The sequence below is a fragment of the Osmerus mordax genome, chromosome 11, assembly GCF_038355195.1.
Source record: "Osmerus mordax isolate fOsmMor3 chromosome 11, fOsmMor3.pri, whole genome shotgun sequence".
In the NCBI taxonomy this organism is placed as follows: domain Eukaryota; kingdom Metazoa; phylum Chordata; class Actinopteri; order Osmeriformes; family Osmeridae; genus Osmerus; species Osmerus mordax.
In genome coordinates, this window is record NC_090060.1 from 15,693,025 (window position 1) to 15,761,537 (window position 68,513).

Here is a 68,513-nt window from a genome sequence, read left to right on the forward strand (position 1 = left end):
ACTCCGATCATGGGGCGTGTTGCGCCCCCAGGCGGCTGGTTTTCAGTCCCACCGGATATGAGTCAACCTGATAAATGTGGCGATATCTTCTGTTGTCTGCAGTTAAGTCTACATAATATATTTTCAATAAAGAACCTTTCAACAGCGTACTTCAAAAACAGTTTTAACAGTTTAATAAGATTCAGCAATAACACAATTCAACTGATTGTATTTGGTTGGTTGTCTGTTGGCTCTTGTGAATTAGGTTAGGTACAGAATTACACCATACAGAATTACACATTTGATTAAAGAAGCAATAAAACGGTCATACTGTAGACAAGGTGAGTATATGGAGCATCAGCCATTGTGGATTTAAGAACAGGCTCAAAATGGCCAGATTTATTCTTCTGAGAAATGAAAGATATTCCTTGCAATAAATTGTCACAGTGTCCTACTCCCTTCATGGAACAAAACTGGTTCTAACGAGAATGGAAAATTGAGTTGAAGCCCCATGGACCCCTCACATGTCTGGTAGAGTCATTAAATAATACCTACAAAACACCAGTCTCAGCATCAACAATGAAGAGGGGGTCCCGGTGATGCTGGCCTGTAGGCAGAGTTTCAACAAAAGAAAAAGCCGTATCTCAAACTAAATATAAAACGGAAAAAAAATTATATATATATCAAGATGGGGAAAAGAACACAGACACAGGACGAAAGAATGTTCGATAAAAAAAGTGTAATGGACAGACAAATCAAACTTTGAAGTGCTCGGATCACAAAGAAGAATATTTGTGAAATGCAGACCAAATAAACATACGCTGGATAAGTGTGTGATGCTCCTTGTTCAGCATGGTGAAGGCCATGTGATGGTCTGAGGGTGTGTGGTGGATTTTCTATGATTAAATGTCTGAGGTCAGAAGACTTTATCTGTTTATTCTTGAAATCAAGGAGGAGCAGTTCTAAAACAGTACCATAAATGATGTCTGGAGTTGAAGGGCTCTCTAAAAATGTCATGATCTGAGCATTCTTTTATGCAGTAGTTCCAGACAGTTACATCATTAGTTCAATAGTTAATGTCTAACAAAAAAGTAAAAAAGTAAATAGGTTGCAGAACTTAATACAGATGCTTAATATTAAAAACAAATCGTAAAACAAGAAAGAAGAACTTCTAAAAATCCCTGCAGTATGGGCAAAACAACCAGGGTTAAACAGTCAAATTTGTTAGACGTTTGTCAGCAAACGGAAACTTAAGCAATAATGTCTTAGCCAAAAGGTTATGCTAGCTTTACAGAAGTTAAAACCTCAGCAATAATTGTTCTAGGCCAAAGAATATTATAGACATCTTGAAGAATAGTAATTTTATATTAGAGGTGCTTAGTTGGTAGTGAAGTGGGATTTCTGGACAAGGTAGAGCCATCTCGAAGCATTTAACTCAATTTTGCAACACCAAACCCTCTGGACGGAGCTTGATTGGAGCAAATGTTATCCTACGACAGGACAATGACCCAAAGCACAGCTCCAAACTATGCAATAACTCTTTAGGGAGGAAGCAGTCAACTGGTCAACTGAGTCTAATAGTGGCCAGCACAGGCATCCAATCTCAACCCCATTGTGGTACGTAAGAAGTGCTCATCCAGCCAATCCCATTTTTTGAAGGTGTTTTTGGAAGCATGGCGTGACATTTCTTCAGATTACCTCGAAGGACACAATTATTATTTCGACACAAATTTTTATTTTTAACCTTGTCAGTGACTATATGTCCTATTCATGTGGCTATATTTCATAGTCAATCTGATTTCATGTATGTAATTGATGTCATAGAAAACAAGGTAATTTATTAGCCAACAGGGTCCTGCTTAATGTTTTGCATACAGAATAACAACTGGGTAAATATACAACCTAGAGTCCATTCTCTTAGGGACTATCCAAGAACAGTGCAATGATTACAGTTTACTTACCTAAAGTGCCTCAGCAGTTTGGCCTAACAAATTATGAATGTTTGTCCATCCTGTAGATACTATTCATGGTGAACAATTGTAAATAGGTTTTTATTTTCAATTCAACTCCACAGTACCTTTTCAATCCAATTTTATTTTTAAAAGATTGATTCGGTTTTACAACAAGAAGCCAGATGATTGGATGGCTCGGACCCGTTATTTATTTCTCATTGGGCAGAACCGTTAACAAAATAAATCAGTTGATGTCCCTGCAAAACAGGAACAGTGAAAATATTTATGACTGGAAACAGAAATTATTTTATTCACAATTATAGCACATAGTTGTGAATTTATCGAGTGTGTGACCACCCCGCTAATGCTTGTAAAAGATTTACTGACAAGACACATTGTATTTCTATTTTGTCACTGAATAAAATTCAACCAATCGCAATAGCCCTAGGTGAGTTGCTAAGAAGAATATGGTAATATATGCAATGCAGCCTTCTCTGCAGCTACCATTCTGAGGTAAGAACAAACTTGGACGTTGTCATTAAATTGATCTAAACTCGGAATGATTGGTACATGGGACTCAAAGAAACATTTCCAGAATACCTCTGTGTAAGTGTCAATTCGAAAATCGCAGCTGTATATCACATTTCTATCAGTTGTAATATACCGCTTTCTTATGGTCTCTTCGAAAATGGTTGTTGTTGTTTAGTCCCACCCAAAATGGAGCCTCTCCTTCCTTGTTCTACAGTAGACTGAAGGCTGGGCTCAACTAGATTGGGGGACGGGTGGGTCTATTTGAAATATTTAGGCTCTTGTGAATTAAAAGACAACTCTATGGAAATTGTTCAACCATATTCACGCGGTGTGTCTGGCTTGTAATGCATTTGTTCAAGGTCGGCCCTACTTTATTGTTAAATTTCATAATGCGGGTCTTGCGGTGCAATAAATGCCCGGGTTTCTGCAGCGCTGGTTTTTGTGGTATGGTCCGGTTGGGACTGACAACCTGAGGGGTCAAAACAGGGGGGAAATACATGTACTATTGATGTCGTGAACGACATGTATGGTAACCATAAAAAATTAAAAATGTCTATTTTTGCTTCTTGTCGACGCGCGGTATTGCATTTTTGACACCATTTTCTTGCGCGGTCATCGGCACATTTCGGCCGCGTTTTTCTCATACCCCCATTGTGACAAATGTGACCGTTCTTCCCAATAAGCCCCATGCGGGGTTATTTTGACTTGAATGGGTTGCAAGAAAGCTAGATTCGCCGACCTGATTCAGTCGGTTCAGATTCAAATGTCGTTCATTAATACACACCGTGAATGGCAAATGTAGTATCTCGATATGTCGCCCAATTGTGCTACGAAATAGCTAGCTAGCATAGAGTAACAACTCATGTTAGTCTTGCCAGTACTAGCGTTTCAACTCCTTTCGTCCACCATCCAATAGGTTGCACACTCCATGCACCTTGCTGGTCAAGGGTAATTAACTTCGTTGTGTATCATGATAAGATAAACCTATTATTATTGGCGAGCAAATATTGAATTGAAAGGACATCAATCTTTTTAGATATAGCAACCTAGTAAGTGCTCACTGATGAAGCAAGACGTCAATATTATTAGATGTTAACCCTTATACCATAGCCACTAGCTACTTCCATGATTGTAACCCTAGTAGATTCATTATTCTCTAGCATGAATGTGATTTGCACTGTTTTTATTATCTCTGTGGCAACCAATCTCTTGGTCACCCAGGAGTGGTGTGACAACAAGGTGACAGGAGGTGACGAGAGCTCATGAACGGCCCTGACTACGTGCTGCCATGGAGACCAAGGAAGAATCGTCCCCAGTGTGGAGTCAGGCATCCAACAATGAATCAGACAACACCACTCAGGTTGGTTTCCATTAATACCACGTCAGGTTGTCTAATGATTTGTGATAGCTAAATGCTCGAGGTGAATGATAACCTGGCTTTCATAGTATCATAAACCGTCAGTATCATAAAAAGTCTGTTAACCTAATCTGTACATGCCTGTTTCATGTAGTTATGTGTGTTAAGTGGACGGTTTTCAGCAGAGCAATGTGTTGGTTGCAGGTGCATTTTGAGGGTGGCACTGTGGCCCAGATAGTGTACAGTGAGGACCAGCAGGATCGAGGGCAGCAGCAGGTAGTTTACACGGCTGATGGGAACTCCTACACGTCAGTGGAGTCTGCTGAACACACGCTGGTGTACATCCATCCTACAGATGGCTCACAGGTGAGGAACAGGGAGCACAGCAGGACCAGGCAACACGGAATGGAATACTTCATTTTTATGCTTTTTTTTAAACAGAACTGTTTCTTCAGTCTAACATCGGACACTTGCTATCCATTGTTGCCCTGATTCTGTTTTTGTACTTCTGGCTTTCAGACAGTGTTTGCAGACCAACCACAAGTGGCCTACATACAGCAGGACGGCACCACACAACAGGCAAGCGATTTTATTCTTTAAAAACGTATACTAGAGTCCCTAAATCAGCAACCTGAGCAAGGTTATCTAAATTCTCCATGTTGTCCTACTGTTGTAGGTGACTGTTTTGCTGCCTAGCGGACAGAACATGAACGCTGCAAACCTGCATGTCCTCAGCAACGTAGCCGAAGCCCCACAGGCTCTGCTGGAGCCCGTTGCGCAGGTCAGGAGCCCGACTGGAAGCAGGCTGAGGCAGACTCCAGCGTATCCTCACGTTCTAGGGTCCGGCGCAGGACCTCTGCACCTGACAGGATGTTGACGACATTTCCTGTCTTCGCAGGGGCAGCTGTCGGTGTCAAACTCCCTCCCCAACATGGCCGACATCGAAGAGCAGCCGTCCAGCCCTCTGGGGGCCACAGACTCCACGGAGGATTCCGAAGAGGACGATGAGGACGATGATGAGGATGACTCTGACATGGACGACTGGGAGCCTCGTCAGCCCCAGGCCTTCAGCCCTCACAACCTCTGTGAGTGACTCGTTTAGCATCTGGAACGATCCTGTGCTTAATTTTTGGACAGTAATGAGTGAGAATAATACCTGTCTTTCTCTTCTCTGCCTATTTGTCCTGGTCCAAAATAATCAGTCTGTCACCAACCCCAACCCTCGCCATCTTTCTGCTGCTCTCTCCTCTAACGACGGCTCTCCCCGATGTTTCCTCCCCCCGTCTCTCCCTCTCTCCTGCGACACTCAGGGTGTGAAGAGTGTAACAACACCAACCCCTCCGTGTGTCAGAAGCACGGCCCTCTCCACCCCATCCCCAACCGGCCCGTGGTGTCCAAGGCACGCGCCAGCCTCCCCCTGGTCCTCTACATCGATCGCTTCCTGGGTGGGGTCTTCTCCAAGAGGCGCATCCCAAAGCGCACCCAGTTCGGCCCGGTGGAGGGACCCCTGGTGCGACAGAACGAACTACAGGACCACTACATACAGCTCAAAGCAAGTCCCCTTTCTGGTCTGGAGAAAAAAATACCCAATACAGACTCACTGAAGTCGAGGCGGGCCTATCTTTTTTCAGGTTTTTCAAGTCTTATTCTTCTTTGTTGGTTTTCCAGTTGTGCATGTTGGACGCGGAGAAAGACGAGCAGAAGCCGGAGGACATGTGGGTGGACCTGTCGGACGAGGACAGCTGTAACTGGCTGATGTTTGTGAGGCCTGCTGAGAACCACCTGGAGCAGAACCTGGTGGCCTACCAGTACGGCTCTGAGATCTTCTACACCACCATCAAAAACATCCAGCCCAAACAGGAACTGAAGGTAGGGGCCACAAGTAAAAACACAGTCAAACTGAGATGTGAAGTAACACGTTAGATGTAGGATAGTAGATATAGACAAATGCAGTATTTGCATAATACGATGCGTCACCTGTAATGGTGTGATTCCTGTGTGTTTCCACAGGTGTGGTATGCTGCATCCTACGCAGAGTTTGTCAACCAGAAGGTTCATGACGTCACGGAGGAGGAGCGGAAAGGTGCGTGTGTGTCCTGTGCTGCTCAACACCACGCCTTGCTCAGCCACGTTCAGGTTTACAGGACAGAGGACGGTCATGTTTCGGTGTTGACCTCGCTCTGCTCTGACCCCCGGCAGTGTTACGGGAGCAGGAGAAGAACTGGCCGTGTTACGAGTGCAACCGGCGTTTCGTGAGCTCGGAACAGCTGCAGCAGCATCTCAACATGCACGACGACAAGCTGGACTACGTCAGCAAACCGAGGGGGCGTGGCCGAGGCCGAGGCAGGAAGAGGTTCGGTACAGGAAGGAGACCAGGACGGCCGCCCAAATTCATACGCCTGGAGCCTCCTGTTGACACTAGTGTGGATAAGACAGCGGTATGGAGAGACTGTCTGGCTGCTGTCTACTTATAGTCTCATCAGGCTGTCTGCTTATAGTCTCATCAGTCTCTCTGCTTATAGACTCATCAGTCTGTCTGCTTATAGTCTCATCAGTCTGTCTACTTATAGTCTCATCAGTCTGTCTGCTTATAGTCTCATCAGTCTGTCTACTTACAGTCTCATCAGTCTGTCTACTTATAGTCTCATCAGTCTGTCTACTTATAGTCTCATCAGTCTGTCTGCTTATAGTCTCATCAGTCTGTCTACTTATAGTCTCATCAGTCTGTGTCTGGCTGCTGTCTACTTAGAGTCTCATTAGTCAGTTTTAGTAGCCGTCTCTGACCACATCGCTAATTGTCATTTGATTGTAATGGATTTGTCCCTGGCTGTAGGAGATGCTGGGTCTGGCTGGGAAGCTTCCGTCGGAGCAGAGGAGGGACGGGGCCCAGAACGGGCTGAAGGTGGTGGAGCTGGAGGCCGACGGGGCGGGGTCTGAGGCTGAGGCCCAGCTGGACCCCCCCGCGGGGGAAGCGGTCCCGGACGCAGACCCGCCACCCTCCACCACACACCTCCTGCTTCCCGTGAAGGAGGACCCCTCTGCCAGCGGCCAAGCGGACCCCCACCTCACGGCCCAGGACATGCGCCGCGCCAAGAGGATCCGGGTGAGGCTTCCACCTTCTCCGGAGTTCTGGATGCTGTGTGTCCTGCAGGCCTTAGAGTCTTGTTTCACCAGCATGTTATCTCTCTCTCTCAATACGTGCTTCCCTTAAAGATGGATGCCCAGGTAGGGGCTGGGGAGGATGGCGGGGTGTCAAACCGTAACCAAGGTGTCATTCTCATGGTGTAAATGTTGCCGTGACATCCGAGGGACTTGTCTCCCCCCCCCCCACCCCCTCCATCCTCCATTGCATCTGCGCTAGCCGCTTCTTGTCTCGACGGAACGCCGCCCGTGTTTGCATCGCGGTTGTAGCCGGTCGTCCCCGTGGTTCTAAACGTGGCCTCCTTCCCTCTCTCCCCCCGTCCCAGAATGCCGCGCTCCAGCACCTCTTCATCAGGAAGTCCTTCCGGCCCTTCAAGTGCACCCATTGCGGCAAGGCCTTCCGCGACAAGGACAAGCTGGAGCAGCACCTGCGCGTCCACGCCCGCGACGCCTACGCCTTCACCTGCCACGTGTGCTCCAAGAGCTTCGCCAGCGACGCCGCCTTCGAGGAGCACCTGCTGCTGCACTCGGAGCACCGCACCTTCTCCTGCCTCTTCTGCACCAACACCTTCGACCGGCTGGACCTGCTCAAGGACCACGTGGGCGTCCACGCCGTCAACGGCTGCTTCACCTGCCCCTCCTGCCGGAAGAGCTTCACCGACTTCATCCAGGTGAGGGAGGGGGAGGCTCTGGGTGTGTGTGTGTGTGTGTGTGTGGGAGGGAGGAGGGGGGGGGGGGGGTGGGGGGGGGGGGGTGTGTATGTATGTGTGTGGGAGGGAGGAGGGGGTGGGAGGGGGGGTGTGGGTGTGTATGTGTGTGGGAGGGGGGGTGTGTGTGTGTGTGTGTGTGTGTGGGGGGGGGGGTTGTGTGGGGGGGGGGTTGTGTGGGGGTGGGTGTGTGTGTGTGTGTGTGATGGAGGGGTTTGAGCTGGTTTGTTTGGTTGACGCTGTGCGACTGACCGAACGGACGTGCGGGGGGGGGGTCTCTCCAGGTGAAGAAGCACGTTCGCTGTTTCCACTCGGAGAAGATCTTCCAGTGTCCGGAGTGCGACAAGGCCTTCTGCAGGCCCGACAAGCTGCGCCTGCACATGCTGCGGCACTCGGACCGCAAGGACTTCCTGTGCTCCACCTGTGGCAAGCAGTTCAAGGTGAGGGGGGCGACCGAGGCAGCGGAGAGAACGGCGGGCTGCAGAGGTGTGTCTCCGTGCGTGTTGTGTTTTTGACGTGTCTTCCCCTCCGCGGCCCCCTCAGAGGAAGGACAAACTTCGGGAGCACATGCAGCGCATGCACAACCCCGAGCGGGAGGCCAAGAAGGCGGACCGGGTCCACCGCTCCAAGGCTCTCAAGCTGAAGGTGCCCACCACCGATTTCGAGAGCTTCATGTTCAAGTGCCGAGTGTGCATGATGGGGTTCAGACGCAGAGGGATGCTGGTGAGTCACAGGCCTCTTCCATCAACCTGATAACACACACACACACACAGACAGACACACTGAAAGACACACACAGACACAAACAGACAGAGTACATTCTCAACCTTTGACCCTGTGCGCAGGTAAACCATCTTTCCAAGCGCCACCCGGAGATGCGCATCGATGACGTTCCGGAGCTCACCCTGCCCATCATCAAGCCCAACAGAGACTACTTCTGCCAGTACTGCGACAAGGTCCGCATCCCCCACGCCGCCCCCACGCCGCCCCCACGCCGCCCCCACGCCGCCCCCACGCCGCCCCCACGCCGCCCCCACGCCGCCCCCACGCCGCCCCCACGCCGCCCCCACGCCCTGTACAGGCCGCTCAACACATGGAGCCCCAGTCAATCACAAACGTACCTTTTCGACGTTTTAATAGACAGGTGTCTCCTGTTGTTGACGTGTACCTCCAGGTGTACAAGAGCGCCAGTAAGAGGAAGGCCCACATCCTGAAGAACCACCCGGGGGCGGAGCTTCCTCCCAGCATCCGCAAGCTCCGCCCAGCCGGCCCCGGGGAACCCGACCCCATGCTGAGCACTCACACCCAGCTGACGGGCACCATCGCCACGGCGCCCGTCTGCTGCCCACACTGCGCCAAGCAGTACAGCAGCAAGGTGGGCAGCCTAGAGGACACCTCATTGGTCGACGACGGGGGGAGGCGGGAGAGATTTGATGTTTGTGTACCTTTTGTGTGTTTCTTGACAGACTAAGATGGTCCAGCACATTCGGAAGAAGCACCCAGAGTACACCCAGATGGCCAGCGCCATGCAGACGCCCCTCACCGCCGCCGTCATCAGCAGCGCCCCGGCCGTCATCACCGCCGACGGGAGCGCCGCAGAGGCCGTGGTGGTGAGAGGGGGCACCCACACGAATAGTTTATTACAAATGATTCCCAAAACACGATTGATAACCCGACGTGTTTATTAGGACGCTTGTGGTGCTAAGCTTCTGGCTGCGCAGTAAATGACAGGATAGTGAAGTGGTCTGTGTCCCCCCCTAACCCAGACGACTGACCTGCTGACCCAGGCCATGACAGAGCTGTCCCAGACGCTCACCACAGACTACCGCACGGCCCAGGGAGACTACCAGAGGATCCAGTACATCCCTGTGTCCCAGGCCGGAGGGGGCCTGGCCCAGCCCCAGCACATCCAGCTCCAGGTGGTCCAGGTGGCCCCGGTAAGACCCAGAGCTGCTGCTGCGTCTTGTTGACATCCTCTTCGCTCCAACCCGGTCCCTTTCGCTCTCTCTCTCTCGGTCTGCACCCCTGATAGAGCTGCCCTGTCTCATGTGTCGCAGGCTTCGCCTCACTCCCAGCACTCCACGGTGGATGTGAGTCAGCTGCACGACCCTCACGGCTACAGCCAGCACTCCATCCAGGTGCAGCACATCCAGGTCGCTGAGCCCTCAGGGACTGGTCAAGGAGCCACCCAGGTACACCAGCTCTCTCTCTTTCTGTGAATCAGAACAGCATTTACCTCAGGTATTCTGTTCATGTCAGGAACAGCAGGGAGCACTATAGACACTCACGCTAACCCGTTGATCCCCCGCCCCGCTAGGTGACCGGTCAGCCCCTAAGCCCCGCCTCCCAGCAGGCGTCCCAGGAGCTGAGCCCCGCCCAGCTGACCCCGGTGACCCTGGCCCAGAGCCACACCCTCCAGACTCCCTCCACCCAGCAGGGGGCGGTACAGCACACGTACATCCCTGGGAACTGGAATTATCGAGGCTACCGTGAGTTTCTCCCCCCTCCAGGTCTATACCAATACAACCCTAAAGTAACTCCCACTGCGGTAAGTTAGGAATAAACAAAAGCTGACCAGCAGAAAGCATAGCCTCATACAGGCTCTCCTACAGACCTGTTACTCAGATGGCTGAGCAGTTAGGGAGTCGGGCTATTAATCAGAAAGTTGTCGGTTTGATTCCCCGGCCGGGCCAAATGACGTTGTGTCCTTGGGCAAGGCACTTCACCCTACTTGCCTCAGGGGAATGTTCCTGTACTGACCGTAAGTCGCTCTGGATAAAAGCGTCTGCTAAATGACTAAATGTAAGATGGCCTTGTGTTGACCTCTTGTCGTCGTCCTCTCCCCAGCCTCTGAGATCCAGATGATGGCTCTCCCTCACACCCAGTATGTGATCGCTGAGGCCAGCACCCCGGCCACCGGAGTCAACAGCGGCCAGGTGAAGACGGTGAGCGAGGAAAGGCTGTGTCATCCCGTGTGACATGTCGTTGTCATATACAGTATATAAGATGCGTGTTTCATTTACTGGTGTCAGAAAGCTTTTTTTGTTATACCTGCGTGACATCTAACTGATCCTGATCTGTGCCTGTGTGTGTGTTTGTGTGTGTGTGTGTGTGTGTGTGTAGACTCACTATGTGATTTCAGAGGGCCAGGCTGAACTGGAATCTAAACAGACCCAAAGCTCCACCCAGGGACACACAGAACACCTCGAATCAACCAATCAGCAAGCCCCCACGCAGTACATCATCACCACAACCACCAATGGAAACGCTAGTGAAGTTCACATCACCAAACCCTGACCTCCAGTGATACCTCAGCCCTGTTAATCCTGTAAGGCTGCTTTTGCATGCATCCCATACCAACTCACACACACACACACACATATACAATGCACAAACGCACAGTAAACATACATACATGCACAAACCCGAGTTTGGCTCCACCAGACACATGAGGGTGTTGACTAACTCTGCTTAGATTTTTTTTTTTTTTTCAAGTCTCAAATTTATTGTTGATTAGAGACGGAAGGATAAGAGAACGAGTTTTAGTTGGCATTTTTTGGAATCTGAGAACCTGTGCATGCCCTGTCACGGGTGTTCCGGACGTCGACAGGAAAACACTGGAAAGCTTTGATGTTTCTAAGATCTGTTTTGAAACCACAGAAGCTGTGAGAGGACGCGCACCCCCTTGTCACTTCCCCCTGCACAGATCAGGTGATCAAATCTCATGGCTGTCCAACACATCAAATCAATGTTTCTCATATGTTGTACTTTGTTCAAACAGTTGAAACTGTTGTACAGTTTTAACTAGGTGATCCTGTGGTGTGTATTTTACACAGGGATTGGTTAATCAGATTCTTTGATAAACTGCAACATGCTTGATTGGAATGAACAATCAAGAACAAGTTTTTTTTTTTCTCCTATGAAAGACACCGCCAGGAGCTGGAAGACTACATTTTCTGAACTGAATTGCCATTCATTTTATTACACTTTTACAGGTGTGATGAGCAGATAAGTAGTTGTGGCCAAGAGTGGTGTTTTTTCCCCTAGTCTGGACAGGAATAGTATTTGTTTAACATTCCTAACCTAGACAGTGTTCCACATTCCAATGGAATTTAACAATTCTGAGATGATGCCACTGATCCGAACATTCTGAGAGCCGTAGTCATCGAGCACACAGAGACAACCGTTGTTACTATTTGAGAATTCTTATCTGATCGCCGTTTGCCAACTCAACACTTTCGACAGCTGAACGTTTTCCTTTGTACACAGTGCTTAGCACCAGACCAAGGTAGCTGTGCATCTTCAACACTTAAAGTGAAGATGTCTCCTTATTTATATAAATCAGTCTGTGAGAATGGACTTGTATAATGTAAAATATAGCTGTAATATTAAAGAGAGTAGAGGTTCCTTGTGTACAGTGATTCCCATATTGTTGCAGGTGGACTTGTCCTGTTGTCCTTGTGTGGAAAAATTAAAAGTATTTTATATCTGTACAGTGTCTTTGTGTTAAGTAGTCTGCATGTTCTAGCTTTGTTTCACACTGATAGATGACTATTAAGATCACTAACCATTCCTCAAAATCGTTTAAAAAAATATTTGTTATGACGCTTTACTGGATCTGAGATGAGGAATCTACTCTCAGATGTTTAGGACACTGGAACATCTCAATAACAGGCATGAAGCAAAATGAGTCACAACCTTTCCTCCGTTTTTTTATTCGTAGAAGTACATGTTCCCCAAGAATCCATAATCTGTTGCTTCTTTCCAACAACAAAAACTGCACAATGTGTTTTTTCCATTGTCATGATTTCCATTTCCTTAAAATCTGTACAGTGTAGCAAAAGTTCTGTGTTGAATATTAAAAAAGGCAAATAGGCAAAGTCTCAAAGGGACGTATCGAGATGCTGGGTCCTATGGGGTTCTGTACCAGGGACCTCCACACTTGGGAGAGACTTAAGTGTTCCTATCAGGCATAGAAATACATAGTCAGAAAGCAGGGATTGCTGTACAGTAAGTGTATCCTACTAAATCTAAACACTGATTATCTTAACTCAAGCGTGAGGTTGTAGGAAGGTGTGGGGGAGGGGGGTACGGTTGAAGGACTCAGGCAGTGTGCTCTGTGTGTGAGTTTGATCTCGTACTGCAGTTACACGAGCTGTAAGAAACTTCTACTGAGGCTGTGCTGTTGCTGTTCTGAGAGCGGTGGTGCATTCAGCGAGGCACATCTATCTTAGCGTACAGTGGAATGATTCCAACCCTAGAAATGATTTATTACATGAGCTTTCTTAACACAACCTTTCTGTGCAGAACCGTGGCAAACAGCATCGAGGTCCTAGCAGACAAACTGACCTATTGTCACGTCGACAGCTTGGCTTTATAGAACGAACATGAACTAACGTGATACGCTGAGGTCAACCCCACAACCCTTTTTTATATCAACTTTGGATATGCTCTGTCCTATGTCATCAACATGCGACAATATTTCACCTTCCTGTAGGAGTGGGGAATGGAGCAGCTTAAAACCTTCTGTGAAGGGATATGAGGTACACACAACACTATCTTGGTGGCTTGGTGAATGTCATGCCTTAAAATTACGCTATAACTTCACAATAAAACAATTTAGGAATAGTTATGTGGGGTTTACGACACCCTGTTTAAAAACAGAAGAGAGGGAAAGGTGCCCGCTCTTGCAAATCAGCTGGAGTGTCTGGATATCCTGTCTGAATAATGACTCCTCTGTGTTTCACACTTGACAAGTGGAGGCCCAGTAGTCCTGGTAACTACAAACTTCCCTTCAATAAACTGAACTGCAGTCTGACAGCAACTTCTCAATTACGCAGGGCTGTAGTGCCCGTCTGGAAAACCTTAAAAACGGTGAATAACGTGACCCCTTTCATCGTGCCCCCATGTATGCAAGGATGGATATAAAACCAGAAGTTATAAAAACAGTTACAAACTAAGTCTAACCGACGACGTGAGGGGGCCTTAGGTCTTCTTGCTGCCCAGTCTCTTGAAGACACTGACTGACCCGACGTCCATCTGGGCCCCCAGGCAGTCCCCCCCGCCTCCACCTCCTACACTGGAGCTGCTGCTGACCTTGGGGCTGGCCGGGGAGGGCCGGACCTGGGCCTTGGGTCTGGTGCTGGTCACCCGGCTGTCCTGGGTGTCGGTGGGCTGAGGGGAGGCAGGTTCTCCTGGGTGTGTGTTGGGGGGCTTCCCCAGTCTCTGGAGCACACTGAGCTTGGCAGGGGGGAGGCTGTCTGGAGAGGAGGAGGGGGAGGAGGAGGCTGGGGACTCGCACACGGGCACTTTGAATTTGGCCCCCAGGCGTCGAAGCGTGGTGGGCGCCGGTTTGGGGGTCGGAGGTTTCTTCAGGGAGAGAGTGGGGCCCTTTAGAACACCAGCGTACTGGAGGACTGAACCCTCCCCGTCGCTATCATCCTCCTCCGCATCAACATCCATTTCATCCATGCTGATCTTCTCCTCGTCCTCCTCCTCATCCGCTCTGCCTAGACGGCTAAACACACCTGTGGCCTGTGGAGAGAGGGAGCATGAGCACATGGTCACACCACTGGGACACACACACACACCTGTGGAGTGAGGGAGCATGAGCACATGGTCACACCACTGGGACACACACACACACACGTGTCCACACACACACCTGTGGCCTGTGGAGAGAGGGAGCATGAGCACATGGTCACACCACTGGGACACACACACACACGTGTCCACACACACACCTGTGGCCTGTGGAGGGAGCATTAACAGTCTCACCACCGGGGGACACACAAATGTACACACACAGATATCTAAATGTCAAGGACTCGCCTTGCTGCTGCTAGTGGTCGTGTCTGCCTTGGACTCTGCTCCGAGCCGTTCAAATACAGAGGTCCGTTTCATCCCTTTGGGTGGCAGAGAGAGGAGAGAAAAAAAAAAACGGAATTAAAAACAGAACTTTAAAAGCAACGAAGGGCGCCGGACCGTTTGGGTGAGGGATGACTCCCCACAGCAGGAGAAGAAAGCCAGATCCCCAGGCCTTGTTGCAGTTTGGGTTTTAACCGATTCTCCAGGCAGTGTATGGTTGCAGTGTTTGGGGTTACAAGCAGGCAGTGGTTGTGTGTCAGTAGCAAGCAGGTGGGCAGGAAATGGTTGGGGTGAGTGGGCGGGGACGACCAGGCCACTGGGTAAGGCCTACCTTTGGTGTCCTGCTGGGCCAGGATGCGGCGTGTGCGTGCCGTGGTGCCTTTGGGCATGTTGATGATGTACTTGCCTTCCATCTCCGCTGTCACCCGCCGGCGCTTCACCACCGGCACGCCGTTTCCTTCGTCTGCTGCTCGACTTAGGACTGACCACACGGACAGGAGACAGGGTCAGGAGGGGAGACGGGGTCAGGAGGGGAGACGGGGTCAGGAGGGGAGACGGGGTCAGGAGGGGAGACGGGGTCAGGAGGGGAGACGGGGTCAGGAGGGGAGACGGGGTCAGAAGAGGAGACGGGGTCAGGAGGGGAGACGGGGTCAGAAGAGGAGACGGGGTCAGGAAGGGAGACAGGGTCAGAAGAGGAAGGGTTAGACAGGGGGGAGGAGACAGAGAGAGGGGGGTGAGCAAGGCAGATGACCAGGGTAACTACCTGCTTTGCTACTCTTGCTGGCCTGTTTGTTGGACACCGTCACGGAGAGGCGGTTGTCAGGACGACGGGCTGGAGTGCCAGGCGGGGATTCTCGGCTCAAGGCGTTGGCAATCATCCGTGTGGCAGCTGAGAAGAGTGATGGAAAGGCCAAGTTGGGACGGGGAAATACAACCTCATTCTAATGGCACTCATAGTTTCTATATGGACATATAGTTTTAGATTTAACGTCGAGTCGGCAGTAGTTAATGCTCACGGGTATTGGCAGTTCTTCGGAGTTCGGCCTTAACACTGGTCTGTCCTGAGGTGATTGCCTCGGTGGCCATCTTGCACATATCCTTGAGATTACAAGAGAAGAAGATTTGAGGTCGTTTTAGAGCTGCTGCTGTCAGGCCTTTAAGGCGCCAACGCGTTTTAATAAAGTCCTGCAAGTGAAATCAGAGCGTGCGAGGTGACCTGCAGCATTACATCCCCTGTCAGAACTCACCTGTCTGTAGACTTGTTTGGCATGTTTAAGGATGGCGATGATGTCACCGATGACTGTGATTCCGAGGTCCATCATGATCTCCTTACTCAGGTCCATCAGCATGTTTTTCTGGATCCTGCAGGTAAGAGGGGAGGATCAATATTCCCCTGTTCGAGAACCTTAAGACGTATGTCTAACACTGGATGTGTTCCGTAAAAGGTCCTACATGTAGTGTATTTAACTTGGTGCTATACATTACCTGTTGTCCACAAAAGACACTGCATAGTTAACAGCCAGGCCAGCCGGGATACCAGCATCTATAAAAAACTGGATCCATTCTGAGGTGGCTGTTAATACAAGAAAACACAGTACAGCACAGTTGAAACTTAACTTTCTGATACCATCCAGATACAATGACCCATAGCCCAGAGGAAAATGGCATGGCTAGGCCTTATTCCTCAGAGACAGCACGCGGAAGGCAGACAACAGATGCTTTACCCGGCCAGCTGGGTGGGATATTTATAAAACCATGATGGAAAGTCTTACTGCAGGAGTGAAATTCCACGGGCGGTTGAGAGCGACAGCCCGAACAATTAACTTCGGCTGGTGGGTTGTTTTAATGTTGACTAGACCATCAAAGTTGACGAGATCGTCGTAAATAGGACTAAGTGTTCGTTAAGCCCGAACGTCCACCCACCAAGCTGAGTCATAGATTTACTAGAGTTCCATCATACTTTAATCGAGACTCATTCATGGTGTGGCGGTGCACGTTCATTCATTTTGTTTGAGAGATGCTAACCTAGTGCTAGCAACATGTTCCAGTAGCTGCCTCGCTAACAAATGTAGCTACCTAGCATAACTATGTTATCCTCCCAAAACATAAATTTGCACTATTGTTGCAATTCGCCCAAAGTACTATTACTACTAGTATTGTTTTGAAAAATGAATCTAGTCCATCGTAAAGCTACAGTTAGCAAGCCAGCTAGCTAGCTTCCTAGTAGGAGGAAAAAAGCCGCTGGCTGCTAACACGGTTATCATTTTTCGCCTGAAAACCATTGAGCATGGATACACATTAAACAAGAATCCTGAATATACGTATATAAATATGAGTTATAAAATAAATCGTGATAAACAATGCCAAATCAAGGCAACTTTACACGCTATCAGGGCTACCAAATCACTGACCTGTTGTAACGGACGCCATGTTTATTGACAGCTGCATCCGGCTCTACCGGAAGCCCTGCCAACAATCGGGACGTGGAGTTGGCCGCTAGAGTGCAGCACAAACCAAACTGATATTTTTTCAAAGCCATCTGTTCAAATGGAGAACCCATATTCTAGTATACACAAGTATAGGGTCCGTCAGAATAATGCATAAACACAAACACACTATCACAATGTTCACGAATTGCTGCTGTTTAATGAGTGCATGTTCTCTTCATTAAATTGTAAATTAGTTTACTGTTTTAGAAGGGAAGGCTTGCCCTCTGAGCCTTTACACACAGTAAATCTACAGAGACGAAACCCCCCCGCTATCAAATCAAACAGAGAAAGGAAAGGAAGATTTGGACCGAAGCAGCGAAATGACAAGATATTGTTGTTTAATCTGGTCGAAAAGTTGAAAAAATAGAGGAACAGGGTAAAGCAACATGGCTTGTAGGACACGTCATTGGTTCATCTGGTCCAGAAAAAACAGCCACCCATCATCATGTTTTAAATTGGATAGAAAATCAATCAATCAGAAACTGATGAAGAGAAGAAAGATATAAAACAGTAAGCCATTTACAGTATCCACACATAAGCACTGACCAAAGGCATAAGTTAACAAAACAACTTCATTACCTAATTTGAGTTGAAACCTTTAGGATTTTACGTGGTGTTTTAAACTGTAGGCTATTCTCTCCTTGACCTTTATAAACTTAGAATGTCTCGACAGAAGTAAAAATCCATGTTAATAAATTATTTCTACTTTGAAATCTCACAGAAGTGCAACTTTTTGTTACATAAACAGGTTTACTGTCACAGACATAGTTTGTTTTTTATGAAACGCATTAGGATTAGAGATCAATGGTGCTTTTTGTTAGACGAAAGTGTCACCACACAACAGCAACATGTCACAAACCATGAAAGTATACGTATAATAAGTGCATCTGAAGTTCTCCAAAATAACACTTAATTTTGCTGTGATCGTGTAAATGAATCTCAGTAAGCAAAACACATGATCACACTGGAAACATCCAGAGTTTCTGTAAAGTTGTGCTGAGAGATTCAGCCTGGGCATGAGCCAGCTCTTCAGATGATCTGCTACATGTACTGTATATCCAAGAGGATATCTGTATTGCATTTCATATCTTCACTATACTTCAAAATCCGTGCTGGTCTGTTCTCTATTTTGATAGAGAACAGAACAGCACGTCAGACCTACTTGACACGCACTGTGTTCTGTTTAGTCACACATTTGTTTGTCATTTGAACAAGCAATGAGTCAATTATTAATTGTATTAAAGCATCAGAATTAGGGTCACTTGGTCAATATTCATAATCTCTCCCTCTGCCATCCTGGCTGTTCGTGTCTGAGTCCTATTCAGTCTAAAACTGTTTCTGCATCTCAGTGTAGGATGCTAACAACTTCTCTGGGACTTCCAGAGTGCTAAGTTGATGTTCCAGATATCAGGACTCTTTCTACATGACATATATGGTTTTTCGAAAACAATCCATACCCCCAAACAGAGAAGAAATGTAATTGCTGTTGTCTAACTAACAGATTTGTTCAGGCAGAATATGTCCCATTGACATGGCCCCAATGCTGATACCATATACTTTGTGAAAACGCCATAAGAAATATCCTTTAAATAGCACCACAAAACTCATTTGTATGTGACAATTTCTCTATGCTTCAGTACTTAATATATATATCAACATGTCAATTATGCTTTTTCAAGCAAACAAATTAGTACAAGTACAAGATCAGATGAGGTCTGTCCCTAGTTTGACTGACAGAGAACTGCATTTCATTTGACTTCTGTTCTTTAGATGTGTGCATACAACTTTAATTCATTATCCAAATCTTATACATTTATAAAAATATATACATGTATATTCTTAATGTTAAGAATGTTTTATTCAAAATTTTGTTTTAATCTATAGCATACACCTCCTGTTCTTGTCAAACAGCACTTTGATGAGTGAAAATGCACACTCCGAAATAAAACAAATCTCAAATTAACATTGAATTTATGCATTTCGAATCCTTGATACTTTAATGTCCATTTATCACATCATACCACATTCCTCACGTTGGCTCTGATGAGTATTTAGGAAATCATTGGAGGAAATGACTCTGGGACAGACCTCACAGGAAAGAAAACAAAAAACAGGCCATTGTAAAAAGCAAAGGCAACAGCACCACGTCATTGATTTCATCATACAAACGTCCGGCATTACAAAGCATGTGTTGGATATATTCCTGGATAATGTGCTTTATATATAAAACATATAAATACACATGAGCACAGGCGATGAGATTGCGCTTCATGTTTAGGGAAAGCCGGAGTATTTTATTATAGTTAATGGTTCTTTTAGAAAAATATCAATTTTAAAACGTCAACAAGCTCACCTCGTATTCTTCTTTGTCAAAAATATCCCATTTATATTTTGCAAACATTCATACTTTACAATCATGGTACATACACGTAGCCTATACATACGCTTTCTTTATATAATGTATATATGCATATAGGCTTTTATGTATTTTGACACATAAGTATTTTTCATAGTGCACAACATGCCTCTGAAGTTGCCAAACCAGAAGATAAAACATAAAATAATACAATTTTAGTTACACTGCAATAACAATAGTAACAGTTACAGGGAGCTATTCCCTATATAAAAAATACAAATGAATGAACATTTGTTTGGCAACAACAGTACGGGTAAGAGTTGAGGACAAAGCAGTAACCAAAACAATATTACAAATTACACTCTGAAAAACAAATTTTAAAACAAATTCACAGGCAAATGGAGAACACACATCCTTAATACATAATCTCATATTGTATCTTGTCTTCCAAATAATTTTTATTGTGCTCACTTTCATTATATTAACCTCAATAAAGAAAGAAAGAAATGGGCCAGGTGACTTTGAGTGGACACACTCACAATAAACGTGCCCCCCAGACCTCTAGTCCTCTAAGGGGAGGATACTAGGAAGAGCACAAGAGACCACCTGACCCAACGCTTAGAGGCAGTATGAACATCCCTAACATGTTTCTGTGTTTCAGATTAACACCTAGGTTCACATCTTATGATCTACAGAGCTAACAGACCGATCTGTCGGTCTGAAAGAAAAAGGCTCTTGGTCAAACCAACATTCACCTCTTTTAAGTTTTTTTTTTCTTCAATCCAACAAGGTTTTCTTGTTTTAGCTGTCAAAGGTAACACTAACACTGTACATATAACCAAACAACAACGGAAAATACTTTGTGATAACAGAAGTGTTTATAACATTGTTCAAGCTGTAACTGGACATTGATAGACTTACAAGCGATGTTGTGATTATGGGGGTGGTCCTGGGGCAATGAGGCTTGGCGGTTGGGAGATCGGTATCACACAGGCTAAGAGTAAGAGGTGTCCCATCCACACAGTTGGCAAGAGCAGGATTTCTTTTTTGCTTGGTATAATGTTCAGAGCTCCATGGTCAGGCCCCAAAAGGGGATTCTCCACACTCTCTGCCTGAGAGTTAGAAACTCTCACTGGGTCTCTTTGCCTCAGCATAGCCTCTTTACTCCCTCCCTCACTGGTTCCATTCTCAACTCACCATCACATTACAGGTTCCCTCTCACCACCAACTTTTTAACATCAATGGCTCAGGAAGAGAAAGAACAGAGTGGCATCTGCCCTGAATTTGTGGTTTTTAGTTTCGTTTAACATTTTCTCCTAACATTTGTAGGTGCATGTGTGCGTGATGGACGTTCCTTCTTGGTTTCGTTTTAAAGATCTGCTTTCAGTGAAACACTTCAAGGCTCCTCTGTAGGGGGGTGCGTCCGTTTGTAGGGGGGGGGGGAGGGGGGGGGGCGTGTGAGGTGGGCTGGCACTCAGTCAAGGTCCCAGGGGCTGGTGGGTGTCCTCGGGCTCTCAGGGGTCGAAGACTTCAGAGAGAGGGACACATAAAAAAAAGAGGAGAGAAACAGATATGGGGAGATGGACGAGGAGTTGGCACGAGAAGTCAGGAAAAAGAGAGAGACTCGAGCGAGATAGCCCGGTCTGCACAGAGCAGGCTCTACTTTCCAAGTCCCAGCCAATGAAGAAGCGGGAGGAGCCGAGGGGATGAGGAGGGAGGGGTGAGCAACAGACCCCCAAAAAAGACCCCAAACCAAGACTTTCTTCTTCTCTTATTCAGCTTGCACAATCACATTCAGCATGAAGAGAAGGATGGGAAAGATGAGAGCAGGGGCAGTGAGGGAGGGATGACCAACAAGGGGAACGAGGGGAGGATAAATCTGCTTGTGAGATAACGGGGTGAGCGTGACCATTTACTGTATGTACTGTACACGTACATTAAAAGACGTTAAAATATTCATTGTGAATGAATCTGGGTATTCAGTCAGAGGATTTTTTTATCAATCGACTGACCGTTCAGAGCCCAGGCTTTGTGACTCAATTTGAATTCACTTAAAATTTGTATTCGGGCAATATATAGTTGGGACTTCATAAGAACCACAAGTCAATATGGATGCTCTAAATTCAAAATGGTTGACACTGGTCTGATTTCAAGTTTTGTCTGTGTGTCTCAACATGTATGCATAGGCCAATTCAATGTTCTGTGAGAGACATTTTTGCATTCTGACGGACAAGAAGGTGTTTGTCAAATGTTCTGCCTCAACCTCTGGTGTAGGTTTGTGTGTCTGGTGTGTGCATGTCTGTGTCGGTCAGTCAGAGCGCCAGCAGCGAAGGCGAGTTCAGAGAATCGGATGACTGCTCGCTGCTGCTGTTCCTCTGGTTAGCGCTGACCCCGCAGGCTCCCTCTGGGTAGGTGAACACAAATGAGGATGTGTATGAGTGGTTGTAGCTGCCGGCGGCCGCACCACCACGGTTACCACCACCACCGTCACCGGCCACCAGGCACGGCCCGCCCGGCGCCGGCTCGCTCGAGCCATAGAAAGAACTAGAAAAGGCTACCTCCTGCATCATCCCAGGCTGCTGGAGCTGCGGCTGAACTTGCTGCTGAGGCTGCGGCTGAACTTGCTGCTGAGGCTGCGAGGAGGAAGGGTGCGAGGAGTAGGCTGGAGGCAGGTAGAAAGTGTCCTCCTTCACAGTCAAGCCCAGGATGGAGACTGGCTGTAGAGCCTGGGGAGGGAGCTGGGATGGGGCCGGGGGGAGCTGAGGGGCAGGGGCCTGCTGCTCCTGGTAGGGGATCTTACAGCCGGGCTGGTGGGCCACCAGGACAAACTCCAAGCGCTCTTTCTCCTTGTGCAACTCTGAGATCTCTGCCTCCAGTTCTGCTTTCTCCTCTTCGAGAATGTCGGTCTCCTGAGAGAATAAAGGAGGGGGGGAAGAGGGGGGGGGGAGAGAGGGGGGAGAGAGGGGGGAGAGTGTGAGGGTGGCATGGTGACATACATAAACGTGTTCACGTGTTCTAATTATGAGTTGTGGATGTATCTTTATCTCGCCAGAAATAGTAGAGATGGATCCTTACACAAAGACTGTTTGATTAAACAGTAATTACAGCAGGTTATCGCAAAAAACTATAATCACCATGAGAACAACTACGGTTTGCCTTAAATAACACACCATGTTACTACTGCTCACACCTAGTCATTATTAACCAGCAAGCATACTATGTTAGTCAGTCTGACAGCTCTACAACGACCAAGCTCACCGACTGCAGTCTGTCTGTGAGTTCACGCCGTCGGTTCCGACACTTGGCAGCAGCTAGCTTGTTCCTCTCACGGCGGACACGCCTCTTCTCTTCCTCCTCTGGTGTCAGCTGGAGCGAGGGGGAAACATTTGGTTCAGATAAGTCATTTTATATTAAACTTGTAATGGAAGTCAACTGGCTCAAGGTGGCCAAATGTATACAGCTCCTTATTTCATGTTTATGTGTGTCGTGTTATACTGGATGTAGGATAAATATGCTAGATGTAGAGCTCTTGCAGCATGTGTGGTAAAAAGTATGTTGATTAACAAACGCACACAAAGATAGACGCACTTGGACACACACTTACAAACACACCAACATCTCCATCGTCACTCACAGACTCTTCCCTTGTGCGCCGGCTGCGGGTCCTAGACTGGCGGACGGGGCCCGGGGCTGACCCCGGGGTGACGCACCTAGGGGGAGTGAACCCAGACCCAACCGAGTAGCTGGTTCCAGGCAGGTCATAGGGGTCGACCAGGGACCCAGGCTGGGTCATGGTGGAGATCCCTGTACCACTCTGCCCAGAGGCCTGGGAAGAGATGAGCGTTGGCTGCACCATCCACTGCAGGTCCTGGCTGGTGGTGATGGCTGTGACTGTGGGCACAAAGGAGCCAGGCATCTCCACTCCTCCAATGCTGCCCCCCGGCCCACTGCCCACTCCCCCAACACCGCCTCCAGTGGACACGCAATCCTGGAACATAGAGAGACGGTGGTTAACAACCTGTTCCACAAACTAACAGACACACTACAGACAGAGGGCTGCTTCCACTACACCATAACTGTGTAATGATGTGCCTTGGTATGGGATAGGTCATTTTATCATGTCTGAATAGGGATTGTATCATGAGAAACAATAATAAATATATTGAAAAATATCAAGACACAAACTTAATGGTGGCAGTCTAATATATTTTCAGCTTGCCTGCAAACATTCTCTACAAGTATAAAAAGGATACCTTATGGAAACCATATGCGTTTCTTAATCAGTAGCATTTACAATTGGATTAATGGATTAAGGGACATAAAGTGAGAGCTACTATATCCAACAATGCTACACAACAGGTGACTATAAATAACTGCACCCCACGTTTTAGTGGAGCAAAATAGAGGTAGGAACTCAAGTCTGTCTCCGGTGTCTTCTTTAATTAGAATTGAGGCGGGGAGTGATGCCATAGCGAGTTCGGAGTTTCATTAATATTTATATCAAAGGCAGGAGGACATGTAGCTTTGAAACATCCAGCTAAACCAATCAACACTCTCGAATGGGTTCACCCTCCTCCTTCCTCCTCCCCCGTCACACCCCCGGTGTTCCCCTTAGCAACGCGACGTAACACTCCAAAATAGAACGCATTTACGTCACGCCGAGGCCTGAGAAGAGCGAGCGTGGAGAAAAACGACGAAAGGCGGAGCTTTGTGTGCGTACGTAGGAGAGTTCCAAAGCTTTGTCATCCGTTGCGCGGCGTGCTGTAAACCTACCACGTTGCTACCTTTCTGAGTCAGAGTGTGCCGGCCGGCAAGCCTTACTACAATTGAATTCTAGTATCCACTGGAACATTCAAGGACGGCAGAAATGTGGCATTCACTGGCAACACATCGTTCGTATAATTCATGAGACATGAGGAGGTTATCAAGACCAGGCTTCCCTTTCTAGACAATGATGTTACATAACACTTTTGCATATATTGTATGTTTCTTGAAAGACAAAATACACTTTGCAATACAAACTATACATGCAATAGAATATCACTGCACTCTAATTTGTTAATCAACCGAAAACGACACGTTGCTGTATTACGTTAACATGCAACCTGATATGCAGTATGTGTATTTTCCCCTGAAAATACAGTATCGTTTTATGTAAAATCTACGTATGAGTTCAAACTATGCAGAGGCTAAATGCGGTTGGATGATGTGGATCGCTGTCGCTGTTTTCTCAGTGCTCACGTGAGACTCACCTGTGGGGCACTGGTGGTCGGCGGGCTCCCGAAGGAGTCCACTGATGAAAGGTACTGAGACTCAATAGATGGAGACGAACTTCCAGGGGAACCGGTATCAAGGTCACCTGGAAACCCTTGGTACATCTCCCCAACGGGGCCGAGAGAGAACGAGAAACCTACAGTTCCCGGAAAAAGCGTGGTGTCACCTGTATTGGTAGTTCACAGGCGGGAGGCAATGGAAAGTGGAGAGGCAGTTGAAAGTTTGCTGTTCGTCGTTGAAACTGGTTCTATACTCTACCTAACGCATGCAAGGCATTGCAAGGGTTTAGTTGGGAAAGCATTTCAAATGTATTACGTTGTACGTTTTTCATGTCAGCGGTTTAGCATATATGTCCTAACTATGCATTAAATACGCATACACACGAAGAAAATGTGTTTACCGTTATTGGATTTCTTGTTGTGCTCCGAAAAGATGCTCTTGGTCTCTTTCCAAAAAAGTTGCATTAAGGCAGTCCAGTTCCCTTCTGAGGGAAAGTATTCTTACGTTCCAGATTGTTACAAACTCATTGGTCCAACGTTATATCCGCAAAGCTAACGCTTTATCCGTTTGTCAAATTTACGATCATATATCCATGTCCGAAACAAGTCCGCTGTTTGTAAACCTGGCAATGTTATAGTTTCTCACTGTAGAATAGCGAATCTTGTCTTATGAATGAGAAGCGCTAGTAAGTCCCGCCTTGGGGTTCCGCTGACGTAGGTGCCCATATATGGAGCGGTGTTTTTGTTTAGTACTGTAGCCTTGGTGATGACGATGGAGGGATTCCCTTACCTCTCCCACATAAATTGTTCTATACTCGGGGACGGTTAATAATACATTTTACTATCAAACACTGGGTATTTCTGTTAAATAATCTACATTGAGAATTTAAAGTAAATTAATAAATTATAGACTGACAGAACACCAATCACAAAACTCTCACCGGACGGTCCCAATCTGTAGGCCTATTTATATTTCGAATGTACTGAATTATTCGTAATACATTAAAGGGAATGAAAACTTAGACATCTGTTCAAGACAAGAGTCAAAGTGTGACTGGATCGCTATTTTAGGTCATTCCATGTCCTTTGTATAATTCTTCAGGAATGGCTGTCTGTCAGATACTCTCTTGAGGAAGGAATCCCGTCAAAGAGGGAGAGGAAATCCTCTTCAGTAAACTTTCTCACGGACACGCCCTGTTGAGTTCCCTTTTGCTGAGATGCAGTTCGTGCAAGCCCACTTTAGGAACGTTTGGAAGTCACGGTATGTAAACAGTTTGTAGGCTGGCCTTAATGTTACGTAGCCTATCTATGATTTATTTGTCAGCCCATGATGCTGGAGTTTTATTTGGCCATGTAATAGTTAGATGTGTATTGAATATTTAAATACCATAGCCTAAGGCCTATGCAGTTCATGTGTTTGCCCAATACTGAACTCTGTCAGAACACTGCAGCATGAGTATTTTTCATCAATATGATGTGCAAATCTTAGAGGGCGTTGCTGGTCAATGATTCTGTTGTCACTTTTCGTAAGGTCTCAAAATAACAAGACTTAGCCTATTCTTTATTCTACCCCCTCCAAAACGTTTACCAGAAAATATGTAAACAGCTTGAGAAGCAGCATTCCAACATGGACAGTGGGCAGCAATGACGGAATTCGTCGCAGTTCTGCTGTCACTGCAAACATTATCCTTTCGAATTCGAACAGAAAAATGATTCATTGAAATAGCCAACCTCTACGTTGCCTAGGCTAATTGGCAGAGGGAGGTGAGGGGGCTAAAGACAGATAATATGCGGGGAAATGGGATGGTGGAATCATGAATTAAAGTTATTTGAGATGTTGCAAAATGTCATGGGGCGGGTACACTGATGTCTAACAACAATTAGTCAGCGATACAACGTCACCAACGAGGATAGACGGAACTGTCTGCAACTTCTGTTGTGCTCAATCGAGATGAGTAATCCGGACATCCATGAGTAGTTTAGGTTCATTTACTGGATCCCACACACGTAAAGGGTTTTATCCAACAGATAAAACACTGGTGTGGTGGATGCATTAACTTTGACTACGTATGCTTAATATTCGATCATACGCACAATCGAAGTCAGACATGGAAATATTGCAGTACACGATCATTTAGCTACAAACTGTGAAATACTGACATTCACAAGCACAGTTATCCCAAACACCGCCCATTCCTATACTTTTTCTGTGTACTTTGTGCGGCAATCTTAAAACGTTTTGCTCGACTAAACAATGATTAGAGTACCGAACATAAAAATGAATCTACAGTAAGTGGGACCATGTGCTACCTCTCCTAGCCACGAGTCTGCTGCATGTGTATACAGCGTTTAGTTGCCTTGGATACGCCGTTTTATCTCTGACGTAAGGACGTACAAAGTTGGTCTTTTTTTGTTTTTGTTGCATAGCAACTGGGCTCCATGGCAACTAGTTTTGAGTGACATGGCATAGCAGTATCAACAAAACAGAAAGAATAGCGAGTGTCTGGCCTTAGAAATGGTTTGGATTCCTTTTTAGAAGGAGAACAAATGTTGCTGCAAATGTAACGCATTTTTTAAAATCATGATTACGCAAGTTTATAATTGTAAGCGTAGTGTAGGTAGCTCGTTTTTTAAACACAAGAAGTATAGTCTAGTTTTCTATCTAGACACTTTAAACTAGCAAGCTGGCTAGATAGCTAGACTACTACTACTGCTACTACTACTACGAGCCATGAAACTAGCCTAGCTACTGTAGCAGGTAGTCTAGCTATATCAAGTTAAGTTCAGTTTACTATTATTGTGCGAAACGTATGCTACTGTACTGTACTATTTGGCGAAAACAATTAGCAAATGCACAGGAAAATGTATAGCATTGTTGTCGATAAGAATACAAATTCGTTATTTTATTATAAATGCCCTCCAGTATATTGCTAGATTCGCACAATAATATACATTTACTAAACACGTGCGAAATGAATGGTATCGTTACAGATAACATTTGCTACAAACATCTAGGCTACTTGCAGAGAACACACAACACATCTTCAAATAACTAGCCTAGATCCTCAGGTGACCAACTAAGAAACTTAATGGCACAAAGTGTAAAATGCATTACGTTAAATCTGCCTTTAAGTCAACACAGCAACCTTGGTATCATATCCGGGATCATTTTCACAAGCAGATCACCCTTTGCGACAGCTACCCTGGAAACCAGACTTTCTCATTTGCCTGTTGGCTTGGTTTGTTTGTTATGACAAATAAGCCGTGCTTTCACACACATCCATGACTACAGTACGCCCTGCATTTTTAGAAAAGACCTTACATTTTACAATAGCTACTAAACGTGCCACTCATTTAACTTCCTCCACTTCCTCAACCTTTGCTGTGCTTGTGTGTCTAAACATGGTCGTGATAGTAACGTAAGTAATAACCAAAACGTATAGTGTTGGTCTTCTCCACTGTCTGAATTTGAAAGGTCTCTGCACAATACATGTGTCATGGCATATCTGTGCATCTTGTGCAAAACAGCAAATATTATCTAATGTCCACGAGTGCTTTATTTTGTCTGTCCCGTCTCTTAGTGTATTTTCGGGAAGCGGCTATTGCACCAAGATCATGAGGCCGGCCCATGTTTCCTTCAGGGGCGGGACGGGTGCCTTGTCTTCCTGCCCAAAATATTGGTTACCAGGCAACGGTTAGGCCCGTCCTGCTTCAGCCTGGTGTTGTTTACACTCCTTCTGACTGCTTACCCTAACAACATTACACAGCCCTCACAGGCTTTCCCCACTTTGCTGAGAGAAATTTGACCTAAATTGCTTCCCACCCAGCACATGAAACATTACCTTCCCCGTGATTAGAGAAAAAGTCAGTCAAGTAGTCTGTAAAGTAAGGGATAGTGTCTGCCCCTGTAATATTTCCCTCCTTACTGGTCTTGTCGATCCAGTATTTCTCCTTTGGCAGAATGGAAGCCCTATTCTTCCTGCCTCAGCAAACATCACTTGTCTGTTTTGCATTAACTGAAATAAAGAAAACATGTATAACATGAACTATTGGAGTAGGCTACTTTGAACTTTGAAGAACCATCAAACCTCTTAACCCACTGATTTCGCCTTTCTTCTTCACTTAAAACTCCTCAACTTCTTATTTGGACAAAGGTCTAACTGCTGCTTATATAAATATAAGAAGTGTGTTGTAAGTGAGAATTATTCAAATAGTCATACCTTTTACTCGCTCGTTTCTCTTCAACAAGAAGGGAGTGGTTTTTTCCACAATGTCTCAGGAAACACTTTCATCGCAGCGAAATTAAACAGTTTTTCTCTATTTGTCTATCCCCGCCTTCAGATGTGTGTATTGTGTTGAACTTGGACAACAAACAAGATGGTGGCAAAGACAATCTTTATTGTTGCAGAGCTTATTGCTCTAAATAAAGTGCCTAGTTCCTCCTCCTGCCCGTTCAACGTCTCTGTGGTCTGAGTGTTCAGACACGAGGTGGAAGCCTGTGGCGGGCTCAGAGCAGGGAACCTGGAGGGGAACGTTCTATGAGGCTGGGTGTGTGTCTGTGGTTAACAGACAAACCAGAGGAACTCTGGTTTTACCTTTCACGTCAGTTCTCAATGACGGCAGCTTCCCAGCTTCTGCACTGGAGGAGTTTTTCTCAATATCCCTGAAGATATTTCTGGGTTGTGGTTTTATCCTTTTGTATAACAGGATGATTTGTGTGTGCCTTTGCTTAAACTAGATATTTCACAGTGTAACTGGTAGTCTACTGTCTGGCAACACTAGTCACTGTCTTTATTTCTTTTAGTATATGTTTACTGGCTACAACCGTACCAAAATTATTCGACTGAGAGCACAAATAGATGTCATTAGCAAAATCTATGAATTTTCACAGAGCCATAACCCTATAGGAATACCATGCAATACATCTCTGTCTACAATAGCTGACCGCATCCTTTTTGTGATTTCTTTAGGATTCTTTGTTTCTGCTTAGTGAATCCTAGCCTTCCACATAAAGGGCAAAAATGAGTATGAATTGTCCTATTGTATCATACACAGGGTAGTTAGTTGCCTACGTTTTAAATGCTGTCGGTGGCTTTTAGTAGTCTGCAGCTCATCATGACTCAGGCAGTGCGTCGAGCCTAGCCGACTTTTAACAGGCCAACTGCCAGACAGGAAGGTATATTGTCAGGGAGTGTGAGGGGGAGAAAGAGAGAGAAGGGAGAGAGGGGGAGAGAGATGTTTGAGAATGCCAAGTTCATTATTCCCCCCACTCACCCTATCTCAGCCTTTCTGGCTGTTTTTGTTTCAACAATCCTCTCACCCTCCATCTCCCCATACTCTTTCTACTTATGTAAGGGGCTGCACGATTTTTCACGGACCAGTTTGAGATAAGAAAGGGAGTGAGTGGGAGAGAAAGTAGGGAGAAGATGGGCGAGGGAGATTAAATGAGAGAAAGTGGGGCAGGCAGAGAGAGCGGGGTAGTGTGAGGTCTCTGTCCACAGTAGGAGGGTGAGTCCTGCACGTGTCCCTCGCTCCCCTCACCTGAGCCGTGCCGTCACCGCCCTGTACCACCCACACACTCCCTCTGCTCATCACCCTCTGTTCCTCAGCTCTCCTCACCCCCACACTCCTTGTTCCCTATCCCTCCTCACCCCCACACTCCTTGTTCCCTATCCCTCCTCACCCCCACACTCCTTGTTCCCTATCCCTCCTCACCCCCACACTCTGTTCCTTATCTCTCCTCACCCCCACACTTCTTGTTCCTTATCCCTCCTCACCCCTTCACTCATTGTTCCTCTCCCCTCCTCACCCCCACACACCCTCTGTTCCTCACCCCTTCACTCCTTGTTCCTCACCCCCACACACCCTCTGTTCCTCACCCCTTCACTCCTTGTTCCTCTCCCCTCCTCACCCCCACACACCCTCTGTTCCTCACCCCTTCACTCATTGTTCCTCACCCCCACACACCCTCTGTTCTTCACCCCTTCACTCCTTGTTCCTCACCCCTCCTCACCCCCACACACCCTCTGTTCCTCACCCCTTTACTCATTGTTCCTCACCCCTCCTCACCCCCACACACCCTCTGTTCCTCACCCATTCACTCCTTGTTCCTCACCCCTCCTCACCCCCACACACCCTCTGTTCCAAACCCCTTCACTCCCCACACTCCCCTTGAACAAACTAATGCTTATTCAGGTATAGAAGCCACATTACAGCACACATATGACCTAGAATAGCTAAGCTGATGTGACAGGTCTGTCACTTCAAAGCAGAGGTGCACGACTCAAGGGATTGTGGCAGGCTACCTTTCTGCCTGGATCAGCCCCAACTTGCTACTTCGACCTTACATACCTGATCAGCTGACCAATAATGTTGGTTAGGGGACATTAACAAATGGATGGATGGGTAGATAGGTAGACAAACAGATAGGTAGAGAGCAAATGTCAAATGAAAACATTGGTGACGTGTCTTCAAAGTTTTGTGGGTTGGTCATAATAGAGCACACATCATCTTCTCCGAACTTTACTTCCGTGGAATGTGTGTGGAGGAATCAATGACCCGTTCCTTGACTAACACACTGTTACGTCCGCTTGACATTTACCCATTGATTGTAGCTTCATTTACTAGTCACTGTGACACACATGGCACTATCACAGTCTAATCTACTGCAAGCTGCTATTGCCCTATGTGACCATTGGGCAGATAAATAACAACACTGATGACAGACAGAGGACAGAGAGTCGAAGAGGCGTAACAAAATTGTGAATCCACTCCTCTGCATCTTGAAATATCCCTCCTGTCACCTCGTCCCGTCAAAGCCATCCCTTTGCCGTCACACATAAACACGCATCTTTAAATGCCCCATCTCTGACGTCTCAGATAACGCTGCATTCATCAATGTTATGCGTGAGTGAATGAGCCTGAGCTAAATTTATATCTTGGCAGCTTAATTTGGCATTCCCCCCACCCCCCACACTTCAGTCTCCAAGGTTGTATACATTGGACATCTTCCCACACACTACACTACAACTCCAGGCAACACTATTCCTGAAGCCACCCCTGACACCGTGGCACAAAAATACCAGCACCTCTAGTAACAGATGCCAAGCCTGACTGTCAAAGCATCATAGCCTCCCACAGGTAGCCTGAAGAGGAGAGAGCGGAGGGGAGAAGAGGGGGGGGGATGCATATCACAGGTGTGACATATAGAGAGCGGGAAATACTAAAGTATACATTTGGTGTACATACAAATCCTCTGCTGTGGATGACGCAGAGCTGTGTCATACCCGTAGACATATCACTCCGTTCAGATGGCACTTGGGTGTGTTTATTTAAACGGGGCTCTTTGGCACACCCTTGGATACCTGTATTAGGTCCCTGGAGCCTTGTGATCTCTGTTGGACAAGTCAAAGCGATACCTGAGAAGGCGCCACACCTCAGAGAGGTCAGTTGGAGGAGGGGTGGTTGGGGTGCGTGGTTGATGTCAGAGAATGACATTGAGTGAGATTAGAAGAAGAAACTAGAGAGGGTACAATTTCGTGGGAAATTGTGGGGTGTGCTCCTGTATTTTTGTATGCCCTTCGACTGGTTAGTTCCTGCGATTCCCACACAGAAAAAGTCTAGTAGTTAGCTAGCTCTACAATTTACAGGGGCTAGGTCTGAATCTAGGAGCAAAACGGAGCACAGCTACCAGCTGTAAGCTAGGTATATGCAGGTAGCAACGTTAGTGCTAAATAAGTAGAGTCAGTAGAGTTCGTAAGACTGCTCACCAAAAGAACGAAGGGGAAATCCACTTGTCCAGCAGATTAAGATAATAAGAAGGTACCTAGCAAAAAGTAGCCTCAATTTTCCTAGACTTTTAGCTACGGTAGTAATGCTGAGGGCTCGCTGATATCGTATGGTCTTACTAGAACATCGTATCTATGCGTCGTTGCTAACGTCTGATGACGTTGTGATGTTAGTCTAGCACTGAGTTCCTTTGTGCCACACAAAGCACTTTTTGCCACAAAAAAACGTGCAACGGAACATAAATAAAAATACAAGCAACGCAATCGCTAACAAGACGAACCTTTTGACACCAATGTTGTCTATGTAGTCCAAATACTGAGGGATCCTTAGGGGTGGGGAAATAAATAATAATTGTTTTTACTTATTTACTTTGCGATGTGCACCCGGTGCATAATTTTTGGGAGATATTTTCGTTTTTAGAACAAATTGGGTAGGCCTGTGCCTACCCAGTCCTACCCGTGGCTACGCCCCTGATGTGAGAGAACAATGGTTGTGCTCGCCGAAGGCTTGAGCACATCCAATAAAGGCTCCCGTAAAGGAGTAAACATTGAAGGCCTACTGTTGAAAGACAGGGATGGAGGCAAAACGATGCAAAAAGAGGATAGGGAATGTCGCACAGAAGGGGTAGAAAAAGAGAGAGGAGAGGAAGGATGTCAGTTGAGAATCAAAGATATATTGTAAAAGGTCTAGCAAAGGATGATACACATCTATCATATCCGTCTTCCTCTTTTCCTACACCTCTCTCGTACCCTCCGTCCTGAGGTGGATGTACGGTTGCCGAGGGCAACCTGGGTGTAGTCACCTAACGATGAGCAGGAAGCGGTGTGTGAGCAAAGGATCTATTTATAGAAGCACCGAGAGAAAGGACAAGAGCAATGCGAGTGAGTGTGTGTGTGTGCGACTACGAGAGCAGCGTAACAGAGGGAGGAGGCAGATTATGAGCCTGAGACAGTTACTAGAGAGAGCAGGAGGGAGGGATGGAAGGATGGAGGGATGGAGGGAGGGAGGAAGAGAACGTAGCAGAGAAGGGGGCGAGTGCGTGTTGACGCTGTACGTGGCGTCAGTGTGATAAGAATAGAGAGGATGCGTGCAGCGCTGCTGAGCCTTCACCCTCACACCCTCACCAGGGTGGGCCGTGCTCACTGTGTGTGTGTGTGTGTGCGCGCGCACATGTGGGTACACTGAGGTGGCTGAAGTATATTTTTGAATACAGATATTTCTAGGTTCGGAATAGATCTTCAGCTGCAATTTTTATTTTGGATATGTGGTGCTACGTTTATGGTGTTACACAACACAAGCCACATGTGCAACGTTAAAAAGTCACCTTATTGGAGGAAGAAGAACTATAATCCTCCCTCGTTACACACATGTAATTTACAGGTGTCAGAATGCTATTCATGTAAATACTGATAAACACAAATAGCCAGAAGAACCAGACCGAACAGGACCAAAGCACAAAGGTTAAAGCTACATGTTTTCTTAAGGCACCGTTATGAAGTGAAAATGAAGCCCGTAACGTAGAAAGGAACTACACCAGAGACAGAACAAACCAGGAGGTCCTCGTCCACACAGGCTCCTGGGAGGAAGTGATTCTGAGGAGAAACAGCTAGCGTGACAAAGGCTGAGGCTGCGGGTATTGCATAGTGACAGGGGCCAAGGGGCTATTATGTGTGTGTATGTGTGTGTTATGTAAGGGTGTGCATTTCACTGCCTGTTTGCGCTGTGTGTCTGTGCAGGAACAAGAGCGTGCCCATTTGCACATGCATGCGTGTGTGCGTGTGTGTGTGACTGTATGCGTGTGTGGTTACAGCCATGGCGTAGATGGAGCCATGACGCTGCTTTGGTCCTAGCCAGCCAGACAGCCCCTGCTGCTTCCTGATGGAGACCCTGTTTTCCTGGCGAGGGTTCACAGGGGCAGGAGCTGGAGCAGCCACTGTGAAGCAGCAGATGGAGGAAGGGACTGAGTGTTACTTTTGGGGTCAAAAGAACATATCTTCATAACATATAAAGAACTTCAACAAACCTCCAGACATGCAGTTTTACATCAAGTTCTATTGTAGAGAAGTGGGAGTTGCCATATCTGAGATACAACCATGGTAAAATACGAGTTGACTCACAGTGTTGATCCCTCTGCCTTTCACCTCTTGGCTGCTTTCTGACTCATACAGAGCTGGGAAGGTGAAACAAAATGCACTGAACAAGATGGTACAATAACTTAATTCAATGACACCTTCATAAAGAAATGACACAGAGGGACAGTTGTTTGTGTGTGTGGGTGTGTGTTTGGGTGTGTGTTTGTGTGTGTGTGTACCAAACAGCTTGCGCAGCCTGGTGACGCAGGACACAAAGCCGTAGAAAGGCAGCTGGAGATCCCCAGAACCGAACCTCTCCCACAACATCTGGAGGACCAGGCCATCACATCTGACACCTGAGGAGAGGAGAGGAGGGAGGAGAGGAGAGGAGGGGAGGGAAGGAGAGCAAAGGAGAGGAGAGGAAAGGGATAGTAGAGGAGGAGAGGGGGAGAGGAGAGGGGACGGGAGGGGATGAGAGGGATAGGAGATAATTGCCATCAATAGTGGTACCAGTTCTTCAAAGAACTCCACCATTGTGCCCTTGAGCAAGGTACCTAAATCTAGGTTAATGAAGTATAGATTAGCAGATACGCACCAGCAGCCTCAAGGGCCAAATTGAGCTCAAAAGGGCTCATTGTCCCTGAAGAGTCCTCATCATACTGGAAAAAGATGGACTGAGAAGGTGAGAGAGAGAGAGATAGAGAGAGAGAGAGAGGGAATGAGAAAGGAGGGTTAGATGATAAAATGGAAAAACAGACTCCATTACAGAGAGAGAGAGAGAGAGAGAGAGAGAGAGAGAGAGAGAGAGAGAGAGAGAGAGAGAGAGAGAGAGACATAAACACACACACACTCCTACCTGCAAACCACGAAGGAAAGACAGCAGAGATTCTGTCTGCTCACTGGTGAGAGTCCCACGTCCTTCAGTCTGGTAACAGGGTTAGGGATCCTCATCGTGGAGAGGGATAGAGAGAGGCAGACGGAGACACAGAAGTGTGGGGGGGAAGGGGAAGTGGACACGGGAGAACAGTACAGAGTCTCGGACTGACAGTAACTGAGATCAAGATCTAGTGAGTTGTGACTGTGGCTGAACTAAAAGATACATGTTCTCCAAAGATGATCTGCCTGCATGTCTCCAGAGGGATCTCGTAGTCCTTCTCCAGGACTGAGAGAGAGGGAGCACACAGGTATTCAATGGCCTTGGCAACTGTGTAGGTTACTGCAAAATCAGTTACCAGCTAATGATTCATAAAAAGAAAAAACCACTGTGAGGTTGAAATTGAACGCATTAAACTCAAACCTCTTCATAGCGACGTCAAGTGAGAAAACATTATGAAAAAGCATTTTTACTTGTTTGCAAACTCTTTCTTATAGTTATCGCTTAAACGTAGTTTGCCCATTTTTTTATGTATAGTTACCTCTATTTATATAAATAAAACTTAGCCAGTCTGTAACCAGTACTGTGTAAACCATGAGATCTTGTCTAGACAAATGACCTCAAGTCCTCGCGTAGAGGAACATGGAGGAAACTTGCGCCTACCTGCTCCCATCTAGTGGTCGTCACCGGTACTGCAGTATACAAATATCCTTTTTTTTTTACAGCATTGAAATCAAATACTATCATATTGTGGTATTTTATACATTTTAAATGCATTGATTCTGAATGAACGCTCTATAAAATAAATCATAAATGAACAGTATTCCTTACCTGAGTTTACCAGTTCCATTAATTCCTTCGTGTTCAGCCGGTTGTCCTGCCATGTAAAGACACAGTGGGTGTTACTGTCATGGGTGACAGAAACAAGACCTTCTCTACAGATGCAGGACTGATGTGGTTGTAGGCCAGTTGCTCTGAGATTGAGATAACCAGGAGAATCCTCACCGGTCCAGCCACCTCTTTAAAAGTCTTCTGCACTCTCCTGCGATCCTCAGGCAAGACAGGTTTAAAAATGCCAGGATCAGCCTGAGAGAAGGACACACACACACACAATTGTAATTGAGGGACCCTGGTGAATGGTGGGTTTTTTAGGAAGGAGTCAGTGTGGTTCGACTCACCATGAGTAACTCAGAAGTGCAGGTGAAGTCATTGGTCCTGGAACACATGACCTTGTCATTATTCCACATCCGTTAAAACACCTACCTAGGACTATATCACAGCAATAAAACACAACATCTAGATGCACATTGTGCTGGTCCCACCCCACAAACTACTCTACCCCAGACCTAACCCAGGCCCACCCCAGGGTCACCCCAGCCTACCCCAGGGTCACCCCAGCCTACCCCAGGGTCACCCCAGCCTACCCCAGGTCGCCCCAGCCCACCCCAGGGTCACCCCAGCCCACCCCAGGGTCACCCCAGCCTACCCCAGGGTCACCCCAGCCCACCCCAGGTCACCCCAGCCCACCCCAGGGTCACCCCAGCCTACCCCAGGGTCACCCCAGCCTACCCCAGGGTCACCCCAGCCTACCCCAGGCTCACCCCAGCCCACCCCAGGGTCACCCCAGCCTACCCCAGGCTCACCCCAGCCTACCCCAGGGTCACCCCAGCCCACCCCAGGGTCACCCCAGCCTACCCCAGGCTCACCCCAGCCTACCCCAGGGTCACCCCAGCCCACCCCAGGGTCACCCCAGCCTACCCCAGGGTGTTGCCTATCTTGGAGAAGATCCGAAGGAAGAACTCCCCAGGCTGGTTGGGTCTGTAGGTGGACGCTACGATGACGTAGTGACCCGGGTCCAGTTTCACCCTCCTCCACACACCCCTGACACAGGCCCAGACCACACACACACAAACAGTAACGTAACAGCAAAACTGTTATGGTTTAATAAACTTGACATGTGCTGTCAACATCCCACTGTAGCATACAATATAACTAACAACTGAGCAGTGGTTTATGAAATGAAGTTAGCACAATGAGGACAGTTCCTGTCAGAAGCAACAGAGGGTTCTGAGACTGGGGTAGGTGGTACCTGAGAGCCCGGTACTTCCCAGAACGAGCAATAGGCTTCTGGCTGGAGAAGAAGTTCTGGTCCAGACACAGACCCTCCATCTAAGCAGGACAGGGAGCAGGGAGGCAGGGAGGCAGGAGGGCAGGGAGGCAGGGAGGCAGGAGGGCAGGGAGGCAGGGAGCAGGGAGGCAGGGAGCAGGGAGGCAGTGCGGCAGGGACCGGGTCAGAAATCTGATGTGGATACTGAGTGGTACTGAGATGGTTCTGATGTGGCTACTGAGTGGTACTGAGTCGGTTCTCAGAAAGACGCTCACCTCAGGAGGAACCTGCAACGAGAAGAAAAACTTAGAATGAAGCAAGGGTGTGTCATCGACCAGCTCCACCCTCCTCCCTCTGTGTGTCCCTCTCTCCTCCACCCTCCTCCCTCTGTGTGTCCCTCTCTCCTCCACCCTCCTCCCTCTGTGTGTCCCTCTCTCCTCCACCCTCCTCCCTCTGTGTGTCCCTCTCTCCTCCACCCTCCTCCCTCTGTGTGTCCCTCTCTCCTCCACCCTCCTCCCTCTGTGTGTCCCTCTCTCCTCCACCCTCCTCCCTCTGTGTGTCCCTCTCTCCTCCACCCTCCTCCCTCTGTGTGTCCCTCTCTCCTCCACCCTCCTCCCTCTGTGTGTCCCTCTCTCCTCCACCCTCCTCCCTCTGTGTGTCCCTCTCTCCTCCACCCTCCTCCCTCTGTGTGTCCCTCTCTCCTCCACCCTCCTCCCTCTGTGTGTACCTCTCTCCTCCACCCTCCTCCCTCTGTGTGTCCCTCTCTCCTCCACCCTCCTCCCTCTGTGTGTCCCTCTCTCCTCCCCTCTCTCCTCCACCCTCCTCCCTCTGTGTGTCCCTCTCTCCTCCACCCTCCTCCCTCTGTGTGTCCCTCTCTCCTCCACCCTCCTCCCTCTGTGTGTCCCTCTCTCCTCCACCCTCCTCCCTCTGTGTGTCCCTCTCTCCTCCCCTCTCTCCTCCACCCTCCTCCCTCTGTGTGTCCCTCTCTCCTCCACCCTCCTCCCTCTGTGTGTCCCTCTCTCCTCCACCCTCCCCCCTCTGTGTGTCCCTCTCTCCTCCCCTCTCTCACCCTGTAGACGTGGAAGGAGATGTAGAGGAAGTTGACGTTGTTATTCAGCCTCCTGTCCTTCTGCAGAAGCTCCAGCAGCACGGTGCAGTGCTTGCCCTTCTCTTTCAGCTTCTCCGCGGCCGTCTTCTCCTCTGGAGTCAGCTCCGCAGGAACCTCGTCCTCCTCGCCGTCGGCGTCCTCCTCCTCCTCCACCTCGTCCTCGTCATCCATCTTGTCCTGCTCAGAGAGAACTAGCTGGAACTGGGGGTTCTTACAGAACGATCCTGGACAGAGGGAAGGAGAGACAAAGAGAGAGAGAAGGAGAGAGAGAGAGGGGGACAGAGACAAAGAGAGAGAGAGAAGGAGAGAGGGGGAGAGAGACAAAGAGAGAAGGAGAGAGAGAGAGAGAGTACCGTTAAGTAGGCTAGAGGGCTGAGATAACAGTTGCTAAAACTAAATATATGGTAACGAAAGACTGCCTGTGTTGACACTGCGACAGCCACACCCACAGACACCAACACCAACACACATGGACATACACATACACACAAACACACACTCACGGCGGAATCGGCGGCTGCCCCCTGCGGTGCTTCCTGGTACCCAGGATCCTTTGTGGGAGCTGAGGGTCCAGGCAGCGGAGAGCGGTTCCCCCTCAGCCAGAGAGTCTGGGTTCATGCTGCACAGCTCCACTGTGTCAAACAGCTTAGTGAAATCCTCTGTACTGATCCTGATGCACACACACACACACACATTACACAGACACATCACACACACACATTACACAGACACATCACACACACCACACAGACACACACACACACACACACACACATTACACATCACACACACACACATTACACAGACACATCACACACACACACATTACACATTACACACACACACATTACACAGACACATCACACACACACACACACTCAGGAGGCTCAAGGACACTGGGCTGGCGCTGTAGGTGTGAAACCTACAGTTTAAATGCCTCCGTGTCTATTTCTCCCTACCAGAATTCTCCATCCTCGGTCTTCTTCAGTTTCAGCCTGGTTATCTCTGCACGGTCTACATCATCCCAGTCTTTAGATCTGCAAGGACACACACACACGCACACCAGAGATGACTGAAAAAGGATACACACACACACAGCACACATACACACACAGACAGATCTCCTCACCTGTCACTCCAGGCCCCACTGTACTCGACGAAGCCCCAGGGATTTCTCAGTCTCAGCAGGAGAACATCACCTGCTGTCTTCTTCTTCACCTGGAGCACAAACACAACAAAGATGGCCACAATGCCTCCCAGTCCCTCTCCCAGTCAGCGCACACAGAGGTGGGGTGGTGCTGTGTCGAGCAGTGGAGCTCAGCCTGGTCCGGTCTGCTACTCACCACGTCTGTGTCTGTGATGGCGTACGCATGGCCTTTCACCAGTCCCTCTGTGGTCACCGTGCCAACCTCCCGCACGTTGCTCGCCTGTAGATAGAAGACCCAAAGTAGTAAGCAATGTGTGGGTGTGCATGTGTACTTTACCTGTACGTACACTTGTTTTTTTTTATTTGTGTGTGCCTGGGTGTGTGTTTTTGTACTTTGATATGTGTGTGTGTATCAGTGTGTGTGTATGCCTGGGCATGTGTGCGTGTACTTCAGTGTGTGCATGTACCTGGGTGTGTTTGTGTACCTGTGTGTGTGCGTTCCTGTGTGTGTGTGTGTGTGTGTGTACCTATGTGTGTGTGTGTGTGTACCTGTGTGTGTACCTGTGTGTGTGTACCTATGTGTATGTATGTGTGTACCTGTGTGTGTGTGTGTGTGTACCCACATGTATGAAGCAGCTGAGCAGACTCCCGCGCCCCAGGGCCCCGTGCAGGGCTCTCCAGAGGACCGGGGGGGTGCGGGTGGAGGTGTGGAGGGAGCTGGCTATTCCCCCTGTAAAATCCTCCATGCCCTCAGAGATGTTACCCCCCTTCAGACTGGCGTAGGAACCAATCAGTCTGCACACACACATACACACGGTGACAGTTCATCATGAAAGGGACACGGTGTGAGGGCCTCAGCATGTACATTTACATTTAGTCATTTAGCAGACGCTCTTATCCAGAGCGACTTACAGTAAGTACAGGGACATTCCCCCCAAGGCAAGTAGGGTGAAGTGCCTTACCCAAGGACACAACATAATTTGGCACGGCCGGGAATCGAACTGGCAAGCTTCAGATTACTAGCCCGATTCCCTAAGCGGTTAGCCACCTGACTTAGATGGGTGATGTTAGACATTACACACACAGACACATATGCCGCAGACTGACTTGGCGTAGGCCTTCTCCAGCAGGGCGCTCCAGAACTCATCCCGGGTGCAAGAGTATCCAAACAGCAGACGGTCTCCACGCACTGGCAGCTTGTCATCCACCACCACCTCCACCCACTCACCATACTGCCAGAACTGCAGAGGAACACAGGGAGGAGGCGAAGAGGAGGATGAGGAGGTGAGAGAAGCCAGGGAGGGGAACAGGGAGTGTCGAGTTGGAATGACGCTGAGAGAGAGAGAGAGAGAGAGAGAGAGAGAGAGAGAGAGAGAGAGAGAGAGAGAGAGAGAGGGAGACAGACAGAGAGAGAGAGAGAGAGAGAGATAGAGAGAGAGAGAGAGAGAGAGAGAGAGAGAGAGAGAGAGAGAGAGAGAGAGAGAGAGAGAGAGAGAGAGAGAGAGAGAGAGAGAGAGAGAGAGAGAGAGACAGGGACTCCAGCCTGGACTGGACATTAGTGGCTGTTCACAAGTAGCTGTGTACTGTCCTGTGAGTGCATGTGCACAGCAGTGGGCAGGTAGCGACAGGCCTGCATTCTGTGTGTCCTTGTCTTTCATTGAAGTGAGCCATTGAGGTATGATATACGTGTCTGGACCACATTCACGTCCACCCTCAATCACTTCTCACCCTATACTGAACCGGCCCTCGCCAATCTTTCCTTCAAAAGCAAAGAACAAGCACAAACTAGGCAATGCGCACAAACTAATCGACAAATCTTTCTTCATTTGATAAATATAAAAACACCCCAGACTTTGTTCTTGACTGCTTTTGTTTTCTCTCTCAACATCATGATGGTTTAATTAAGTCTCTAATCTCTGATCTGTCTGCCTTGGTGCTTCTGTATGCTGTTCCCTCTCAGAGCGATCAGTGGACATGCTGTGTCCTGCTGGGTCTGATCCCCGAACAGACACGAAACAACACGGAAACCTGAGACAGTAACGAGCACAGAAGTTAATATGTGCAAAACAGGCGATAAACTTTTATCGTAGCTCATCAGTCATTCCTTCGTTGTGATGTTATTGTAACGTTATTTTCAACAATACGTTCTGATCAGATTTGAACCAACATGCCCTGCAGGGGTCCTCGCTGATAACAATCGATGAAGAAGCAAAGATGACAAGCCTAAAGAGTGGCGTCGGGCGGGGGAGGGGGGAGGGGGGGGGGTGTCTGCATGTGTGAAAGGGATGTGATGCGCACAGCAGCAGAGAGAAGCAAGTGTGCAGCTGAGCAGGCACAACCATTAGGATGTTTACCAAGAGGCTGTGTTATGGTGAGGCAGTGAGGGGGTTATGGGAAGGCGTGGCGGGTTGTGTGACTACATGAGTGGGCGTATATACGAGTCCCAGCTGTTTGAGTAGCTGTGTGTGGGGAGGGGGGGGGGGGATAATTAGGTACCTCCCTCGTTAGTGAGGGAGAGAGGGGGGGGGGGAGTAATTACACCTCAGTACATCTAGACTAGCTATTTATCTGGGCCTTATTACAACCCCCCCTCACCATCCACACACACCACAAAACCCCACACACACCACAAAACACCACACACATCACAAAACCCCACACACACACCACAAAACACCACGAAACACCACAAAACACCACAAAACACCACAAAACACAACAAAACACCACAGAAAACCACAAAACACCACAAAACACAACAAAACACCACAAAACACCACAAAACACCACAGAACACTTCCATTCCCTTTGCATGTATCTTGAACATTTCTCACAATCTGTCTGCTTATGTGTATCTACATCTCCACATAATAAACCTATTATTCAAAACTATTTTGTACACAAAATTCTGTTTTTTGCTGCTAATCACCCTTACCCTAAAATGGAAGATGCCAGCATAGGATTCAGTCAGGCTTTGATCGGGTGGTACCACCTTGGCAAAGAGCTGGGGGTGCATGGTGAGACAGGACAAGGCAGCCAGGAGCCAACAGTTACCTGGGGAGGACATAGACACAAACTGCTTCTTTTCGAGTCTCATATTATGAGTATCACACTGACCTTATAGAATGGACTGCCATTCTTACTTATTTCACAAAAACATTGGCAGTACTTCATAGCATTTTAACTATAAACCTGATTTTATTTGAAATGACTGCACCTAGATTCAGTTCTTGGAAAAAGATTTTTACTCAGAAGTTACACACTAACAGACACATAAAACACACACACACATTCTTGTTCAACAAAAACCAGCTGTTTCGGGTACTTGGAAACTACCCCTTGACTTCCCTCCCTCAACCCCCCAAGGATCAGACCCACAGTTGAGCAAAACGCCCCCAAACAAGCAAATAGAACATTCTCACCATCAAACACCAATACAGAACAGATTGAACAGCGCTACAGACAACTGAAATCATTGTTTCTAGCTGAAGAGACGGGTGTCCCCTGGGCACCTTTAATACTCTCCCTCACCCCGAGGGAGGCAGGAGAGAGGAGGGCAGAAGGCCCCACACACATGTGTTTGCATCTCACACACACACACACACACCCACACACACACACACACACACACACACACACACACACACACACACAAACAAACACACTCTCTCTCACACTGACACACTCACCCAGCTGGCCTTGGCAAATATCAGTGGTGTCTGTACTGCCCTCCACAAACACAGCATTCGGACTGATCTCCTGCAAAGATAATGGGGTCAGGATGTGATAAAAACGACAACCCTACCCACACAAGTTTATTAACGCCGGAATTCTTGGTCCTGCTTCTCTCAACAGTTCCCTCACATTCTAACCATAAACACTGGAGCAAAAGTCAGGCAAATGTCTGTTTTTAGAACCTCTGCACTCTCTGCCTGTAGGATATGTAGAAGTCACTGCAGTATCTATTTTCATACTATCCTGGCCTTGCTTCTGTAGGGGTTTATTGATGCTCCTTGACTCAGATTAGTTCTTGTCATTCAAGCACAACAGCCAGTTTCCAACCCCAGGTATAAACGGTATACTCCCACACAACTATTCAAGTCCACCCTTGAAAAAGATATAAAGGATATGATCATATATGATACTGGGTGGCATAACAAAATGAGAGCCCCTGACTGTGTCTCATATATATCCTACCTTGGGTCGCAACCACTTGATCGCCTTTTTGGGGTCAGGGTCGACGGGCATACCGATGGATTTCTGGTCAGTGGTAAAGGTGGGGTCGAAAAACAGCGAACGGGACTTGAGGCATGCTTTCAGTAGTGCATCGTAGTCCTGGTCACGAAATCGTAACGGGTTGTCAATGGACCCAAGTTCACCCTGCAGTGAGGACATCTTGATCAAAAGTCAGCTGGAATTCTTAGAGAAAACGACTTCAACAACTATTGTTGGTTGAGTTTCCAATATGTCTTGCTCATCAGAAGTGAAGGTCTATGGAGGAGAACCTGTTTAAATATGTTAACACACCCACCAACCGACCCAATTGTGAAACATCAGATCGCACCCCACCTACAGACCAGCCCGGGAAGGTATGCAGAACGCCTGCGGGGTTAGGGGAGCTGGAGTCGGGGTAATGACACGGTGCCAAGTCCCTTCTTTGATCCTCGCATCGTCAGTGAAAACCATCATCAGTGAGGTGAAATATGTCTCTCTGCATTAGACAAGATCTATTGATCAAATCAGTAACTAGCCTATAAAAACTTGCCGCAGGTAAGGGTTAGCGTGTGAAAAACGAGTGGGATAATCATGTTTGTGTGAAACATCAAGAACAGTTACACGCACCTGAGAAAATAGACCACCTTATATCGAAGGTATGCGCTTTTATGCAAGAAAACTGAAAGTATTTAAAGTCGCCACTAGAGAGCAGCCTGTCCACGGTGAGGACTGTGGAAGGAAAAGGAACTGTCTGTTATCTCAGAGTTAGACGACAAAGCACATAAGCAGTGGGGTACAAAGTCTTTATAACTGGAAGATATTAGCAGCTTCTCAAAAGCCTTGATCTTTTTCTTTTAGCCGCTGTTGTAGTGCTGTTAGTCTCTTTTAGGCTGTTAGTGCTCATTAGGCTACTGTAACTGTAGCCAAGTATTATTGCGTCTGGATTCGTGGCTGAAGTAGCCTACGCCTATGTGTCAAGGCCTAGACTTATATGTTTTAACCTCATTCATCTATTCATGGTTATGAGCTCTGTATTCTCAATGATTAAAACCTATTGTATCAAATCTAAGGTCTTGCGCGGTATAGTCTGCACTTTGTGGTCAAGAACATTCTCAAGACCCCTTCAACCCGCTTATAGAGGCTCTACATTACGCCCGATTACACAAACAAGTACAGACAAGAAAGCGGTGACCAGACCTAAACAAACACGAATAATAGAAACACGGATCTATACAATGGTGCCTATTTAACTCAATTTACCGCCTTCCTATTATCTCCGTATGGTAGCTGAGGCCCGGACTATGCCCAGACTCAATAACAAAGGTCACTGGCCCGCCCCTATCGTGCCAACTCTCATACACCTTCCGCGACCCTTCTGATCACACGACCCCGACACCCCGAGCGGTTGGCTCCCTTGAAAGGCGGACTAGTTCCCAGGGGAATATGGTCTTCAAACTTCTACCATAGCCTACATCTCTTCTTCTGGTCTCTTTGCTTTAGTGAAACAATGGGGAGTAATTCTTTTTCCTTAAGAAGCGTGTAGCAAAAGCATAAAAACGTCTGAAAAGTATAAAAACGTCTGATTTCCAACTGAAGCCAGTAATGCAATTATACAAATTTGTGTTGAAGAGAGGTTGATGAAGTATCAATCTAAGTATGGTATAAAGAAATCTGTCTCTCAAAGAGATGAGACTAAAAGAACCCTTTCAAGAAGAAGGTTCCAGACAGAAATGCAAAATTCTGTATCAAAGCCCTTTGCGGATAAGAAAGAACCTTGAAAGTGTTCCAAATACAACCTCCCTATTACCACCTTCCTTAACTGACAAGATTTCCGGGTTCTCATCCTCTCCACAACCACATCTCAGTTTCAGTTCGTACGTGTCAGAGTTCAACTGACCTGGAGCTTTTGTCCTGCTACCTTTAAGACACAAGAACATCTCACCTGTCTAAAATACCTTGACCCTGACCCCTGTGTTCCCTTTCCTCTTACGCGCCTCTCTCCATCACGTGTGTGCCAGAACAGCAACCATGACTCCAGGGTCAGAACCGGCTCTTCCAGTTTTCTCGCGTGACACCGCAGGCCTGCAAATGACCTTGTGACCAGTCCTTAGGCCACAACGAACATCAGAGACAAACTGTGTGTGTTGTGTGTGTTGTGTGTGTGTGTATTAGGTTAAAAAACAAGGTCAGCAGGTGTAGAAAAAACCTGTAAATGTGCAAACGAGATCGTGTAAGTGTGGGGAACAGACGGTTTGTTATGGAGGGGGTGGAGGTGATAGTTTCTCTCAGCGGGATGGTGAGGTAGGAGGATTGAAATGTATCTAGAACGTGTGTTCAGTGATTGGCTGGAATCAGATCCCGGGGCCAAAGCACAGTATTGCGGGTGTTTGTGGAAGCTCAGCTAATCAGAGGTGTATGTACATTCCTACTGTACACATTCCTCAGCTGACTCAACAAGGAAGAACAAGTGAAGGATTTGTCATGGTTAGTTTTCTCAGCATGACTGCCACACTTCCTTACCAGAGGTGTGTAGTATGGTTAGTATGCTGTACAGGAGCGAGTGGGGGTGGAGATATGTGTATGTTTTTGTCCAGAACAGGAGGATGCAGATCCTGTTAACAAGGGCCAACAAGTATTTGACCGGTGCATGTTTCTAACCTCAACATTACATTACATTTTACATTTAGTCATTTAGCAGACGCTCTTATCCAGAGCAACTTACAGTAAGTACAGGGACATTCCCCCGAGGCAAGTAGGGTGAAGTGCCTTGCCCAAGGACACAACCTCAATTGGCACGGCCGGGAATCGAACTGGCAACCTTCAGATTACTAGCCCGCTTCCCTAACCGCTCAGCCACCTGACTCAACAGCTGCAACTTCTCATTGAATCAAATCAAATCAAATAAAAATTAATTTGTTTAGCCCTTTTTACAAGCAATGTCAGAGAGGGCTTCACATAAGCCCGTAGAACTGCCCCTCAACCAACGTAAACCCTCAAGGAAGACAAGGAAAAACTCCCAGAAAAACTAACTAGAGGAGACAAAATGGAAGAAACCTTGGGAGGAGCAATTCAGTGCGGGATCCCCTCATCAAGAGACGGTTGGTGAAAGAGAGGAGCAGAACACAGGCTTAACATAGTCATACAGCAGGGAAGTGTCAATGGGTGTTGAAACAGCAAAATCCAGTGTTCAACTTGGGTCAGTTGGTAAATGTCAGTATAAGCAGAGGTAGCCACAGGGCTGGGGACTGTGATCGGCGCAGCATCACAGGCAGGGGGGTGAGGGAAGGGACCAGGAACTCGCTGTTGTCCGTCATGGAGACTGGTTTCAGATTGTAGACTAGATCCAGCTTTGGCAGACTATCACAGATCGACGTCCACTAGCGACCAGGTCAAGCGTTGACCGACCCACGACCAAGCAGATGCTGACAGCAATATTAGAATGAGATCCCCACTGGTCAAGTGTGGACTAGTGCAGCAATTTAGCAGAGCAAAAAGGGTCATTGATGCAGCCCTAGATACTAAGACAGCGTCAGCTCCACTCGGTTGGAACGTGAAATCTGTTCCAGGGACGAGAAACTCTAAAATAAGTTATTCTCATACGAATAAGGATGAGAATGCCCCGTCCCCCGTCGTCACCAACTACTAACAGAAACAATAACACTATCAATATACAGTAACAGGTTGACTTTATTTGTAAAATCTAGATGCGGCGACATTAACATATATATTCTTTATTTGTAATTTAAAAGTTATATATGATACATATACAGACAAACACACACTTCAGGTTTACATTGAAAGTACATACACACACACTTTAGCAGTCGTAGAACTGACTAAACAAAAACGTTTTTAACCTCATTTTGAATGTTGATCTAACCGCACATTTCAAGGCTGGGCTGAATAGCGAATCTAAGGGTATATCTAGTGTATCTGAAGGTTCTGTATTCAGGTCCATAATCGTGTACGTTCTTTGTATTTCTCTCTACATGCTGAATAGACACCAACATTATTCTCTTCCTGCTTCATCACTTAACCTTGTATCTCGAGCTCCTCCACCTAGTCATGATCACCCCCCCCCCCCCCCTCACCAGCCTCCTATGCAGCTTGCTCAGTGATTCAATATCATTATATAACTCCCCTAAGAATGGACACCATCTGAATGTATTGTTCGCCTCTCCCCTCATTATGGGAAGGTGTTGAATGGCAGACAGTGGGTTGACGGCTGGGACCACGTCACCTCCCACCCGTCCTCTCACACTCTCCCTGGCAGGGCTGTCTGTCGGGGACGAGGAGGGGGCTAATTCCAGGGTTCGGGTTTCACATTGTGGTCTTTGTGGGGTGAGGAGGGGGGAGGTGGAGAATGTGGGAACGAGAGGGGGGGGGGGGGGGGGAGAGAAAGGGCAGAGAGGAGAGATCTGCAGGCCGGCCTGGTCATTCCCCGACGCATCTCTCCACTCCTTCCTTGCAACCCCACCTCCTCTTTGCAGCGTGTGTTCTCCTCTCCCCCCACGTCTGTAACCCAACTATTCCTATCTCTACATGGGTCCCCAAGGATGGGGGGCGGGGGGGGGGGGGTTAGTGCATATGTTAAGAAATGTAATTAATACAAAGTTAATTGGCTTTCTACATGATAAAACATAATCTTCTAATTTGTAAGTGAGAGCCTGCATTGGCTACCAGCTTCCCCTAGAGCAGTTATACGGTATACAGATGAACATCTCCCATGTTGGGAGATATTCTTAGGGTATAATGTATATTTCTGTAACTTTGTATCACCATCCCACCATCAATTTAACAGAATATCCTTAAAATCATTGGCTTAAAACTAAATGAACACCCAACCTAAGTTGCTTCGGTGACAAACATCAGCCATGCTAGTTTACCAGAGCTGTGTGTTGTTTACAACCTAGACACGTACTGTAAAGATGCGTGAAAGCATAACTAACAGTTGTCACCCTGGTGACTTGCTAACCCACTCCTTGTCAGAAACAGGCATCCCTTGTCCATACAGTCAAGATCACTCTGTATTTCCCATCCCTTGGAACAACAGATCAAAAGAAAAGAGAAGCACGACAGGATCAGACACTCTGAAGCTCACACCAGATTTCGTTTTTTGCTTTTTGGGGGGGGTTTTGAAAGGAGATCAGAATAGTTAGCTAGATTATTTAATTTCTCACATCTGCATTGATACGTGTCAACAGATTCATACTCCTGTGTCCTCTCTCCTTGTCATATGACTCATACAGCATGGCCTGAATATACAACCAATACACTGTATAATACCCATACATAGCAGCTCTCTTGCTTTGTCCAAGGATCTGAAGGTAGCAGAGGAGGAGGTATATGCATCTAGGTCATCTGGGACAAGCAGCCATGGTGGTGGTTCAGGCCTACGTACTCTGTGAGAGAGCACAGGGACACAGTGATAGGGAGTGTGCTTCCCAGCTGCCTGCTAGGCTGAGTGTTGCATTAGTACCGAGGCCAGGCTGCCTCTCCCTGCGCTGGACCAACAAAAGGCTCCTCTGTGGAGCTGAGACTCTGCCATTAGATCTCAAAGTCCACACTACCGCCGCCCCGGGGCAGTGGCTGGTCAGACACACACTCTCACTCTCACACACGCACACATACACTTAGGCACACACACACACAGGGTCAGCTGATGTTACACGCACCCTGCCCCACCTAATAGCAGAGAGGACATGTGTTTGATAAAAGCTATGGCGGATGATTGGCTGCCTGGTATGACAGCACTCATTGGGCCAGGGCTGGTGGTTGACTCCAGGACCCAGAGGTGTGGACGGGAACTAGCTGGCAGGGAGACAAAGGGCAGTTGGGTATGGGAAGATATCCTCTTGCTAAAGGGGCTACCGGGCTGTGTATCACCTTACCTTACGTAATTGGGCCCATACGGACACCAAATGGCGCCAGGGTACTCGCCAGGCAAGCTTAGCCACCAGGGCTCTGAAGGTAGCTGAGGAAGCGATTACTTCTCAACTGTCCCACACTAGTGCACCTGAAGAGTACCTGGGCTGGGTCCTCCCTGGGCTGGGTCCTCCCTGGGCTGGGCCCTCCCTCTGTCCCTCTATCCCTACAGGGAGCAGAGTTGACTGGACTCATCTGGGGCCGGGCCGGCAGTGAATGGCTCTGCTTGTGTCTTCACTTCCTCCTTTTTCCCCCCAACACAATGGTAATTGGAGGTGGGGGTGTGTGTGTGCATCTGCTGCCATACCCCTCAGCCCACCCTGCCCCCACCCTGTTGAAAAGCTCATTAAAAAAGCCTGCTGTTAATGAGCTAGAAGGATCATAGAGATTCGTTTTCATTAGAGGGGGTGGGGTTAGAGCCGGAGATGCTGGCTTGGTGCTTTTCTGGTACCCCCCCTAAAATGGAGTCAGCAATTATACAACCACCAAACGCCCCCCACCCAGTGATGCCCCCGTGCCCATAAACAACCCGGCAACCCCCTCACAGCCAACACCCGGCACCCTTTCTCATAACCGCCCTTACCTACCCCTCTCTCATCTCAACACGCAGCCCTCACCCCCGTGAAGCACAACACGTGAAGGCACAACATTTCGGAGATCGCCGTAGCCAATTGTGTACGGTATGCAGCTGTACAGCGCCTGCTTGCACACACACACACACACACACTACAGGAATGGTAAAAACCGCCCCTCAAAGACAAAGGCAGAAACATCATAAGGATGTAAACAAGCAGTAAGGGTCCCTAGTCTCAGAGATGTCATTAATCATTAATAAGTCGGGGTTGACTGTAGTCACTGCTTAAAGTAACACCACTGGGCAGCACGTTATGTGATGCTGAGATGTGCCTGCTGGACTGTTCAAATGACAAAGGGCACACACTCACACACACACACACACACTCACACACAAACAGCACACACTCACACACGCAAACACACACACTCATGCACACACTCACACACAGACAAACAGCACACACTCACACACAGACAGAAAAATAGCACACACTCACACACACACACAGAGAAACAGTACACGTTTGTATGGCTTTGCCTCTTGTACTTTTTAATGGGTTTTCTCACAACCAAGTCAATAACAAAACTGCCAGAGACAGTGGTGAGGGTTAGGCTCACGGCAATGGGCCCAGCATAGAGAGAAACAGAAACTACAACCGGAATGCTGGGAAAGTGAGTTCAAGGCATACAGCAAGTACAGGCAGTGGACAACACAGCACAGAAGGACTGCCCTTCTCTATATACAGTATTGGTCCCTGAACAGACATATTCCCGTCATTATATTCACATCGATCCTATTGTCTAATTTCACAAAGCGTAATAGTTACAATTCTTTCAGAAAGTGTCAAAAATAGGGATTCCCTGCTATCAGTGTAAATAGACGATAACGACAACACAAGTCACAGTAGTCACATAAGAGAGCGGTGTCCATCGCAGGTAGACAGCTAGCGGAGGCGCTCGCTAGCCTGTTAGCTTGTCTTGCTTCCTGGCTTGCGTCCTTGTTGTTGACACATGCCGATGACCCTTGGTGGGCTTGAAGCACAAAGAACAGGACTTGTCACATCGTGGCCTGAAAAGTACTCACAGGACAGTACAAGTGTGGGTTCAAGCAGAGTGCTCTGGAATAATGTCCCTGTATACACACACATGTCGCAACACACACACACACATACACACACACACACACACAGACATACACACGCACACTCACACACAAGTTCTCATTCAGTGGTTTCCACAAAATTCTCCCACCAATCAACTAGCTATTACTGTAGCTCCCAACCCTGTAGTTTAGCTGTATATAGACTTTTCATTTGCACAACCACTAACATGCAGTGCCCATAAATAAGGACTAATTCAAACAGGCAAAGGAACCAATTGAACATCAAATGGCAGTAAAACATGCATACGCTTCAAGCAGGTTTTTTTTTTTTTACAAAAATGTAAACAAACAAAAGAGAGTTCCCCCACAATAGTCAAGTACAAAAAAGTAAAGTTTTTTTTTTATCACACCCGTTTTATATTTGTACATATTTTTATATGTACTGCATTTCTGAGATGCATAGAAGCCAAGCAAAGAAAACATCAGTATGACATATTCACATTTGTAACAATAAAACAACAAACAGCCCTACACGAAGATAGGAACACAACCTCACCAGGCTCCACAGCCCTGTAAACTTTACATCCAACAGACACGTGTTGTCACAGCCAAGTGCCTTTTCAACTGACAGTTATAAAAACTATAGGCAAAAAATTCATATGTCCATGTATTTGATTATTTGAAACATCCAGCAGTAAGATATCTGTGTCTGACCCTTACGGGAAGACCACAGGATATGCTCCCATGTCCATGTCTTAACATATCCTAACTGTTGTCTCACTCGAGTAATAGGAATAAAATTGTGAAAAAAATTACTTTAATAATTGCCAAATTAGTCACCAGTTTGCAGTGGGAGATCATGTGATCCTCCTGTATTTTGTGTCGGAAAGCGGTAATCAACTTCCTGTGTTCTGATGAGCAGCGGTGGTTCACTTCCTGTTTCCTGTGAACCCCATAAGTCCCGCCCCCTTTGGGTTGCATGTCCTAGTTTAGTACTGTGGTCAAAAAGGCACTTGGTTTTTACCCTCGTCTTTGCATATGCTAACTATCAGCAGGATGAGAGTGGGTGGGTCTCTTGGAAAGGGAAGTGAAGGCTGGTGACCACAGCTGCTTTTTCTAGTCTGAACTGACCACCGGTTCTATGCTTAGTTTCATACGAATGTACTTGTATCGAGACGCTTTTGATTCATCATGCAGATGTGTAGGTTAGGCAACAGAGATCATTAGCATGGAGAGGAATTTTGTTTTATACCAAGGCCACCTCTGTGTTAACATCACCAGTCAGCTCCTCCAGTTTGTCGTCCAGTTTTTCCTCCAGTTTTTCCTCCAGTTTGTCGTCCAGTTTTTCCTCCAGTTTGCCCCTGACACAGTCCTCCAGCTTGGCTGGGCTCACACTGTCCTCCACCTCGGCCTCCTGGCCTTGCTGCTCCTTCATCCCCATCTTGTCCACCTTTGCTCCACCGCCCTCCATCTGGTCCACGCTGGCCGCCTCCTCCTCCATCTGGTCCACGCTGGCCTCCTCCTCCTCCTCCATCTTCACCACCACGCTACCCTCCTCCGGCTTGGGGGCGGCCATGGCGTCGGCGGCGCTGGCCTGGGCGTACGCCCCTACGCTGGCGTGGCTCAGCCCGTGGACCTTCTTCAGGTGCTTCTCCAGGGTGGCGTAGACGGTGAAGGGCACCCTGCACAGCTGGCAGAGGAAGGGCGCCCGGGTGCCGCGGGCGCCGTGTGTCTTCATGTGGCGCGTGAGCTTGGAGCTCTGGGCGCAGGCGTAGCTGCAGAGGCCGCAGCGATAGGGGCGCTCCCCCGTGTGGCTGCGCCGGTGAACCGTCAGGTTGCTGCTGTTGCGGAACTGCTTCCCACAGAACTCGCACGCCTCGTCCCTCTTCTTCTTCCCGGAGGCGCCGTTGTTGTTGGTGCCATTTCCTCCTCCTCCTCCTCCTCCTCTTCTCTGTTCGTTCTCCCTCTGCCAGTCGTGGATTACCTCACTGTTTATGTCTGCGCTCCAATCCCTTTCTCCGTCCACCATCTCCACCTCCCCTTCCCATTCCCCAACCCCCCTCCCTCTCTCATCCCTCTCTGGGCGTTTGGGAGTGCAGTTGCCGCTGGCGATGCCGCTCTCCCCGCTCCCGCCCGTCTCTCCGCTCTCCAGCGAGCCCTCGGACGGGCTAGCGCAGGGCGACGCGTGCTGCGTCTCGCCCTGGGCCTCCGTCTCGTCCTCCCCCGCCTCGCCTCCCTCCCTCTGGGGCTGGAACAGCCTCAGCAGGCTCCTGTTAGAACCTCCAGACTGGGGGGTGATCAGCACCAGGCCAGAGCCGGTGGAGAGGTGCTTGGGGAGGGTCAGGTCCAGCTCAGAGTTCCCCTGGTCACTGCTGACCGCCCCATCTCCCCCTTCTGCTTCTTGAGTCAGAAACCCGCCCCTCTCCCCCTGCTTCCCGTCTTCCTCCTCCATCGCCCCGCGCCTCATCTCCATCCCCTCGTAGCCAGCTCCTCCTCCCGCGGCCTCCCTGCGGTGGCTCCTCATGTGGCGCGCCAGCTGGCCGCTCTGGGAGAAGGCCTGGTCGCACAGGCCGCAGTGATAGGGCCTCTCACAGGCGTGGGTTCTGCGGTGGGCAGACAGGCTCCGCAGGGACTGGAAGCCCTGGCCACAGAGCTCGCAGGGGAACCCTCCCTGGGGGAAGGGAGAGGCAGCGGGTGGGGAGAGGGATGGAGAGCGGCCCAGGCCTAGGACGGCAGAGCTGGGGCCAACGCTCCCCTCGGCGAGCTCTCTCAGAAGCACCGAGAAGTTGAGGGCCTGCTGGTCTCTGGAGGAAGGGGCGGAGTTGGACCGGGCCGAGGTGGAGCTGTTGCTCTGGCGGTGGTTATGTAGGCGCGAGCCGGACGGCTGGAAGGCGGAGGCCAAGGTACGGCTGAGGTGACGGGGGTCGAGTGTGGCGGTAGGGGGTTTGAGTCGTTGGCGAGCTCCCCTTCCTCCTCCTCCCCCTCCTCCTCCTCTCACTTCCTCGTCGAACTCCTCCTCTTGGTAGATGCTGAAGGAGTGTGTGTGCTGGGCATGCTGCAGAAGGGCCCAGGCCGAAGGGAACACATCCTCACACTGCTGGCAGGTAAAACCAGAGGGCTCCTCGCCTGAGAGCGAGACAGAGACAGAGAGAGACAGAGACAGAGAGACAGAGACAGAGAGACAGAGAGACAGTTAGTTATCACAGCACAGTCAGAGAAAAGCTGTCCTTGGGGGTTAATGATCAGGATGTGATGACATTGTCTCGGACCAAGGTCCAGACAGGAGCGAAGCCTGACGGAGTGCAGACAGATAGAACACAAGGAGGAACACAGACAGCTGGAGCTGAGGCACAGACAAGTGGCTGGGCCACGGGGAGAGGGGGGGAAATCAGAAATGGAGAGGCCAGCAGAGAGAGAGAGAAAAGAGGGGAGATGGGTAGCTGAAGTACATCTGGAGATATTTTTATACGTGGTTAGCTTTGTCTCCCTAACCCAGAGCCACTCTCCAATTAAGCTGCAAATTGCTAATTAGCGGAACGGAGAAAACGAAGGCTTTATGCAAATGAGGCACTGACTCAGCCTGCTTGACAAATGAGACCCCCTCTGCATAAATCAAAATTGGGAAGAAGATGCCCAAATTGAGGGGTGGGGGGGGACAGTTCTATTTTTTTCTGAGAGGTTCAAAGCCGACTCTGCTATAAGCCTCTTTCATGTTTCCTGAAGTCAAATCCGTCTGTATTTTACTAGAGGGGGGGGAGAGAGAAGATGAAAAAGGCAACTGTTTCTTTCTGTCTTTCTGTTCCCCCTCCACACCCTCTCCGTGTCTGCCTGAAGAAGAGAGGCGATGTGATGGACTCGTCCTTTAACCCAGCCCAGAGTGAAGGAGCGAGGGAGAAGTTCAGATTATTTTGTATTTTATTTAAAAGGGGGTGAAGTGGTAAAGATAGAGGGGGGCACTGGGAGACAGAGATAAGAAAGAATTTGTTATGGTCGAGATGCACCACAAAAATATGTCACCCCACGGATTGTGCTACAGCCCCACCCTCCACCCCTTCAACCCCACAAACTCTTCAAACCCTGCAAATCTCTCCCTGAGGGGGCTTTTGTCTCGGGGTCCTGGAGTGAAACACAATACCCGGCCGGTTTCTCTTTCGCTCTTTCTTTCCCTCTCTCTCTCTCTCTCCCTCTCCCTCGCTCTCCTTCTTTTTTTGTAAGGATTCCCATTTGGCCCGGGGTAGCACTTGAATATTAAGCAGAAGCAATAACTACTAATTAAAAATGCAGATTGGCTGGGAGCACTAACGAGCAGCAGGCAGAATCTCTTCTCCCTCGGGAAAAGGAGGGAGGAGAAAGAGAGGGGGGGGGGGGGGGCAGAATTGAAAGAGGGCAAAGCGATAGTGTTGAAGATGGGGGGGGGGGGCGTAATTCTGGAGATGAGAAAAAACAAACAAGGAGAATAAATAAAAAGAAATGAGACAGATGCACACAGTAATATAATCTCTCTCTCTCTCTCTCTCTCTCTCTCTACACGTGAAGGGCCACCTAATTGTTGCGGGATAACTGCTCTTTCACTCTGAGTCATCTTATGAAGATTCTAGCAGGCCTGTACTGTCCCCCTCCCACAACCAAACCAACCTACATCAGACAGTCTAAAACACCATGACCTGCCTAACTGACACACACCCTCTGCTCCATTTACACTGTAAAGATCTTGACAAACCTAGAACCTCAACAAGTGCTGTACACCTCAAACACAAATCTCACAAACAACAAACATTAGGACCACACATAACCCATGTAGTGTTCAACATAGTTGGTATAAAGTCATTCTTAGGAACATAAAAGTCTGACTCATCAATCTCAATGAGCCTGCTAGATAATACACAAGCGATTACATTTTGTTATTAAAACTTTAATTAAAAAAAAGTTATCTTGTTTTGCATAATTCAGATCCAGTATTGCTCTTGGGTAGTGCACGTGGTCGGTTTGTTGTGTAAGCCTGTGGGCAACGAGCAAGCAAGCTCGTGTGTGGATAGAGACCGAGAGAGAACAAGATGGAGGGAGAGAAAGAGAGAGAGTTCAAGGGAGGAAGAGAAAGGGGTAAAAAAAGAAAAGAAAAAAAGATTCAGTCGAGACAGAACGTGAAAAACAAGAGACATGGATGGTCGGAAACAGAACTCAGTACACAGACGTCCCCTGGGTGTTACACAAAGGAAGGAAGAGAGCGCGTGTGAGTGTTTTCGTGTGTGTTAAGACAGCGGTGTGCTAAGCTGGTAAAAGGTTTTGGTGGTACCGAAATTATGCATGCATGAAAATCATGTCCAGTCACAACTGGTTGGACATGATGAGCATGTTTGTGCTTGTTCTCCTTTTACACTCCGTGTGTGGAGGCTTCACATACGGGCCATTCATCCCCTCGTCACTGCCCCCCCCCCCCACACACACACACACACCTTACACGAGAGAAGTACAACTGAGAAGAGCACGGAAAATGTGAGCGTATCACAACAGTCTCACAAAGCCTCCTTAACAAACTGTTTACGTTCATTTGAAATCCTGTGTCTTGTACCAAGAGGAACTTTAAAAACATAGTTCCTGGTAAAATCCTTTACACTGCTTCGAACCTAGCTTGCGTTCTCAGGCCAGTCCAACATTGTTTTACAACAGACATTCCAAGTCACTACTGAAGGAGGACCAATTCCCCAAATGTTCTCCAGTGGTATAACACAGTGAGACAGGGCCTAAAGGATTCATGCCCACCCACTTGAGACAACTCATGTATGCTTTAGCTAGCACAGCAAGCTCCACTCCGACCATCTTCAGAACTTGGAATCCCCGAATAATCAAAACAGTGGTGGTAACAGAGGACCTCAGCTTGGCGCAAGGCAGGCCAAGGGCTTTTAGAGTTGCTTTCTGTGTATGATGCAACGTCTTAAACTGGTGTCATCTGTTTGTGCGTGTGTGTGTGTCATAACCTGCACCCACACACACACACACACACACACTTCTGCCCCTCACAGCCCAGCTGGTCTTCCTCTCCTGCTCACCAGAGGCCCGTGTCGTTGTGTGGCCAGAGAGCTCAATGTGTGTTTGTGTTGTGTTTACCTGGCCACTTCACCTGAGAGACTGACAGCCAAGGAGATAGAGGGGGAGCTCAGGTGCGCCGGAGCCCTGAGGGACGCCCCCTAGGGCTTCAGAACCCCCGCTGCTGCCTGTCCTTTCCACACAATTAGCCTCCGCGTCGCTAACTCACAGAGGGCAAGCTACTGGCAACAGCTAACTAATGAGCTGGACTGGGAGGTGGGGCAGTTATTAGTAGGAAAAGGAGAGTGAACCCCCCCCCCCCCCTCAAAAAATACACAACAAAACAAAAAAGGAGATAGGGGAGGGGAGAGAAAAAACAGTGACTAATTAGCGACATGCATGCACTCACCTGTTCGGTTAGGCTCCGCCTTCACCTTCCCATTGGGCTCCTCCCCCCAGGACTCGTCCCTATCCATTACTCTCCTCAGCTCTACATATCCCTCACCCGTGCGAGTGTTCATGCGGCGTGGTTGCGCCCGATTGGCTGGTGACGGAGGAGCGTTGGCATTGGGGGCGTGGCTTCGAGAGCGGCAGCCACCCTGTTTGTGCTGGATAAACGCCAAGATGTGGGCGAGAGGAAAGGCCTGGCCACACTGCCCACAGGTCAGGAGGTCACGACCTTCATCACACATGCTGACCTCTGGCTGAGACGACCTCTCCACCAATGGGGCGGCCACTGCAGATTCTGAGGATTCTGGGACATCTGGGAGGAAACGGAAAAGAAAGAGGGGTTTTTCAGACGCCAGGAATGACTGACATGGGCAATTAGGGGATGGGGTGAAAAACACTCAAACGCTTCCTTGTAAATCAAGTTCAGCAACTTGAGTGTATGACCACGTAAATGTCATCGGGTAAACCATCCCAAACAGTCCAGATAACAGTGAACAGGATGACTGTTCATTATGAAAGTATATACTGGGTGGCTGTTTGGGGAAATACTTTTTTTTCCCTCAGTGCAGCTTTTCATTCGGAGCCTTCCCCCTGGTTGGACCACGGTTACGCCAACACCGACTACTTTCTCCAGCTATCTTAGCTTGTCTCGCAGCAAGGATGAACGTAGACCGACCTATAAGTCTGTTCTCACACCAGCAACACCAACTATATTTCTTAAACCAACTATATTTCTTTGGAGTTTCCAGCAATTGAGAAAATAAGCAGAGAGGACCCTTGACCAAAAAATTCCTGCCGGCCTTTCCTAGTTATTGTACAAAAGGATATTCTAACGTTTATAATGTAACTACAGGGCCCAGTTTCTTAAGAGTTCTTCTAATACTAGGAATATACAGGTCATGTTGGACTCGCTGCTGTCATGGACACGCCTTGAAGCAGGGACACGGTTCACCTGTCCAGGCTGGGCTGTGTGTCTGTGTACAGGTACAGACAGTACAGTCGAAGGAGATCTCACCGGTGGTTACTTAAAAATGTCACCTTTCCTGTTTCATTGCTGCTGCGCTCGCTGTTTGTGCAGGCAAGGCGCGGTTGCGCGCACAGCGTCGGGCTTGTGGTCAAACTAGAAAAGCTCCTCTGGTCTCCGTTGGGGAACAGAAATATTACGTTTTATCCTCGAGTTCTCAGACGATAGCAAAACATGGCATGATAAAGTGTACCGTAGACGAATGGGGCACATGGCCCGTCGTAAGTTGCTCATTATGGACATTCCTGACAAAGTCAAGTAGCCTCTCTCTCGCCAGGTCAAAGGTGCGGGAGACGGCTGTCCATCATTTATAATTGAGGCTTATGGCATAGGAGTGATATTTTAATGGCGATCTCTGACAAAGTCTATGAAGTCACTAGGACAAAAACGAGGTTGAGATTCCCGGGTCAAGACGCAATAAGGAAATGAAGAGTCACCAAGATCGCCACCCGCCGCTCATTGGCCCCGAAATGTACAAAGCAGTATCGTCTAAACTATATTAGTACAAGAATAGATGAAAAAACTGTACCTTGAAACCACTTACAAATAGCCTATCTAATAGCCTACTTTTAATTGATTTATCATTACTATAAGCCACACCAACATGTTTCATCTTGTTTACATTTTCAATTAGATTCAGTGATGGGCCTAAACAATTCACCAATAATGAGTAATCAATAAAGGTGTCCATAATTATGTGGCTTAGCCTACCTTGAATTGCAGCCAGGTGTTGCGGTCGGCTTCCGAGTTTGCGTCTGGACATTCTGTGCAAAGGTTTGACTTGGGTATCCACAGTCCGGGATCGACCAAGATCAATCACTTGGCTAGGCTAAATGAAGTGAAGTTATCATGAACAACTTGGCATGAATTACAGACTGCCCGATTCCACGGTGCGGACGGGACGTTGTTGTGACTAGCTCTCTGAAGTCTACCAAGCCTGTTCAAGTTCAGGCTACCAGCCCCGCAGCGCAGGAACGAAGGGGCAGGGGCAACATGTTTTAGGCGCCGCCTGCCAATGATCCTCCGACCCCGACCCCGCCCTCCAAACACACACGCGCCTGCACGCACGCGAGCTTGCAAACACATATACTTTTACATATAGACCTAATAACACGTGTTGGAACACATGGGCTATACATATAACGCCTTACAGTGAGAGAGAACGTTTGGAACACTTCCCTATCCCTGTCTAATTAATAATGAATGATAATGGTGTATTACACAAATAATACTTACATACGACAGCAATGAACCGTTAAGGTCTATGAAGCTTAGACTTGTTACTTTACTAAGGATGTGGGTGAACAGGAAGTGGCTTTAACGAGGTCGCTGAAGACAGGTGTTTTGCTGTCCGGCTGATTTCGAAACCGAAGTAAACTGTCGGTTTGTTTCACCCCACAACCAGACGTTATAGAGACTTTACAGAAAACCTTATGTGAAAAACATGTGTCTTTTCAATGTATCTGAGCCCATAAAGAAAAACAAACCATTGAACTCAAAGGCATAGATTAGTATAAAACCTAATAAATAATCAGCTTCATACTTGGTGTCCGAGTTTGAAACATCTTGGACTTTCATTACACAATGTAGTAACACAACATGTGACGACGGCTGTTCTTTGACAGACTGTCTAACAATGTAGTCTTTTCTAAAAGCACATTTAGATATTTTTAATAGTGTTTTTTGGCGCCACCTGGTGACAAAGTCAAAACATTAATATGGCTTTAGGTAACGTCCATTAAGTTTAGTTCTTAAACACAAATGAAGCGTCCGACACATCCAATACTCTGTGTTCGTTTTATTTGGAATTCACCATATGATATTTGATATTTTTCGGAATGAAACAAAACGTAACTCATAACAGTTCACTAAGGTTTACATGTACATAATTGTGTAAGTGGGTGACAGAGCTGCCTGGTTTACAAAGTCTCTGAGGCGGAACTTAATCGATAGCTTTCCAAATATTCACAAAATGACCATTTTCATCATAGGATTGTTTTCCAACTTCAAAAGGAGCAATCATATTTACAGACGCATCTGTGTTTTAACAGGCAGAATTGACCGTGTGAACAGGTGAGGAAAAGATAAAAGAGAGGAGTTCTCTTTGCCAATTCCCAGGATTAAAGATTCAGAGGTGTGACCAGATGTACGGTATCAGTTTTAATGACAATTCATCAACGACTCTAGTTGCAGATGAAATAACCTATGATACCAGATCAGAATTCACTATTATGACATTCATCTCCAAGTCTGGCCTTCATTTCAGGTCTTCACTTGCCCTTTCCCCTCCAGGTCCCTCACTCCTCCTCTCTCCATCGTCTACCAGGCATACTTTCTTCTTGTGCCTCTTTGCCTCAAGGACAAAACTGAGACAGAGGAAGGGATGAGGAAGGGGGAGGGAGGGGTTCAGTGTCTCTCTGGTTGTCTCAGTATCGGTAGTATGGGCTCCTTGATCGTGAACGAGACCTCCTAGGAGACAGACATGGAGAGAGAGAGGAAGGAGAGGAGGGAGGGAGGAGAGAGGAAGGAGAGGAGGGAGGAGAGGAAGGAGGAGAGAGGAGAGGAAGGAGAGGAGGGAGGGAGGAGAGAGGAAGGAGAGGAGGAGAGAGGAAGGAGGGAGGAGAGAGGAAGGAGGGAGGAGAGAGGGGGAGAGAGGAAGGGAGGGGGGGGGGGAAGGAAGGAGAGGAGGGAGGGGGGGAGAGAGGAAGGTAGGGAGGGGGGGGGGGAAAGAAGCACACAAGATGCATGACAGCATGAGACCAGATCCTGCAGTGCTGCAGTCACCTGCTCCAGACTCCTCTCATGGTTTGACTCTGTGTGTGTGAAATGTCACTCTGACAGGAACTACATTTTGTGTGTGCGTACGTATGGGTATAATGTGAGTGTACGACCAAGACTGTCAAAGCCACAACAACAAGACAAATCTCAAAACTTATCTAAGTGTGTGTGTGTGTGTGTGTGTAATGTGGTGATAAAAGCACCCAGTCCCTCTGTGTTGGCAGCGAGTGCTGGGAGTCTCTGGGTGTCTCACATACCTTCTGGATGAGCTGTGGTCGCGGCCTGGGGGAGCAGAGGGCAGAGAAGAAGAAACATGACTCATCAAGACATCAGCCTGCAGCAACACTGGGCACATGATGCTTTGGCGGTTGAAACAATAGCGGCACAGTTAGTGGCACCCACTGGAGGGTTTTGTAGAGCAACCTGTGTGTTGCTCAGGTCAGGTCTTTTTCAGCCGCCGGAGCGCTCCTACCCCTGCTGACAGGTGAGCGGGGGGCGTTCAGGGACTTACTGTGTTTGGATGGCGAGGGCGATGGCGAGGGAGAGTGGCTTTGGTGCCCGTACTGCTTTTCCCACTCGTCCCTCTCTTTCTCACGACGCTCACGCTCCCTGGAGGAGAGGCGGTTGGTCAGATATTCATACTAACACAACACTGACTCACTCAAACACACACACACACACACACACACAGGTCTTACTTCATGCGGATCTTGCGTGCCATGGCTCGCAGCTCCCCCTCTCGCTCCTGGGAGACAAACAACCAGGCAGCATGAGAAAAATTGTCTGGTGCTGGGAGGAATGTTCAACGTGTGTGTGTGTGTGTGTGTGTGTGGTGGATGCTGTGTGAAGGTGACACACACCTGCCGCTTGTTCTCCTGCTGCTGGATCTTCACCTGGGCAGCTCTCTTATCCGCCTTGGCTGAGGGAACAGAAAGATCACAAAAGGAAACAGATTTACTCTTCGTGTATAACAAACGATACAGCCTACAAGCTCATTTCTCGTAACTTAACACCAGCCAATGTGACGACAGCCAGCATCTATTTTGACCCCTAGTGCTCCATTTTAACACACAGGGCATTCAGTACAATAGAGCCATAATTAAAATGTGTCAACTTGAGAGGAAGTGAAAGAGGCTGTGTGTGTGTGTGTATGTATGTAAGTGTGCATGTATTTACATTTAGTCATGTAGCAGACGCTCTTACCCAGAGCGACTTGCAGTAAGTACAGGGACATTCCCCCCGAGGCAAGTAGGGTGAAGTGCCTTGCCCAAGGACACACCGTCATTTGACACGGCCGGGAATCGAACCAGCAACCTTCTGATTAAAAGCCAGATTCCCTAACCGCTCAGCCATCTGACCCCCTGTATGTGTGTATGTATGTGTGTGTGTGTGTGTGTGTGCATGTAAGTGTGTGTGTGAGCAGGGAGCGTTACTCACACTGCCTGTTGAGGGCCTTCTGCATGCGTATCTTCAACTTCTCCTGCGGGGTCATCTTAGGCTGCAAAACACACACACACATCAGAACACTCTCCTGGCCGTGGTGCAGGCCTTCTGTGTGTGTGCGCGCACGCACGCGCCAAGTCTTATATACAGTGCCAGGTGGTTTTGACCCGGGTTAGCTGAGGGCACACATACATATAAATAAATCACATGTAGGGTCTATCGTGTTCCGCCAGGGCTGGAGGAGAGGGCGCGATGTGCCAGGAGGAGAGGTGAGCCCTGTGCCTGTTCCCTGCAGTTAGTCTGGGACTGCATGACTGGGTGAAGGGGGGTGGTGGTCAGGTTACAATTCACTGGTCTCTCCATATGGGTCTAATGTATATATATGAATGTAGGGGGTGGGTGCTGGGGGGGAGTAAAGGGGATTGAACAAAGCAACGACAAGTTCAGGTCCACTGAGTTCAGTCAGGAGTTGTTTGTGTAAGTGTTGCTGCTGAAGGCCACACCCCTTACTGGGTGTACCTGGCCAGGTAGGAATTCAGCTGGTCATGCAAGAACTACAGGTCAAAACAGCTCCAGACACACAGTCCTGTCCCAGCCTGCTCTCTGCTGTAGAGAACACTTGCTCCTTGCTGCTCCTTGCTGCTCCTCCTCCCCCCCCCCCCCCCCCCGCCCGCCCCCACCACAGCCACTAGTCTCTCACCCCAACACCATCTCATTACTAGCTTATCCTGTCCAGATTCAGGGACGTGATCGAACAACAGCGCTCCTAACCCATGACAAAAGACAAAAAAAAAAAAATTCCAAACACCATTAATGTGTTTACATCTAGCCAAATTCTGTCTGGGTTTAGATCTCCCAGCGACTTAGCGTCGGGAGGCCTCCGCCCCCTTGGTCCCTGTCCAGGTGAAGTCCTCTCTGAACTGGTTTGAGCTCTCGCAACGCCTCCCTGGGCACGCTGAACCTCTGGTGGGAGAGCCGGGGTGTGGCGGCCTGCCGGGGCTCGTCAACAGCACCTGCTGTCCAGGAGCCATCCCGGCTCCCCAGGCCCCCTGGCTGGCTCTCCACGGCGCAGGCCGCGGCTAGTCCACAGCCCCCGTCTGAACCATCTGGAAATGCAAGCGTGCATCTTCCTCGCCGCCTCGAGGAGCACCTGGGGTCTAAGGCGATTGGACGGGTGATAAACCACATACCTTTCCGCTGTTCCACATCAGCGATTTAGACAAGGAAGTGACGCTGCATATTCAGAGGATCCAAACAGTCTATAAGCTACATATCAAGACTGCCCTATGACACAGTCTATAAGCTACATATCAAGACTGCCCTTTGACACAGTCTATAAGCTACATATCAAGACTGCCCTATGACACAGTCTATAAACTACATATCTACACTGCCCTAGAATGGTCGACAACCTACATCTAAATTCTACTACAATACTGTTGAACCACAAGACAGGGATGACTATGAAGGTTCCCACCATTCACAGAAGTCCTTTAAACACATCTATCTTTACCCAGGACTGCTCCTGCAAGGCAACACGCTATTGACAGCAACACTTACCCAAAAATCAATAGAGACCATTGATGAAGGGGGCAGGGCACAGGAAAGGAAGCAAGAAAAGGAATCAATTTGAGGGGTTTTGACAAGCCCACATCAGCACTCTGTTCACCTTGCAGTGACACCGTGACAGTGGAGGCCGAGTGAGAAACACTTCACACTACGATGGATCAATCCCAGTCCCCTTAGCCCCACCCACCTGCCCCCCACCAACACCCCCACCCCCCTGACCCCTCCACCCCCCCCCCCTCCCTATCTCTGCTCTGAAGGCACTTCCCTGGCTACCTCCACCCAGGGCAGAGAGAGGGCACCCGGAACTCTATTCAACACAGAGAGGAGAGAGACGGGTGTGGTCGGAGACGCTCCTCGGCAGATAGCGGCGATGCTCTGGAGGCTCCTCCCACACTGTCGGTGGACGGCAGGAAAGGGGCGGGGCTACAGCCAGCGGGGTGAGCAAGGTGGTTACAGGTCAACACTGGGAGCCGCTAAACGGACACACGTCCAGACGGAGGGCGGAGTCAAAGACAGGGGCTGAAAGCGCCATAGGCTGTGTGTAACGGAGGCCCGGGGGAGGGGGCGGGACCCCCGGCCTGATTGGACAACCAGGGCAGCCTGTCAGGAGTGAGGGAGGCGTAGACTTTAGCAACAAACCCAGCGAGATCAAATTCTTACTGACTTTGGCAGCTCCCGTCTCTTTACCACCCGGAGTATCAGGCCTGGAGGAGGGGGAAGGGGGGGGGGGAGAGAGAGAGAGAGAGGGGGGGGGGGGGGGGAGAGAGAGAGGGGGGGGGGGGAAACAAACATGAACGCCATACATACATATACAATACCAGAGCCTGTTTTAGGAGAGCCTGTCCACTTCCTATTAAGCCCCATTGTACCGAATTGTGTTGCAGTTCCACCAGAGTTCCACTGGGGGAGATCGCGGTCGAGTGCAGAATGAATGGGAGTCTATGGAGCTAAACGGCTAAATTGGTCTCTTTCACCGGATTTTCGTTGAGAAATCTCATTTGATTGTAGTTTTTGCATGTTCAACATGGATTACAGGTCAAAATTTGAATGAACGAGTACTTATGTCCTTTTGATTTCTTACTGGGTGAGTCGTTGTTGCCCATAACACGCTAGCATTCTGCTAATGAATGCTGATTGGTTAGTGAAGGACTGACTACGACCAGAGATCCCGCTTGATGGCATCCGAAGCGGAACCAGACGGTCAGAGCATTAGCAACACTAGCATGTGTGTTGACAGGGAGAGCCTAACCTGTCAGCTGTGTTGACGATGCCTCGAGAGAAAAAAGGAAGTGACCAGAGCTTGCCGTCAAGCAGTATCTCAGGCCGTACAATGTGTATGACGTAAATGACATTTTAAAAGGCTTTTCAGAACAAAAAGGTGACTTTAAAAAATCTAACACCCAGCAGTGAGTATTTTTTTTTGCCTCCCCTTTCAAATTCAACATTCAAATGCTAAATGACTAAATGTAATGTAAATTACTAGACAAAAAATGATATCCTGAGAAAAGTGGATTTTGAGGGGTATAGCTCCATTGGCCCTTCATTCATTCTGCACTGGACCGTTAGCGCCCTCATATGGAACTAGGGTGGAACTGCAAGCAGACATTCTCTGATAATACATTAGGTTTTCTCATCCAATGGCTCCACCTACAGGACAATCAGCAGTAATACATTTAAGATACTCATTTAGACTCGGGTGGTCTCCACGGGCCTACAGTGTTGTTCGTAAAGATGCTGCCTTTTCTACGTTTACACAAATTACGAAACGTGACGAGACGTCTACTGTGATGCCCTCCGAGTGCAGAGCTGCTGTGTTGTGTGTGATTCAGACGAGCGTGTGGGCTCATGTTCTCTCTGCATGCGAGCCAGGAGAACGGCACTCACTTTCTCAGCTTGTCAGACAGGGCGGTGGCAGAGGGCGGGGCCCCCCTGGGTGAGGGGGAGGGGCTCCGGCTGAGGGGGCTGGGGGACTGGGGGGGGCTGGGGCTGCTGCTGCCCCCTCTCCGGTGCCCTCCTGAACTCCGACCCCCCCACCTGGCACTGGCCCCCTGCCGTGAGCTGGAGCGAGACCTACAGGAGGGTTACAAGGTTACTAAGGGTGCCCGCCAGACAGCACACACACACATACACACACACCGTCACACTCAACTGGTGTCAAAGTCTTACCGCGTTCGTCTCCTCGCAGAGTAGCGCCGGCCCCTGTCCCGCTCTCTCTCTCTCTCCCTCTCTCTCTCCCGCTCCCTCTCCCTCTCTCTCTCCCGCTCCCGGTCCCTCTCCCGGTCGCGGTCGTTGGAGTGCGACCGCGTGCGGTTGTACCTCCTCCGGCTCCCGCCCCCTCCGTTGCTGCCCCGCCCCCTGGAGCGCGAGTCCGAGCGCCGCCTGGAGCGGGAGCCGGAGCGCCGCCCACCGTCCCGGCCCCCCCGACCCCTCCGGCCGCGGCGCGAGCGCGAGGAGGAGGAGCGCGAGGAGGAGCGTGAGGAGGAGGAGGAGGAGGAGTGGCTGGAGGATGACCTTCGTCTGCTGGAGAGACAGACACACGCGGGGATGTTAGGACCCCCACATGCTGATAGAACCCTGGAGTTCCGTCAAAGTCAAAAAATAAATAAACAAAATCGGGATTCAGATTCAGGTCGTCTTCCGTGGTGCGGCGTACTTCAAGCTGCTGGTGTTGCACAGCCAATCACAGTCAAGAGTGGAAACAGGTGATCAATTAACGGTGGGAAAAGCAAGCCCATCCAAGGTGCTTTAGCTTTAGCCAACAACGCAGAACATCATGTCATGCAGCCCCATCACTCTTGAATGTGCGTCAGTGTCCCTCTCACACACACGCCTGAATTGTGCTTGTTGCTGGGAGCGACATGCATAGCTCAACCTGGGATCTTTCTCTGTAGGCTAAATGACAACATGGCTAGGAGGATCCAACAGACTGGTCTGATCATCATCTCAGCTCCATCACACCCACCAACCAAACTAGCACCCATCTTGAAATCTACATCTACTGAGGTCATTTGGTTGGACAGCAAAATGAGTGACAGTAGAACACAACCAATGAGAAGCCAGGAAGGGGAAAGTTACCGACCGGGAGCCCCTGCTATGACCTGCGGGGTGGTGCTGCGAGTTGGCGGGGGCGTGGGCGGAGAGGGCGGTAGGCGGAGCCTGGTTGGCGGCGGCAGCTGCAGCAGCGGCGGCCTCCTCGTCACTTCCTCCAAAGCTGGTGATGAAGGTGATCTTCTCGGGGCCCGGCGACCGGGAGCGAGACCGGGACTCCGAGCTGGACTCGGACTCAGGTCTGAGTGGACAGGGGCGAGAGAGGAGGAGAGGAAGGATGAGCACCTGGCGCTGGCGGCCATCTTGGCCCAGGCATCCACAGCAGCTGAGCGTGGCCAGAGCAGTCGGAGCTGCGGTCCTCACCTTTTGTAGGGGTCATAGGTGGGGCTGTCCCTTCTGGCGTAACTGGAACAGACAAACACACGTGGCATTTAGACTCACTGCCCTCCCATTGGTTGGTGGTTTTTGGAACAAAAAGTGTTCCCCCAAGTGTTGGAGGAGGGGAGAGGGTGAAGGAGGCAGCCCAGGAGAGTAGCCAGGTGTTCAGGCAGGGGGAGGGGGGTCAGGTACCTGGGGGGGCTGATCTGTCGGCCCTTCAGCCTCTTCTCTCT

General features: G+C 48.5%; 6 protein-coding genes across 16 annotated transcripts in view; 1 reads left to right on the plus strand and 5 right to left on the minus strand.

Annotated features, from left to right (window-relative positions):
* The first annotated feature begins 3,694 nt into the window (after window positions 1–3,694).
* Window positions 3,695–12,160, plus strand: prdm10 (PR domain containing 10). 2 transcript variants are annotated; one of them, XM_067246819.1, is made up of 22 exons: window positions 3,695–3,822; window positions 4,024–4,185; window positions 4,339–4,398; window positions 4,496–4,600; window positions 4,718–4,904; window positions 5,130–5,371; window positions 5,488–5,688; window positions 5,830–5,902; window positions 6,019–6,257; window positions 6,653–6,922; window positions 7,287–7,631; window positions 7,952–8,107; window positions 8,211–8,390; window positions 8,513–8,623; window positions 8,842–9,042; window positions 9,134–9,277; window positions 9,434–9,604; window positions 9,725–9,859; window positions 9,985–10,156; window positions 10,515–10,612; window positions 10,791–10,995; window positions 11,328–12,160. In XM_067246819.1, exons 1-21 carry the CDS (start codon window positions 3,751–3,753, stop codon window positions 10,962–10,964), a joined length of 3,498 nt encoding a protein of 1,165 aa, XP_067102920.1. In that variant the 5' UTR covers window positions 3,695–3,750; the 3' UTR covers window positions 10,965–10,995; window positions 11,328–12,160. The 2 variants fall into 2 exon arrangements, with proteins under 2 accessions (XP_067102920.1, XP_067102919.1); XM_067246818.1 differs by having other exon boundaries at window positions 10,791–12,160.
* A 203-nt stretch (window positions 12,161–12,363) lies between these two features.
* On the minus strand, window positions 12,364–16,982 carry c11h19orf47 (chromosome 11 C19orf47 homolog). Of its 2 annotated transcripts, none has more exons than XM_067246256.1 (8): window positions 16,946–16,982; window positions 16,020–16,107; window positions 15,782–15,896; window positions 15,551–15,632; window positions 15,298–15,423; window positions 14,866–15,015; window positions 14,499–14,572; window positions 12,364–14,201 (listed from the first exon to the last, which is right to left on the minus strand). In XM_067246256.1, the coding sequence occupies exons 1-8, from the start codon at window positions 16,980–16,982 to the stop codon at window positions 13,653–13,655; spliced, it is 1,221 nt and encodes a 406-aa protein (XP_067102357.1). In that variant the 3' UTR covers window positions 12,364–13,652. The 2 variants fall into 2 exon arrangements, with proteins under 2 accessions (XP_067102357.1, XP_067102358.1); XM_067246257.1 differs by having other exon boundaries at window positions 14,941–15,015; window positions 16,946–16,964.
* A 1,812-nt stretch (window positions 16,983–18,794) lies between these two features.
* On the minus strand, window positions 18,795–25,283 carry fosb (FBJ murine osteosarcoma viral oncogene homolog B). 5 transcript variants are annotated; one of them, XM_067246327.1, is made up of 6 exons: window positions 25,054–25,283; window positions 24,632–24,819; window positions 23,014–23,367; window positions 22,638–22,745; window positions 21,938–22,288; window positions 18,795–21,783 (listed from the first exon to the last, which is right to left on the minus strand). In XM_067246327.1, the coding sequence occupies exons 1-6, from the start codon at window positions 25,115–25,117 to the stop codon at window positions 21,718–21,720; spliced, it is 1,131 nt and encodes a 376-aa protein (XP_067102428.1). In that variant the 5' UTR covers window positions 25,118–25,283; the 3' UTR covers window positions 18,795–21,717. The 5 variants fall into 5 exon arrangements, with proteins under 5 accessions (XP_067102428.1, XP_067102427.1, XP_067102426.1 ...); XM_067246326.1 differs by having other exon boundaries at window positions 18,795–20,907; window positions 22,984–23,367; XM_067246325.1 differs by having other exon boundaries at window positions 22,984–23,367.
* An 8,388-nt stretch (window positions 25,284–33,671) lies between these two features.
* Window positions 33,672–44,203, minus strand: capn12 (calpain 12). Its single transcript, XM_067246338.1, has 22 exons — window positions 43,946–44,203; window positions 43,438–43,507; window positions 42,684–42,802; window positions 40,856–40,989; window positions 40,372–40,543; window positions 39,945–40,028; window positions 39,731–39,819; window positions 39,561–39,638; window positions 39,105–39,271; window positions 38,563–38,825; window positions 37,769–37,780; window positions 37,476–37,555; window positions 37,145–37,267; window positions 36,565–36,601; window positions 36,392–36,472; window positions 36,218–36,263; window positions 35,613–35,674; window positions 35,369–35,437; window positions 35,108–35,186; window positions 34,752–34,868; window positions 34,558–34,610; window positions 33,672–34,373 (listed from the first exon to the last, which is right to left on the minus strand). The coding sequence occupies exons 1-22, from the start codon at window positions 44,141–44,143 to the stop codon at window positions 34,347–34,349; spliced, it is 2,160 nt and encodes a 719-aa protein (XP_067102439.1). The 5' UTR covers window positions 44,144–44,203; the 3' UTR covers window positions 33,672–34,346.
* Window positions 44,204–50,993: 6,790 nt separating this feature from the next.
* On the minus strand, window positions 50,994–60,015 carry znf296 (zinc finger protein 296). The gene is made up of 3 exons (XM_067247051.1): window positions 59,776–60,015; window positions 58,000–58,344; window positions 50,994–54,692 (listed from the first exon to the last, which is right to left on the minus strand). The coding sequence occupies exons 1-3, from the start codon at window positions 59,825–59,827 to the stop codon at window positions 52,813–52,815; spliced, it is 2,277 nt and encodes a 758-aa protein (XP_067103152.1). The 5' UTR covers window positions 59,828–60,015; the 3' UTR covers window positions 50,994–52,812.
* A 1,186-nt stretch (window positions 60,016–61,201) lies between these two features.
* The window catches only part of clasrp (CLK4-associating serine/arginine rich protein), a 10,397-nt gene continuing 3,085 nt past the window's right edge, over window positions 61,202–68,513 (minus strand). Inside the window, exons 10-21 of one of the 5 annotated variants that reach the window (XR_010877765.1) lie at window positions 68,473–68,513; window positions 68,266–68,307; window positions 67,930–68,143; window positions 67,021–67,374; window positions 66,739–66,924; window positions 65,519–65,558; window positions 63,280–63,340; window positions 62,703–62,761; window positions 62,541–62,587; window positions 62,354–62,451; window positions 62,100–62,124; window positions 61,202–61,533 (exon numbers count right to left, since the gene is read on the minus strand). The exon at window positions 68,473–68,513 is cut by the window's right edge and continues 33 nt beyond it. Coding sequence is in view for 2 of the 5 variants with exons in the window: in XM_067246105.1 (XP_067102206.1) it covers window positions 61,491–61,533; window positions 62,100–62,124; window positions 62,354–62,451; window positions 62,541–62,587; window positions 62,703–62,761; window positions 63,280–63,340; window positions 65,519–65,558; window positions 66,739–66,924; window positions 67,021–67,374; window positions 67,934–68,143; window positions 68,266–68,307; window positions 68,473–68,513 (1,206 nt within the window). In the remaining 3 variants the exon portion in view is untranslated. Of the gene's footprint in view, window positions 61,534–62,099; window positions 62,125–62,353; window positions 62,452–62,540; window positions 62,588–62,702; window positions 62,762–63,279; window positions 63,341–65,514; window positions 65,559–66,738; window positions 66,925–67,020; window positions 67,375–67,929; window positions 68,144–68,265; window positions 68,308–68,472 lie in introns of those variants that run through there. The other 4 variants (XM_067246106.1, XM_067246105.1, XR_010877764.1 and 1 more) reach the window with 4 other exon arrangements.

Coding starts and splice junctions, on each gene's coding strand:
- prdm10 (XM_067246818.1), top strand. CDS start 3,751: ATGGAGACCAAGGAAGAATCGTCCCCAGTGTGGAGTCAGGCATCCAAC. Junction 5,903..6,018: donor CACGGAGGAGGAGCGGAAAG/GTGCGTGTGTGT, acceptor GACCCCCGGCAG/TGTTACGGGAGCAGGAGAAG. Junction 8,108..8,210: donor CCTGTGGCAAGCAGTTCAAG/GTGAGGGGGGCG, acceptor CGGCCCCCTCAG/AGGAAGGACAAACTTCGGGA.
- c11h19orf47 (XM_067246256.1), bottom strand. CDS start 16,982: ATGCAGCTGTCAATAAACATGGCGTCCGTTACAACAG. Junction 16,108..16,945: donor CATGGCGTCCGTTACAACAG/GTCAGTGATTTG, acceptor TTGTATTAACAG/CCACCTCAGAATGGATCCAG. Junction 15,633..15,781: donor CCAAACAAGTCTACAGACAG/GTGAGTTCTGAC, acceptor TGTAATCTCAAG/GATATGTGCAAGATGGCCAC.
- fosb (XM_067246323.1), bottom strand. CDS start 25,117: ATGCAACTTTTTTGGAAAGAGACCAAGAGCATCTTTTCGGAGCACAAC. Junction 24,820..25,053: donor CAACAAGAAATCCAATAACG/GTAAACACATTT, acceptor CTACCAATACAG/GTGACACCACGCTTTTTCCG. Junction 22,289..22,637: donor TCACAGACAGACTGCAGTCG/GTGAGCTTGGTC, acceptor TTATTCTCTCAG/GAGACCGACATTCTCGAAGA.
- capn12 (XM_067246338.1), bottom strand. CDS start 44,143: ATGTCCTCACTGCAGGGTGAACTTGGGTCCATTGACAACCCGTTACGA. Junction 39,820..39,944: donor CCATCACAGACACAGACGTG/GTGAGTAGCAGA, acceptor TTTGTGCTCCAG/GTGAAGAAGAAGACAGCAGG. Junction 34,611..34,751: donor CAGGCTGCGCAAGCTGTTTG/GTACACACACAC, acceptor TCACCTTCCCAG/CTCTGTATGAGTCAGAAAGC.
- znf296 (XM_067247051.1), bottom strand. CDS start 59,827: ATGTCCAGACGCAAACTCGGAAGCCGACCGCAACACCTGGCTGCAATT. Junction 58,345..59,775: donor ACACCTGGCTGCAATTCAAG/GTAGGCTAAGCC, acceptor CAGATGTCCCAG/AATCCTCAGAATCTGCAGTG. Junction 54,693..57,999: donor GGCGGAGCCTAACCGAACAG/GTGAGTGCATGC, acceptor TCTCGCTCTCAG/GCGAGGAGCCCTCTGGTTTT.